Consider the following 72,089-nt stretch of genomic DNA (forward strand, 5'->3'; position numbering starts at 1 on the left):
TGTCTGTACATCTCTATAATAATTATTGCAATAATATTTAAGGAGAATGATTATTTAGTCCATCTCAGAATTCTTATCCCCACTGTACAGGTGGGATGAATCCTAATCAAGGATTGATGCCAAATCCACAGGTAAGATGCTATGGGGGGTTGCAATTTTTGAATTCTACAATGGTCCTTACAATTGTGCCGTGTCGTGGCACGACTCGTGACCATCAGGCTGGGCTGATGCAACCCGATTTACACCTCTAATAATAATCGTTGATATGATTATAATTATATTGACAATATTAATATAATATGATAATTTTTCAATAAACATTAATAAGGTTTGCACAATTTGTATGTTATTATATCATTAGTTGTATATTATATTTAGTAAACCCACGTTAAGATTATATAAAAATTGATATCTGTTATCTCATGATAATAGACATTGTAATATAGTTTGATATTCTATCATATTATTGGATACTATTAAGTTGTTATATGAGATAGTATATTAAACTCAACACATTGTGCTATGATATACAATTGACCATTAATAAGATATCAAACATTAGTCACATACTAATAATCACACGATTTATAGAAATAAACAGTAATATTTTTATCAGGTTAACCCAGCCATATATAATAAAACAATGATTTGCCTCCATAGAACTAGCCCATTGCTTCTATTGAATATTATTGCAAAAAGCCATATTTAGATATGTATTATTATTAAATAATAAAAATTATTAAAATAGTATTTTCATTATTATTGTTATTATAATTATATTTAACTGTTGCATAATATATCAATTAACAAAGTGCAATGCATTTTTATTATAATGTAATTAGTATATATGATATTATACTAATATTATTATTATGGATAAAAATATAATATAACCCATATTATAATTGTTAGTAATAACCATATATTTATATACTTGTCATTATAATTGAATAACAATTAATGGTATCATTAATTATTATCAATCAACTATTACTATATTATGTATGATAATGCAATATGAATATAATATATTAATATTAACCATATCCATTAATTATAATATCATATACGATATTGTTATTATGATATGATAATATAGTTATGATATATTGTTATATTAATATAATATTATAACTTTATTTAAAATTTCAATTGATTATAGGTAATAATATCATGATATTTTCATATCATATTATCAATTGATGTTGTATTACATATATGATATTGATGATAATATATACGTTATAATGGAAGAACCACATATTCCTTTTCCACTCCGAATCTCCGCTTTGACCTCGTTGCCATTCATATTTTGTTTGGTAAATTAATGAAAGAAAATCAACAAAAATGAAATTTAAAAATTTTTTAGACGACGAAAAATCCAGGTACAAGCTTTTCTGATCTCACATTTTCTTTATGATTTTTGTGAAAATTTTGTAAGATAAAATCATCCATGAATCCAACACTTTTCTTATAGTTGTCATTCACATTTTGTTTGGCAAATTAATGGAAGAAAATCAACAAAAATGAAATTTAAAATTTTTTTAGACGATGAAAAAGACAGGTACAGGCTCTTCTGATCTCACATTTTCTTTATGATTTTTGAGAAATTTTTCTAAGTTAAAATCTTCCTTGAATCCAACACTTTTCTTCTAGGTTCAATTCCATTTTTTAACATCCTTTTGTTCATCAGTTTCTTAGTTTTGTTTCTAATTTCTATGAACATTATTGGCAAACTGACGTGTTCTTCTACATGCAGGGGCTCGTTTTAATTGTTCTCATTTTCCTTAGTTTTGATTGTAATCTATTTTTGTGTTGCTTCTATGTTTTCCTTTTAAGTTTTAATCGTTATAATTTCTATGTTTTCCTTTTAAGTTTTAATCGTTATAGTTTCTATGTTTTCCTTTTAAGTTTTAATCGTTATAGTTTCTATGTTTTCCTTTTAAGTTTTAATCATTATGATTTCTATGTTTTCTTTATTTATGCATACAAATGGACCTTATAATTTTTCTCAATTATTTCATGATGATGTTAATGCAGTGAAGAAGTTGGGAAGACAATTTGTTTCAGTTTATTGTGGTGTTTCATAATTTGAGTCTAGAAGATTGGGTGTTCTAAATGGTCGAGTGTTCTAGATATGATTCATTACAGGTTGCACTGGTGTTTGATGATCTGGGTCTGAAAGATTGAGTGCTCCAAATGACGACCCCTGAAGAAAAAATCGACCCCAAAGATCTTTCGAAAGATCGAGTGCTCCAGATGACGACATCAGAAGAAAAGATCGATCCCAAGGATCATCTGAAAGATCAAGTGTTCCTCATGATGACCCTGGAAGAAGAAACCGATCCAAAAGATCGTCTGAAAGATCAAGTGTTCCACATGACGACCTTGGAAGAAGAAACTGATCCCAAAGATCGTTTGAAAGATCAAGTGTTCCACATGACGACCCCAGAAGAAACAACCGATCCTAAAGATCAAGTGTTCCAGATGACGATCCCGAAAGAACAAACCGATCCGAAAGATCGAGTGTTCCATGAGACAACCCCCGAAGAAAAAACTGATCCCAAAGATCGTTGGAAAGATCGACTGTTTCAGATGACGACCCCCGAAGAAAAAATTGATCACAAAGATCGTTGGAAAGATCGATTGTTGCACATGACGATCCCCGAAGAAAAAATTGATGCGAAAGATCGTTCCAAAGATCGAAAGTTCCACTTCCACATGGCAACCCCCGAAGAAAAAAATGATGCCAAAGATCGTCCCAAAGATCGAATGTTCCACAAGACGACCCCCGAAGAAAAAATTGATTCCAAAGATCGTTGGAAAGATCGATTGTTCCACATGATGACCCCCGAAGAAAAAATTGATGCCAAAGATCGTCGGAAAGATCGAGGGTTCCACATGACGACCCCCGAAGAAAAAATTGATGCCAAAGATCGTCCGAAGGATCGAGTGTTCCACATAATGCCCATTGAAGAAAAAATTGATGCTAAAGATCGTCGGAAAGATCGAGGGTTCCATGTGACGACCCTTGAAGAAAAAATTGATGCCAAAGATCATTCGAAAGATCAAGTGTCTCACGTGATGGCCTCCAAAGAAAAAATTGATGCCAAAGATCATCGGAAAGATCGAGGGTTCCATGTGACGATCCCCGAAGAAAAAATTGAAATTGATGCCAAAGATCGTCCGAAAGATCGAGTGTCCCATGTGATGGCCTCCGAAGAAAGAATTGATGCCAAAGATCGTCGGAAAGATCGATGGTTCCATGTGACGACCCCCGAAGAAAAAAATGATGCCAAACATTGTTCGAAAGATCGAGTGCCCCACATGACGACCCCTGAAGAAAAAAATGATGCCAAAGGTCGTCGGAAAGATCGAGTGTTCCACGTGACGACCTCGGAAGAGAAAATTGATGCCAAAGATCGTCGGAAAGATCGAGTGTTCCATGTGACGAATCACGAAGATAAAAATGATAACAAAGGTCGTTCGAAAGATCGAGTGTCCCACATGATGACCCCCGAAGAAAAAACCAATCTGAAAGATCAAGTGTTCCCGATGACAACCCCTGAAGAAAAAACCGATCACAAAGATCATCAAGGTATTTTTTTTTTCATTTTCTTCTTCATCTTCTCTGCATGAATTATAATTCTTTAAGAAAAAAAATCGAGTTTTGTTGTTTTTCCTCCATTTTGATGATTTGTGGATAAAGACTGCAATTGTGTCTATAGTTATAGGGAGATGATGAACATTCAATTCTTGAGATCATTATGAAAGAGAAGAGATAATTGAAGTTGGGTTAGTGGTTTGCAACTTGGTTGTGACATGCGAAACTGACAATTGCGAGATAAAACAAAAATTTATCATGGAGTTCTTAGTTATCGAGGGGAATGTAGTGAAGCACACTATTTCAGATTTCTTATTAAGACATGGGGGTGGGGGGGTTATTTCTGAATTTCTGATTTGGATTTGTAGAATAATTGATTTGTGATGGCATTTGTCCTCTTAAAAATATATCTTGCTACAAAAAAGTACAAGTAGATTCTCAAACTTGGCAAACGTTGAAGAGTTGCCTGACATTTATGTCCAATCCACCTTAAGATGCTCTTTGTGTGGTTGAGTTTGCTATTGGACAAGACTTATTTGGTTTTCTTACATTTCTAGACAGCAAGGGTATTTTTGTAATTTTGCATGTTAGGGGGTTATGTTTGGGAACAGGTCTTAGGCTGCATTTGACATTCCTTATTTCAAGGACTTATCTTCTAGTAATTCCCCTTCGTTTGGCTTTATGTTAGTAATTGTTTAGGGCAGGTTTACTCTAATATAGCTTCTTTTCGCAAGTGGTTTGTTGGGCAAGCTAACTTGGGGGGGGGGGGGGGTGAGTTTCTTCCTTTAAAAGCTTCTTTTTGTTAGGCTTGTGCCTTGTATGGCTCTCTTCTTTCTCTATTAGTTCTTTATTTGTGATAAACACTTTGACCTTATTTGGTTACAAGAATAGTGCTAAATCACAAAGAAGTCAAAGTGGAACTTCCACATGTTGTAGTTAATTCCATTGAACTTTACAAGAATAACATCCATCTTTTTAGCCATTTTTCAAACAATTCAAAGGTCAACACTGTAATAGTAATGGAGCTGAGTCCACAACTGGACAAAAATCACATTTTTCCAAGTAAAAAAGAATCTGGAATCTTCCTACACACTGAGAAACTGTACCAATGATTGAAGAAGAAAAATTCTCTAAGGAACAAGTCCAAATAGCAAGGTATTCAAAAGTTGCATTCCAAAAAGAGAACAAGAGTGAATCCGAAGTCCATAAATGAATCAAAGAAGTAGTTCTAAAGTAATTTTAATCAGAACAGTAGTAAGAATATCTCAACACTACAAAAGAAAAAGTGGAGGAAGGGGTTAGGGAGTGGTTGGAGAGAGATTTTGAGGAGGAAGAGATTTGGGAGCCATTAGAAAGATGGAAGGCGATAAATTCTGTGAAATATGCCCAAGATTATACAACCTGGGTTTCAGAATGCTATAAATTAATTAATGGTTCTATGGTTTGGAATCCAAATTTTAGAAGTTCTCTTTTCGACTGGGAGATGGTGGAGTGTTTGGAGCTGTTGGCAAAGCTTCAGGCCTTGGAGATCAATCCCTGAACTACAGATATCAGATTATAGAAAGAGTGTAAGGATGGGAAGTTCACAGTCAAATCAATATATTCGGCTTTGATTAGAAATCAGGTGGAGGCTGATCCAGTTAGGGTTGTTTGGGGGAAACCAGTGCCACCAGGGGCTGAAGCCTTTGCTTGGCTGATTGCTAGAGGTTGTATATTTACTTAGGACAACTTAAAGTTCAGAGGTTATCGGTTTCCAAGTAGATGTGTGCTGTCTTTTGCTGGAGAGGAAGATGTTATTCACCTATTGCTTCAATCTAGTTTTACAACTCCAGTTTGGTCCTACTTTTTCAAGCTATTCAAGGTGGATAGGTGCTCTATGTCAGATCCGACTGAAATTTTTAGTTGTGGTCCAAGAATCCAAGGGGGTATTAAGACTAAGATTTTATTGACCTGTATTCCCTTTATTGTTTGTTGGGAGATATAGAAGGAAAGAAACAGAAGAATTTTTAAGGAAGAAAAAGAAAAGGATGGAAGTGGTGGTGGCTGTCATCAGTTCGATAGTTATTGGTTGGTTTCTTCTGCTTCCAGAGTTTCATGGGCTGAAGAAAGAGGACTTTGGTGCTGATTTCTGGACTTCTCTGAATTCATAAAAGGAGTTCTGGTGTCTGTTGTTTGTTGTTTCTGAAAGTTTTGTTTTTTGTGGTTTATGTTTTGCTTCACTTGTATTCTTGTCACCTAGTTATTATGTATTTTCTTCTTTTTAGCAATAAAATTTTCTTTATTTATCTTCAAAAAATAGCAACTTTCAGGCCTTTCGAACTATGAAAAGGATCAAAACCCTTCAATTCTGAATGGATTACCAACTTGATTGATGAGTCAGATGGTGCTGAACTATGAAAAACCAACCTGATTTGCAAATTTCCAGAGAAATAGGTTTTTGTTTGTACTGATTGAAGCAGCCTCCAATTCAAACTGGAATAAAATATTCAATCACAATTTGGAGAATATGGCCTGATCTTATACACTAACTTAATTACCAGAGTAACTAAATTAACAATAATTGATTTAAAAGTAAATAATTAACAATGATTAAGAGTGCATTATTACTTAAACACTAACTTAATTATCTTAACTAATAGTAAATTAACAATAACTTACTTTACTTAATTAACTTAATTATCTTAGTAACTCGATAATAATTTACTTAATTAACATTAACTTAATTTACTTACTAGCTTTGATTATTTAATTACTCTATTTACTCGACTTAATTTACTTAGTTATCTTAATTAGTGTAGTTTATTTAATTTAATTGCTCTATTTGTTTAGGTTAGTTTAGTTAATAAACCAGTTAATTCACTTAATTGCCTTAATTTACTTATTTAGATTGATTAGATTTGTTTATTTAATTTACTTAATTAACTTTGTTTCCCTAATTAATTTAATTTGCTTATTCAATTGCATTTGAGTGACAGGGTTTAAATCTTGGAAATAGTCTCTCTATTTGTATAATAGTAAGGCTATGTACATTTTTCCCTCCTAGACCATGCATTGGTGGGAGCCTTATGCATTGGACTGTCCTATTCAGTTGCTTAATTTACATAGCTGGCTTAATTTACTTAATTATCTTAATTAGTGTAATTTATTTAATTTAATTACTCTATTTACTTAGCTTAATTTACCTAATTAACTTAATCAAATAGTTCATCCACTTAGTTGACTTAATTTACTTAGTTAATTAGCTTAATTTACTTAATCAATTAATTAATTCACTTAATTGCATGGTTTTAAAATCATCGTTAACTTGGGTAGTCGAACCATTTGGCCCATGAACTAGTCAGCCATTCAATTCCATATTATACTTGGCCCAAAATTTTCCAAAGACTTGGTCCACAAATTGTTGATCCGAACGATTGAATTACTAATCTGTTTGACCTGGTGAAATGGTTTTCAGGTCATTTTTTATTTTAATTATTTTAATTTTTTATTTTATATTTTACAAAATGTCACGAGCTTATTTGTTTGGACCAAACGATCAAACCGTTGACTCAGAGACTAGTGGTCAAAGTGGTTCCATTTTTGGGTCAATTTTTAAAACCTTGTCTAATTGGCTTAATTTACTTAACTATCTTAATTAGTGTAATTTACTTAATTTACCTCATACCATTATAGACCCTAAAATAATTTGCTTAACTAACTTTATTAAGGTGGCCCTTTCAAACTTGAGTAGTGATGGATAAGTAATGTCCCTTTTACTTAATTTGCTTAATTAACTTTTCTTTGTTTAAGGGATCCATTGTATTTCCTTAAAGTGGTATTTCCATCATAGTTTGTGGGAAAAAATGGCCCTTTTAATTCTTTAGGATCTAAAGTGTTTTTTTTTGGGCAAAGTTCAAGGGTTGTTAGAGAAAACAATTCATAAAAAAGAAATACAATACAAAATCATTGTTCCAAGCTTAAAACACAGAAATTTAATGAAAAAAATTGACACCCCATTTGAGACCCCTAAAGGGAATAAGGCTGCATAAGGGAAGAGCTTAACTAATGGATCCTCTATCTCTACTACTTGTATTATATGGCTTAATGATTTTGTCTTAATTTCAGTATTTTAAAATGTCAGGTCCACTAGAAAGATTGGAGGATTTGATGAACCAACCAGGCAATAAGATATGTGCAGATTGTGGCACTCCAGATCCTAAATGGGTGTAAGTACTTGATATGGATTGTTTGCAAGAAAAGACATATTCAATGCATTCAATTCCCTCTTATTAAATCCAACATTTAAGTTGTTAACTTGCATTCATGTTCATTTAATCATATATTTAAATCATTTTTTTTTATTTCTTCTCATTATTAAGTTCTATTAATTAAATTCACACTTAAAAAATTAATAATTCCAATAACATAAAAACTTATACTTTTAAAATTTACATAAAAAAATAGTGTTTTCATTTAGGTGGTGGTAAGAAATTAAACCATTTTTGGATCAAATGGGTCAAGCCATGTTGTCACGATTCAATAATAAAATAAAAAATAAATAAAATGAAAAAAATATAAATTAAAAAATAAATGGTTTAACATACATATTAAACAATAATAAGTATGATAAATAAGAATTTTTTATTAATAATAGAAATGGAATGTAAAATTTAAAACCAATTGGAAATAAAAATATTTTCCTATTCTCTCATTAAATCTTATATTTAAGATATATTTTTATCATCATTAAATTCTTGTAATCAAATCCACAATATTAATTTTAATAGTATAAAAATAAATATTTTAATAAGTAATTTGAAAATAAAACAATTTTCTTCCCTCCCGGTGGTGGGCAATCAATTCGACCATTTGGGGTCAAATGGATAAATAAATAATGCCATAATGAAATAATAAAAGATTAAAATAAATAAGTATGAAATGTAAGAAGTATTTTTATTACTGATGAAAATGGATTGCCAAATTTAAAGTTTACCTAGAAATGAAATTATGCCTTAGTCAAATAATAAATTTTTTAAAAATAGAAAATACAAAGAACACAAAATAAAAAAAATAGAGAAAATTTTGGGCACATATTTAATGTTATATATTTATAAAAAAATAAAATATTGGGTACATCTCTAATAGTATGCATTCATTATATTGAACAAAAATAAGTATTATACATAAGAAATAGTTTTATCAATGATAGAAATGTAATACAAAATTTAATGTCAACCTAGAAATCAAACTATTTTTCTTTTTTTAAGTAGTGGGTTAGTGGTTTGGATCAAATGACATTATAGACAAACAAAAATTAAGTGTGATAAGTAAACATTATTTATATAATGTAAATGGAATATATAATTTAAAGGGAAAATTATAGTCAAATCCGATTGTGCATTTAAAATTAGGTTGCAACTTGGCCCAGAAACTAACAAAACTCTGACAACTAGCTTTACATTTCAAATTATAAAAACCCCTGCCATGCCGCCATCAGAGGCTTATGTGGTTGTTGCCAACATGGGACTCTTAATTCATGTTGGACACAATAAAAAGCCTATACCGTAAATCGGTTTTCAATTTCTCTCCCGCTCCCGCTCCATCTGTCTCTCAATCTCCCTCCCTTATCTCTCTCACTATCACAGTCATCTCTCGACCTCCTACTCCCTTTGTCTCTCCCACTCTCTCAGCTTCGGTCTGTAGCCAAATCAAAACCTTTGTTTCTATCCCATTCTCTCTCTCACTCTCTCTATCTTTCTCTCTCAACCTCTCTCATTCTTCTCCCATACTCCTCGGTCAATATCTCCTTCTCCCTCAATCTCTATCATTCATCCTCAGTCTTTCTCTCATTCTTTTTTTTTTTAATTTTTTCTTACAAACTTTTACAATATTAATCAAATCATATAAAAGAACGAAAGGGACCAACCATTTGTACAATCAAATTATAAATTTCTATCAAGTTTGTGTAAATTGCATAGCCAAGAGTTTCTTGTGAATTTTTATCAAATTGGTGTAATGATTTTTGAACCATACCAAGTTGATCTCATGTTCCTTTATATGGTATGATTAGTACCATATAAGTGTGTAAGAAAATAAAAAAAAGAACAAGAGAGGGAGTGGGAGAGAAACTGAGGGAGAATGATAGAAATTGAGGGAGAAAGAGAGATTGATTGAGAAAGAGAATGAGAGAGATTGAGGGAGAATGATAGGTAGAGAGAGAATGAGAGAAATTGATAGAGAGAACGTAAATACAAAAACTAAAACCATTTTTATTTATTTTCAAATCACACAGTTGTTGAGAAGAGAGATGACTATGAGAGTGAAAGAGCGGAAGGGAGATTGAGAGATAGAGAGAGGGAGAGAGAGAGAAACTAAAAAACCCTATTTTATTTTCCAATCACCCAGCATTAAAGGGCAATTTTGGTATAAACTTTTTGTTGTGTCCAACATGGATTAAGAGTCCCATGTTGGCAATAGCCACATAAGCCTCCGGTGACATGGCTGGGGGTTTTATAATTTGAAATGTAGAGATGGTTGTTAGTGTTTTGTTGGTTTTTGGACCAACATATAGCCTAATTTTAAATGTACAACCGTCTCTGACTATAATTTTCTCTAATTTAAAACTAATCCAAAAGAAAAGATATTTTCTTATCTAGATGGTGGATCAATGATCCAACTTTTCAAAAAAACTCATATTGTCATAATTGAATAATAAATATTTAAAAAAATGATAGAACACAAAAATTGAAAATATACAGAATTTTGTCAAAAACATTTGAGAATATTTCTAATGTTATATATTCATCATATTAAATAAAAATAATTTTTAAAATAAAAGTCACTTTTGTTTATGATAGAAATGGAATACAAATTTTAATAATAATAATAATAATAATAATAATAATAATAATAATAATAATAATAATAATAATAATAATAATAATAATTGTTATTTGCTACAAGCATTTAAGTTTATTTTTAATTATGTTGTTACTTTTGTTAATTTTCAATTTCTATCTTAACTATGGTATATCTAAAATTCAAGTAATTAATATGAAGAAAAAATTTTCACATGCAACATATATAACAGAGAGAGAGAGACATGTATTTATTTATGCATATGCATATATAAGCAAAATATATTCATTTGTCTATCTTCTCAACCACTTTTGTAGCTTTATATTGTAATGTGTTGGATGTTTATTAGTCAACTAACCAACCGTTAGTTGTTCCGTGCACTTGTGCAATATCTCACGATTGAAGATCATAATAGTAATCCATCCAATGATCAACATCTAGATTATCTATCAAGGATTATGAACCTTTATCTTTTAGAGAGCAGGTTTATGTGAATTTATTCATTATTTGTGCCTTGTTTCAACTTGTGGATATCAGGTCTTCAAACCTTGGAGTATTTATATGTATCAAATGTTCCGGTGTCCACAGAAGCCTTGGAGTTCACATATCAAAGGTATTGAATTTGAAACATTTTTACCTTGATCCCATTTAATGGAATTAAAATCCTAGTTTTCTCCTTGTTGTACTCAATACATAAGTGATTTAAATGTACACATTTTGGTTTTTCTTCTGGGATATGTAGGACTAGTCTGAAAAGTAGAAAGGGCAAAAACACCATATGCCAATAAAAGATATAGCTATGATCTCCTTTTTTTGTCTAAGGTATTGACTCTATATAACTTGATCATACAAAAAGGGTTTATCTGTAGAAAGAAATGTCTCAGTTCTTTCTTTCTTTTTTGTTATTTTGATAAATAAATGTCTCAGTTGTTTCTTGCAAACAAGAAATAGAAGGATTCTCATATGTATATGTTGGGGTCCTGGAATGTTGAAAGTTGAACAGTTGGAAGAAAGAGCATAAAGTAGGGATGGAGTTTGAGCCAAACTTCTTAAGAATTAAAAAATTAATTGTTATTTTACATATTAAAATTAATAATTTTAAAATTATTTATTATTGTAAATATAAAATGTAAGAATATTACATAAATATATAATATAAACTCGATTAGGCTTGTGAGCCTCATGAGTTGAGCTTCATTAGGCTCAAGCTCGACTTAATTAGCAAACGAGCCTATATATTGGGCTCGATCTTGGCTTGAAGTTCGATTTAGACAGAACCGATCGAGCTTTTCACAAGCCAAGCTTGAATAGCTCGTGAAATGCTCGACTTGTATCCAACCCTAGTATAAAGTATAGAATATAAATCCAATTTTTAATTTTTAAATAATGAATAGTGATACCGTTTACTAAATTTGAAGGGAATCTGGAACATATTCATGTCTATCCTCTCAATATATTTATAGTTATAAGAATTCTTTTCATTTTTTTTGGTAATTAAGAATTCTTTTAAATACACTTTAACAAGGTTCTAGTAGTTTCTTCCAGTAAAACGCTAGTCAAACCACAAGCCTAGAGGTTTTCAATAGCCTTAGTTCATTAACAAAATTTGTTGTCTTAGAATATTTTGGCTTCTAGATTTTTGACACAAATATTTTTTTCTATATTTGCTGTCCAAATATTAAATAAAAAGATATTTGCTGTCCAAATAATTCTATCTTGTGGGTGTGCACTTATATTGCTGTTATTATTGTTAATTTTATTTTATTTTATTTTTTTGATAAGTAAAGTAATTCATTATATTAATTTAGTTTAATAAGTGAAAGCTGATACAAGCAAACTTTGAGAGGCGTGAGCTGCATACTCTCTAAGGCAAAAATCAAGCTACAATTGTGCCCGATACAACTGTTCCTTGGCTACCCCTTGCTTTGCTAGATAGTCAGCCTAGCATTGGCTGACCTCCCAACCCATTGTACACTTACAATCAGACCCCTTATTAACCATTTGAACCTCCTGGCTTCATTGTTATAACACCACATTGCAGACTTAGGATTCTGTAGCCAACCTACTACTGCATTGGAATCTTCTTCAATTAACAGTTGTACCACATCTAATTAAATAGCAAAGTGTACACCAATGTTTTAAAATACGGAGGTGTGACGCAAGGCATTCCACTACCTAGAGGCATGAGGCATATTTTAGAATGTAAGAGGCATAAGCCTCCTTAAGGCTCTGTTTGGTTTGTGGGATGACAAGGGAAAATATGAAATATTCTAGAATATTCCTCCCTTACCATGTTTGGTTTGTGCAATGATATGAGATGGGATGGGAAAAATGTGGGATTATAGATCCCAATTCTTGGGATGTGGAGTCCCACCATTTTGGTGGGAAACAAGTGGGAATGTAGGGGAAACTTATTTAACAAAAAAGAAAACACCTTCCTTGTAGTATTTTTAAGAGTTAATTCGTGATCCATGACCCATAAATAAATTATTAATTATTTAATAATATATTATAAAATAATCTAACTAAAAAATAATAAATATCTTACATTAAAAAATTAACAAAAATATTAATCAATAAATAATTTCATGATTAATTACTTTTTAGAATAAAATATTAAAATTATTACTCAACTCATAAGTATTCAAAAAATAAAATATAAATTAATAAAATGAAAATATTAATAATTAATTAACTAATTAATATCAAATTAATAATTAACAATAAAATAATAAATCATAAAAATATTATTATTAATTAAGAATTAACAACAAAATATTTAATATTTACTAATTAATTAATAATTAAATAATTATTTTATAATGAATAATTTAATTAAAATAAATTAATAGAAATAATTTATCAATTAAAATTAATTTAATAATTTATGTGTAATTAATATTAAAATTTTAAAATTATTAATTAAGTCATTAGTATTAATGAAATATAATATTAATAATAACATATATACTAATAAAATATAAAACATTAAGTAATTAATATAATTAATTAAATAATTATGGATTTTAAATAATTAATAATAAAATACTAAATAATAAAAAGGTATTGTTAACTAACTATTAATTAATAGAAAATAGTTAGTAATTAATTAGTTAAGTAATTAATGAATAAATAAATAATGATTTTATTATTAATCTAATTAATGATTTATTAAAAATAATGAAATAGTTAAAAATAATTAATAATAAAATAAAATTATTAATTATTTCATAATAAATATTAGTAAAATATTAATTCTTAATTATTAATTAATTAGATATTTATCAATATTAATTAATTAAAAAATTATTTCTTTAATATATTAATAATTAATAATTAAATAGTAATATATAAAATAATAAAAATACTACTAATTAATTAATTTATAATTGTTACTAAGGTTGGTTTTCCCACTATTTTCCCTTTGCAACCAAACAATGGAACATGAAAAATTTCCACCCATTTTCCCTTTCCCATCCCATCCCACTGCATCCCATACTTTCCCATCCCACCAATCCAATCACTAAGAGGAGGGGAGTTAGAAGGAAGAAGAGGATGGAGGGATCTCATTTTTTCTTTATTTTTAATAAAAATATTTTATATTAACAAGAATAAAGATGCATAGCACTAATTGAAAAGAGGGGTAGGGGTCTAGGGGGCGAAGCCCCTTAGCCAAAGGGGCCAGGGGTAGACCACTTTCTTTCCCCTTTCCTTTTCTCTTTTTTTTTTTTTTTTTCTCTTTCTCTCTTTTTCTTTCCATTCCCATTCTTTCCTTTACATTTCATTCCCTCATGAAAAAAGCGTATGAGGCATACACCTCTTGCACCTAAGGCATATGCCTTAGAGGTGTTAGCGCCTCTGGCATATGTCTTAGGGTGTTTTTGGAGCATTTAGCCTGGACACACACCTTTAGGCATACACCTCCCACACCTTTTAAAACATTGATGTACACCTTGAATTGTGACTAACAACTCTACCTTAGTGGAGTCCCCAATACATAGGGGGCCTAAGAAAAGAAGTACCACATTTCCGTCCTCACCCCTTATAACCCCTCCCAGTCGAAAAGGACTCGGGTTGCCTTGATTACTTCCATCAAAGTTTAGCTTCAAAGCCCCTACATGAGAAGGTTCCCATCTTACACTTGTTGTAGCCTTTAGGGAAGAGCTACTTGCCACTACATCCCAATTTCTCCACAAGTCATTAAAGGAGAAATGAAGGAATAGTTTTGAGGATTTCAACCACTGGATTGCCTTGTTCTTCTCTCATGTTCATGAAACACTCTAGCATTTCCCTCTTCCCAAATAGTCCAGCTCAATGCTGCTCTTGCACACCTCCACATTAATTTTCCTCTCTTTTGGCACGAGGAAAATGTAGAAGGATAAAAAAGCATGCTTACTTTAGTTGGCTTGTTCCACTTGCGTCCAAACAACAAAAATAGTGAATTCCACAACTCTATAGTGAAAGAATAGGAAATTAGTAAGTGGTAGCAATCTTCACCATTGGGCCTTCAAAGGATGCACCTGTTAGGGGAGACACAAAGGAAGGGTCTTCACTTTTGTAAATTACCAAGGTGCTTGTTTTCCATGAAACACTTCCCAACAAAATGCCAAAACCTTAGGGCAAATAGGCCTGCATCAAAGTTCCTTTGTAGGAAAAAAACTATTGAGAGGGAAACTAAAAAAGAGACCTAAAGAAAAGCACAAGAAAAAGACCCTTTAGTCTTAGGTGACCAAACCTATTTATCTGGTTCAAAGGGTTCTAAGAAAACTATTGGTGCCAAGGGGTTTTTCCAAGAGGAGTAGAAAAAAGAAATAACCTTTCTTTTGTATTGAGAGATAGGGAACAAAGAAGGGAAGAGGTCATTCAAAGGTAAGTCACCAATCCAAAGCCCAAAAAAGAATTGTATTTCCAACACAAATATCATACCTGACAAGTTGAGAAATTGAGGGAAAATACTATGAATAGCCTTCTAAGAAGTTACCAAGGTTGCCCGCCAAGATACACCTGCATCCCACCCAATCTCTGAGCGACCATGAATGCTTCCTACCACTTCATGCCACAACCTTTCTCTCCCTAGTTGCCACCTCCAATTCCACTTCCACAATAGAGTTGTATTCATTTGAATTAAGTTCCCCAAGCACAAATCCCCTTCTTCTTTTCTCCAACAAACCACCTCCCACCAGATTAGATGATCTTTCCTACTCTACTCCAATTCCCAAAGAAAATCTCTCATCAGCTTCTCCAACTTCTTTGCTTCCCTAGGTGGGATCCTAAAGAGTGACAAAAAATAGGTTGGTAGGCTAGCAAGTGTGGCTCTAATCAAGGTGATTCGACCCCCCAAGTAAATGTTATTCTTCTTCCAAGCTGCCAATCTCTTCTCAAACTTCTCTATAATTGGACACCAAAAGCTACTCTTTCTAAGATTTTCCCCCAATAGAATCCCTAAATAGGTCAAAGGCTAAGTAGAAATGGAACATTGTAAACACTTTGCAATGGTCTGAACTTCTCTTAATTCCAAATTAACACCTACTACTTGGTTCATATCGAGATTGATTTGTAAGTAGGAGATTCTTTCAAAGTTTGTTACCGACAACTTGAGGTTTCTCACCTTCTCAACATCAAAACCGTCACAAAACAAAAGTAGGCCATCTACAAATTGAAGATGGGTAACTAGGACTTCTTGTTTTCCTTTTCTCCACCCTCTAGTTACACCTTCCCTATTAGCCTTTGAAATCAATCTACTGAACACATCAGCTATTAAAATGAAAAGGAAGGGCAATAGAGGGTCTCCCTACCTGACACCCCTACTAGCTGGGAAAAATCCTTCACTACCCCATTAATCAAGATAGAGTAATAATAGGAATTGATAGCACCTTGGCTAATGCTTTGTAAGTGTTAGTTACCAAACTAATTAGCCTGAAATCCTTAGGGTGAACAACATTAGGCTTCTTAGGGATTAAAGCTAAAAAAGGGACATTCATTATCGAGCTCATAGGTATTTGTAAATTCTTGAAAAACCTCAAATAAATTATTTTTTTCAACTCCTCTAAACAATCTTGGCAAAGCCATTGTGAAACCATCTAGGCCCGATGCCTTAAATCTATCCATTGATAACACTACCTTTTTGATCTCCTCTTCCTCAAAAGTTCTTTCCAACTACCTTATTCTTTCCTCTCCTAACCTTGGCCATTCTAACTCTTCTAAAGGTAACCTCTCATTCAAAGGCCTTATGTAAATGGATTTGAAATGATTTACAAAGGTTCTAGCTATTTTGTCCTAATTTGTAATTACCTCACCTTCCCTCTCCAATTTGGCCACAAAATTTTACTTCTTCTTCAATTCGCTAAATCATGAAAGAAATGAATATTTCCATCTCCTTCCTTGATCCACTTATGCCTATATTTCTATCACATAACCCAAGTTTTTTGGTTCTCCAAACTTTCACCTCTTTCTTCTTTCTCCCTTCTCTTCTTTTTTTCTCCTTTCCATCTTTACTAGTTCTAAGTTAAAATATGGTATCAAAGCACTGATCTAGGTGGTAGAACACTTCTAATCGAGCTATTTTCTCCTTGGAGCTTTTTCTTTTCGGACTGTGAGAGAAAAAATAAACCCTCATTGGATTGACCTAACAACTTTTCCTTTATTTTTTGTTTTTTTTTTCTTGGTCGTAGTACCAAGATCAGTGGTTCTTTGTGACAACCTTGCTATAAGGGAGTTTTTCCTTGAGGTGTGTGCCTTGTTTATGGTGTTGTAGTGGATCATGGTAAGTTACCCCAAGTCTATTTCTTGTATTTTCCTTTCGTATATACCTCTGCTCAGAAAGATTATAGGTGCTTTGACCCAATCACTCATAAGTACTATGTTTTTATGGATGTTTCCTTTTTTCAAGTTTGAGCTCTTTTATCCTACTCCTTAGGAGGAGATTTATGAAGAGGAGAAGCAAGTTCATTAGGTTCATCTTCCTTACATCCCATATTCTACATCTTTTTGTGTTTTCTTTCATTAGCGCTATAGAAATCATCAGAGTTCTAAGAGTGTGGAGCTCCTAGATTTTGTACAGCTAAAACCATCAAACTCCCAAGAGGTAAGCCCTCAAACAAGTACTTTCATCCTCGTTGATTCTTCTATTCCAGTTTCTATTGATGACCGTGGATGATCTTTATATCCCTATTGCTCAAAGAAATGGTGTAAGGTCATGCACTATTAAACATCCCAATACCCATATGTGTCCTATGATCATGTTTCTCCCTCTTATTATGCCTTCTTGTCTACTATTGATAGTATCCCCATCCCCAAAAGTGTTGTAGAGGCCTTGACATGTGGAGCTCCTAGATACTATGCAATTGAAACCATCAAACTCCCAGGAGGTAAGCCCTCAATCAGGTACTCTCATCCCTATTGATTCTTCTATTCCTATTTTTGTTGATGACCTTTATATCCCCATTACTCAATGAAATGGTGTTAAGTCATGCACCACTAAATACCTAATTACCCATAATGTGTCATATAATCGTGTTTCTCCCTCTTATTTTGCCTTTTTGTGTACCATTAACAGTATCCCCATCCCCAAAAGTGTTATAGAGGCCTTGAGATGTCTTGAATGGACTAATGCTATGAATGATGAAATTAATGCCCTTCATAAGAATAATATCTTGGAGTTGGTGGACCTTCATAAAGGGAAAGAGCCAGTAGGGTGTAAATGGGTGTTTTCAATAAAACATAAGGTGGATGGGACAGTAGAAAGGTATAAGGCAAGGTTGGTGGCAAAAGTCAATACTCAAGTATATGTCATTGATTATGTGGAGACTTTTGCCTTGATAGCAAAGATGAACTCCATTCATGTCCTTCTGTCTCTAGTTGCTAACTTTGATTAGTAGTTACATCAGTGTGATATCAAAAATGCTTTCTTAAATGGTGACTTGGAAGAAGTGTAATTTCCATGCCAAAGGCAATGAAGACAATGCATGTAGGCTAAAGAAGCCACTGTATGGGTTGAAACAATCCCCTAGTCCTAGAGGTTGGTTTAGCATGTTTCTATGGTGGTTCAACAATTGGTTTCAGGCTTTTCTAGTTTCACCATACCCTCTTTGTTAAGAGGGGTTAGGGAAAGGTTGTAGTGTTGATAGTTTATGCAGATGACATTATCACCATTGGTGACTAGAGCTCTGAGATATAGAATTTGAAGGAGTTTTTATTTATCCAATTTGAAGTGAAAGATTTAGGACCACTACACTATTTCATTGGAGTCAAGGTTGCCTGTTCTTAAAAGGGTATCTTTGTTTCTCTAAGGAAGTACATCCTGGATCTCTTGCAAGACACACACAAATTAGGTGCAAAGCATTTGATACTCCTATTTATGTGAATCACAAATTGGGTGGTTGTGATAGAGAATCTTTGAAGGATGTGAAAAAGTTTTAGAGGTTGGTGGGAAGATTGTTGTACTTATCAATGACACATCCTAATATTCCCTATAGTTTGAGGGTCTTGAGTCAGTTTATGGGCCCATGGTGCACTTTTGGGGCTTTCTGCTTGATGTGTTTCTCTTGGGATAAGCTTTTCTAGCATGCAATTGGATTAGAATGCCCTGAATTATGGGCTGACTGTGCACATTATGGAACCTAATTGTCTAAGATATGAGTAATTCTAATTCAAAATTATTATTGTGGCATCATGTAGGAGACTCGTTAGTCTCTATCAGGTATATTTAGATCGTTTACTTAAGGTTCTCTCATGGTTCGAGTTCTTTCTATGTTAGAAAAGTATTGTGTACCTGAGTTGAAGCCTGAACCCTAACCCTACTCCAACCTAACTTTTCTGGGTTGAGTTTAGCTTACTTGATCTTGGGTTGGGTTTGGGTTGACTCAGTTTCTTTACTTTGTTTTGCTAAAATGTCTTATTTCTTAGACTTAAGATTACGGGATATAGGTTCATTGATTTTAGCATTATTTTATGTACAAGAACAAAGAAATAGGGCAATGACCCAAAACCTAATAAGGCAGCACACATAATCTATTTCTACTTTCAACACTCTCCCTTAAGTTAGCACTAGTTAACTTTCCTGAAGAAATTCGTAGCCTTTCAGAAATTTCATCAAACACATGGAAGGCAAACAGAACCTTGGTAGTTGGTACTGGAAACACTTGAACAAGATAGCCACATGAATCGTCAAGTGTTTTCAACTTTCAATACATTGAACAAAAAACTTTCTTTGTTTTTCTTGAATTTTTCTTTTTTTTTTTTTTGGGCAAACTTTCAAGACTCCTCTCTTGAGACCTGCCATCCTTCAATTTCTCCAAAAACTCATCTGAAAACAGGTAATTCAAGAATGAATAATATCTCCACCAATTATTAGCCAATAGACCAGGAAATCACTTCCGAAAACATTGTAGGAATATCCTAAAAATGAGTTGATTATAAAATAGATAGGGAGAAGAGGTGGATGCTTACCCCTTACTTCACAAGAAGCCTCTCTATTACTTCCTACCCCTATAGAATTATGTAAGTGACTAAACCTCTGACTTTCATTTGATTTTGGGGCAAAATCTCTAGAACATCATCCGAGGCACCAAAAACTCTAAAAGATTCTTAAAGATCTTCTAAAACTGAGGCAATTTAAGAATAATATATGATTACTGTTTTAGGAAAAATGAAATTACTGTTTTTAATAATTCCCAGAAGTACAATTTATAGTAAAATCACAACTTACTATTCATGGCAAAATAGTAAATTAAACAAGAGGAGAAAGATTTATAATAGGGAGATCAAGGACACCGAGGAAATTAAACAAAATATGAATGAAAACTGACGAAGAAGAACGATACAAAAAATAGAATAATCACTAAAAGAACCATATGGTTCTGATCTGATTATAATGAACTTCAGATTTGATCAGAAAAACAGTACTTTCAACAAATATCTTAAACTTGAGTTCGGCTTCAGTCAGTGCAATGCCTATTTTTTAAACAGCCTTTACAGCCTTGCTTTGGGAATATTTCCATATTTATGTGCTTTGTTTCATGAGAATATATTTTCAATGCAAGGTTACAAGAGGCTGTTCGAACGGTGTGAGCATGAGCTTGCAATGACCGTAGCCGAATTCCTTAAACTCAAACCTCTCAGTCCTAGACCTATGCTAACCCTGAATCTGATGTAAAAATACTTTGAGAAACCATTCCTGTCATTATGTAATGAAAGAGAACAAAGGTTCTTTGCTATATCCATATACAAGTCATATGAAAATCTTATCACTATATCGTTGTAGAATGTAGATATAAATGTATAAATGGCAAGAGCAACTGAGCAAATATTCTTGACACTAGATCATGAAAGTAAGCCCCTTTATCCAAGAAGTAAGTTGATAAATTCTCTTAAAAAGTGAACATCATTTTCCTTTTTGTCCATGCATACTTTGTACAAATACTTTGAAGGGAAAATTCCCAATTAGTACCTTGTACTTTGGGCCTAGTGTCACTTTGTTCTCCGAACTTTAAAATGTGACAATTCAGTACCTGAATTTTCAAAATAAGATAATTCAGTACCTGCTGTTAACTAGTTGTTAACCAGCCGTTAAGTGGTATTTGTAAAGGACACAAATGCCCTTTGAGTGTCATCTAATTTTCTTTATCAACCATCCAAACATTGACAAAAAATTAAGTCTCAAATCCTTGCCTCTTCTATTCAAGAAAGTTGGGGTCACCAGAATGCCCACTCAAATGTGACCCCAACTTTCTTGAATGGAAAAAGCAAAGATTTGAGACTATTAATTTTTTGTCAACATTTGGATGGTTGATAAAGAAAATTAAATAACACTTGAAGGGCATTTGTGTCTTTTTCAAATGCTACTTAATGACTGGTTAACAGCTAGTTAATGGCAGGTACTGGATTATCATGTTTTAAAATTTTGAGTACTGAATTGTTGCATTTTAAAGTTTGGGGACGAAAATGGCACTAGGCCCAAAGTACAGGGTACTAATCGGGAATTTTCCCTAATTTTAAATATAATTTCTATGTTTATTGGTTAAAGAAGATTTGGAATTTTGAGCTATAAAATCTGGAAGAGAAAAAGTACTTATATTCCCATTATCTAGCATTGTTTTAGAATATACTTGTTCTTATCATATTCTAGAAAAAACTTGCTATGATACAAAAATCTCTTGGATTTCAAAATAAATATTCCTTTCCTATTTGCTAAGAAACAAACTTTCTTGTAACAGAGACTTTTTTGTTACCCAAGGTGAGTTTGTGTATCTATAAGTGTGCATCTACTTCCTCTTTATTTTTTATTGCATGTCTCAGGTTCTGTTTGCTAAGAAACAAACTTTCTTGAAACAGAGATTTTGTTTTCTTACACAGGGTGAGTTTGTGTATCCATAAACGTTCACCGAGCTGCCAATTTTGTGTTGATTTTTTATTGCATGTCTCAGGTTGTGTCAGTGAAGCTAGATGAATGGACAGATGAGGAAGTTGATTCCTTGGTCAATTTAGGTGGAAATACTAGAGTAAACATGAAATATGAAAATTCTATTCCAGATTATGTCAAAAAACCAAAGCCAGATTCCTCCATAGAGGAGCGTTCTGATTTCATCAGGTAAAATGAAGACAACACTTGTTCTAACCGTTTTCAGAAGTCTGTAATCATTCTGAATCAAATCACAATGTCTTGAATATTCAGGAGAAAATATGAGTTGCAACAGTTTTTGGACCCTCCTAATAGTTCATCTCATAGCATTTCCTCATCAGTGAATGCTATTGTACCTTATGAGAAGAAAAATTTTGAGAAACAAGTCGCTAGCATCCGTTTTAATGCAATTGGACATGCATTTCGGAACAGCTGGAGAAGAAAGGAGTCTGAGCACAAGCCTACAAAGAAATCCAACTCAGAGGTATGACTATAAATGTCATAGATCAACCATAGTTTTGGTGTATACTTCATTTCAGCCATACCTGTTTCTAATGAATAAATATTTCAGCATTTAGATTTTCAGTTTTCCCTGGATAACAGAATCTCATTACTATGCATCAACTGTTTATAGCCGGGTATGGTCGAATTCGTTGGTTTGATAAAGGTCAATGTTGTCAAAGGCACCAATCTAGCCATTCGTGATGTGGTGTCTAGTGATCCTTATGTAATCCTTTCATTGGGACAGCAAGTAAGCGTCTTTCCCTGATGGAATCTGTCTTAAGTATTATGACAAACTAGAACATAAATAACTTCATTAATAAATAACAGTTCTTTGTTAATGTGACTGCAGTCAATGAAGACTCGTGTGATAAAGAACAATCTTAACCCAGTTTGGAATGAAAGAATATTGTTATCAATTCCAGAACCAGTCCCACCTCTTAAAGTGGTAAGCTGATATCTTTTTCAGTTTCAAGCAACTCTACTGCATTACAATGTTGTCAATCTCAGGCCGGAGCTGGGGAGCTGGAGCTGTAGAGAAAACTTGAATGACCATCTGGTCTAGTCCGAGTCTGACAACACTCTTGTAACATCGATCTTATGAAATAAGAAACCAACTCTTAGAAGCATTAATTGAACTGACACCACTGAAATATCACATTATTTCATTTCTGCAAATTTCTAAGTGTTCATTTATCATCTGGTGTCAGGTTTTCCTTCCTTTTCTCCATATATGTTAAATGTTTGACAGTAATTTATCTTATTTAAAATGTAGAGAAGCATTTATGATAGATAATCAACATGAAGTGTCACCTTGAGATGCCCTGAAATATATCCTGTAATGCCAATAGTTGAGAGAAAGTATTGGATTAATTACACAAGGAGAGGAGAGGAGAAGAATGGAGAAGAGGAGTTAATCAAACAAGGTTACTTTGGGCTGTTCACCCTTCTCATTCACTTATACAATAAGAAAGTTAAAATGACAACAATACCCCTGATAAGTAGTATGAATATTACCAAACTACCCTTAGCACACAAAAACAATTATATTTAATCTTCTCGATGCTACAAGTACTCAAGCTAGGCATAAATGTTAGTCATGCCTAGCTTGCTAGGGCAATCATGTGCACAGGGTTTTGTACACAACATTCCTTTTACATTTTCCGAGACAAATTTAGGATACAAACATTGCCTGAGAAAATGGCAATGGTACCAAACATGCCCTTATTCTATAGATAGTTGATACTCAGAAAGGGTTACACTGCCTTTACAGCTATTATCTTTTTTCGTAATGAAGTGTCAGCTATGTTTTTATTATGCTTTTACACTCAACTTTGCAATCATTGATTATTTGTTGCTTCTCCAACTAAGTTTTTAGAAATGAAAGTGTAGTACCTAGAAGTAAACCACTCATAATCAATGGAACCAACACTTTCACCATCTATGTAAACTTCTATCTTAAAGTTTCCATAATCCAAGCAAAGAATCCCTCTCAGGCAACCCTTTCAAATAGCATAAAGTCCACTTTGTTACTTTTATGTTAGACCCTATGCTGATGACATATTGATCACTCAGCACAATATTTATTTTTTGATCAGAAAATGAAGAATTTTATTTATTTAAGATAATATGTTACATAATTACAACAAATGCAAAGCAGATATTGCATAACAGAGAGTTACATTAAAGTCCCTAACAGCTACTACCTATAAACTCCCTGTTTGGCTAATCAATCAGCCATCCCATTTGTAGCTCTCCTGATCCATGTGAATGAGGCATTGAGTGCCCTTGCTAGGCTTTAAATCTCCCTAAGGGGATGTCTATAAATCGAAGGCATATTACCCCTTGAATTGGTCCACGATATCACAATTTTTGAGTCCCCTTTTACCTCCAAATTCTTAAGATATGCTTCCCTGGCAAGTTTTGACTCCAATAGTAGATATAAAAGTTCAATCTTTAGAGAATCACCTTCCCCCCAAAGGTCTTGAATAGTTGGCTAATACTTTCCTTGAGGAGTCACTGATCAAAGCTCCCATCAAAATTCAGCTTAACTTTTTCGAGACTTGAGGGCTTTCACTCCATCACCTTTCTTTCTCTCTTCATAGAAGAGTGTGCCACTTCATTCCATGCTCTTACTATATCAGTAATTGAGAAGTTTTGAAAGAGCTCAATTGTTTTCACCCGGTGTGCAATTTTTATCTTTATGGCCTCCGCTAGTTCTTCATTTGACTTGAATTTCTCGTTGAAAATTCTTGCATTCCTTTCCTGCCATATGTTTCACACCAATACTACCCTAACTGATTTCTACATGACCCTTCCTCTTTTTGTTGGCTTCCTTAAGAAATTTGGGTTCAAGAGGCTTACTACACCCTGGGGAGTACTCCACCTGCAACCAAAGAGGGAACAAAAATATTCCCAAACAATGGGCACAAACGGGCAACGGATCTGTAAATGGGGTAGGGATTCACCATCTGTAGAGCAAAGGATACACATGAGAGGAGAGACATTTATTTGACCTCTTTTCTTGAAGCATGTTACAGGTGTTCACCTTCCCAAGAAAAACCTTCCAGGATAGGATGCTTTAATTTTTGGTGGAATGAGCTTGCTCCAAATCTCTTTCACTGGGAAATTCTCACCCCCAACAGGATTTTGCACTTTGGTACAAGAGTATTAAAAAAGGAAGCACATGTAAAGGTGACATCTAATGAAGTAGACTAAACTCTAGTGTCCTCCAAAGGTTGATTTAAGTTTGTCAAGAAATCAAATAAGGGACTTATACTCATTATCCCTCAAATCCCTTCTAAAACCAAAACCCTAACTTGGACCTAAGTGAGAAATGGTGACAAAACTTGATATAGATTGTAACTTGTAGTTAGAAACTGAATAAAATTAAAGGAAATGAAAACAGAAAGGAACATCATCCAGCCATAGGTCTTCCCAAAAGAGCACATTAGGACTACAACCAACATCAAATCTAATGAGATTAAAAAAGATTGGATACTCCACTTGTATTGCTTTCCATGGAGAGCTCAAGAATGATGTGGGAGCTACCTTTGCATCCCAACCATTGTTCATCCGCCTGTGAATGCTTTTATAATCTTATGCCACAACATGTCTCTTTCCAATGGAAACCTCCAAAGCCACTTTTCTAACAGAGAAGTGTTTTTTTGTTCTAAGTTCCCCATTCCTAGGCCGCCTTTCTCCTTTGTTTGTCTAACTTGTTTCCACTTTACTAGGTGGTTCCTCTTTTCTTCCTCAGGTTCTCAGAGAAAGTCCCTCATAATTTTTCTTAATTGTCTTGCTACTTTAATTAGAATTCTAAAGGTGGGCAAGAAGTAGACTAGCAGGCTTGCTAGAGTTGCTCTAATTAGGGTTATTCTCTCACCTATTGATAAGTAATTTCTCTTCCACAATGCCAACTTCCTTATAAGCCTCTCTACCACTGGCTTCCAAAAGACTTTTGATCTTGGATTCCCTCCCAAAGGTAGCCCAAAGTACTCCAATGGCCATTGTTTAACCTCACACCCCCAGAGTCTCAACTAACACTCACAAACTTTCATCTTTCAAGTTAATCTCCGCTATACAACTCTTTCCCCAATTTATCTTCGACTTAGAAATCGATTCAAAGAAACTAATGAGCTCTTATAGTTTTCTTATACACTCTTGGTTACCTCCCTTACAGAATAATATGATGTTATCTGTAATCCTATCCTCCATCCTCTAAATAGGTAGCTCTAATCGGCCTCTATGATTATCCTATTTAGAACATCAACATTTAAAGTGAAAAGGAAGGGAGAAAGGAGATCCCCTTGTCTTAACCCTCTTTTTGGTAGAATATAATCTTTAGCCACACCATTGATCATGATCAAGTATTGCACTGAGCTTAGGCAGCCATTCATCCACATCCTCTACCACTCCCCATACCTAATTCTCCCCATAATTTCTAGAAGAAAGACCAGTCCACAAAGTCATAGACCTTCTCTAAATCCAACTTGCACACTATTGAAAGAGTGCTATATTGGGTGTACTTGGGCAGTAGGGTAATTAAGTAATTATGTGTTTAGAATAAGAACATTCTAGTCCACTATCTTTGTTATAATTAAGGACATATTTGTAATTTTCCATTTACTTAATGTTAATATAAAGTTGGATCGGCTGCTATGAGGCGATTAAGTCATTCTAATCTCTCTTGAATACAATTCGGTAGCTTTCTCCTTCTCTTTCCTATTCTCCTCCTCCTCTCTTTTCTCCTCATTTCCTTTTTGTTCTAGACTTGCCACAACCGGATTTCTTGAACAATCCTTCCTGAAGACCTTCCTGTACATCAAATCAAAGAGTGCCATGTCAACACTCTCTCATGTTAAATTTTCACATGTGCAAGTTAGAATAACAGACATTTCAAACGTCTTTCCTATTTTTAGTATATTAAAATTTTAAAATAAATAAAAAAATACGGATTAGGGTTTCTTTTTCCTATTTCATTCAAATAAAAAACAAAGAAAATTAAACAATTGAGAATAAGAGTTTCGCCTTGACTTCCGATGTCCAAGAATTAAACACATGAAAGCTGAGACTCTCTGACTGAAAACCAACTATAATAAAAATTCGAGGTAAAGTATTTAACTAACCTTCATTGTTGATTTTAATATGTAGATAGACAGTATTAATATGTAGATAGACAGAGAATCTATCACCAGTCATAGTTTTATGTTAAGAAGGCTAACCACCAATTTGGAACTTTATATAGTTCACCTTTCTCTATCGATTTTAATATGTAGATAGACAATAAAAGATTCAAAAGAACAGAGAATCTATCACCAGTCATAGTTTTATGTTAAGAAGGCTAACCACCAATTTGGAACTTTATATAGTTGATCGTTTATAGCTTTTATTGGGATTTGCATAGCATCCGCCCTCTTCCCCCTTCCTCTTGCCAATGCTTCGTATCACCATCGTAAAGTCGTCCTCCACTATAACCTGGATATTGGACTTAGAGACATCGAGGACGTCCAGATAGAACACTTACACCTTGGGGTTTTGAGGATGTCGACGGGGATGCTTGATGCACCTCCTTCGGTTGCTAATAGTTTGGACGAGTGGGAGAACAAAGGGAAAATGAGCTTCTCTATGCTGGTCTTGGGGGAGTTAAGCAACTAATTCACTGCCAATGCGAGGTTGTCGTTAAAGAGCGTCGACACTACTCTCATCCTGGCTGCATGCCTTTTTAGATCTAGGGTAAGATGGTTAGATTAGACAATGGAGAGATCAGACAATAATAATGTCCAAAGAAAGTTGAAGCTGATGACCAACTTGATCAGGAGAGCCAGCACTTTCTTCTTTGATCACCATCGTCGCCTAGTTTCTACTGGTTTTATTTTAGCTGTGGATTTAATCCGAGAGGGAATGCTGTGAATGCTTTTCCAGGTTAGTAACTGATGTTGTGATGATTTAGAGAAGTGTTTGATACTGTGAAGAGTTTAATAGTGGTGTGACAAGTGATTTTGTGAGTTGTCAAGGTATTCAGATTGGTAGAATATAATGGTAATCTCAATTTTCATAGAAAGGTGAGTTAGAATGGAGGCGAAATCAAGTGTTATGGTCCCCACAACCTTTATGCTAACTACTATCAAGTTGAGTGGAAGTGCAAACAATGTTGTTTGGACAAAATCTATAAAAGTGCCACTCACAACAATTAGGAAATTGAAGTATATTATAGACAATAAATCAAAGACTGATAATCCTAAATATTTAGAATGTTTACAAGAGGATGCTAAAATCAAAACTTGATTGTGGAACTCCATGGAAACAAAAAGCAAACATATTTGGGATGTTGGATCTCCTTGAAGCTTTGTGGAATTGTTTTGTTACCTTTTTCTCCTTCCTATTGTTTGTTTTAGGACTTACAGATGAAGAGGCAAATTAGTGGAGTTGAATTTGGTAGTCTTTATTACGTACAAGGTAGATTAAGACATACTACTTACTTTTTAGTCTTCCTTTGAAGTGTCTCCCTTTTCAGTCTTCATGTCATGGTTCCTTCACGTCTGTCCAACATCCGTTTTAAGTGTGATGCATGTCAGATTAGCAAGCATCATCAAACTGTTTTTCCTTTACAAGCTATGAATCATGTGTCTAAGCCTTTCTAGTTGGTTAACTCAGATATTTGGAGTATGTGTCCTGTAGTGCCTTTTTTGGGGTTCAAGTATTTTATTACTTTTGTTGTTATTTTTCAGGAATTACTTGGTTATATTTTTTAAAGGAGGTGTCTAAACTATTTTCTACATTCAAATATTTCTGTATGAAAATAAAAACCTAATTTGGATCTACTATCTATGTATTTCAATTTGCTAATGCTAAAGAATACATGTCTACACCATCTACTGAATTCTACAATGATCATGGTATCCTACATCAAACATCTTGTGTTGGTACACCACAAGAGAATGGTCGCTGAATGCAAAAACCACCATTTGTTAGAAGTTATATGGGCCCTCCTTATTTAAATGCATGTACTAAAAATTTATTAGAGTGATGTAGTTCTTTGTCTGTTATCTCATTAATTGAATGCCTTCATCCGTCCTTCACAACAAGGTACCTCATTCTATATTGTTTCCCGATGCCCCCTTGTTTATTTTACCACCTTGCATTTTTTGAGTCATGCAATAAGAGAACTATGTGGTTTAAAAGTCTTCTTCAGGAAATTGTGATTCCATTGAAGACTCATATGCATGTACACTGTGGCAATCATGCTGACATCCACATTGCATCAAACCCAATCTTCAATGAGAGGATGAAACACATTGAGGTAGACTACCATTTTGTTAGAGAAAAGATTCAAAGTAGTGATATTGACAAACTATTTGTGAAGACAGGAAATCAGTTGGTTGATTTATGGACCAAGGCTCTACCTCGCCCTTGTATTAACTTCATCACTAACAATCTAGGCTTATATGACATATATGCTCCAACTTGAGGGGGAGTGCTGAAAGAGTGTTATATTGGGTGTATTTGGGCAGTTAGGTAATTAAGTAATTATGTGTTTAGAATAAGGGCATTCTAATTCACTATCTCATTTTATAATTAAGGGCATACTTATAATTTTTTCATTTACTTAATGTTAATATAAAGTTGGGCCAACTATTATACGGAGATTGTCATTCTAATCTCTCTAAAACATAGTTCAATAGTTTTCTCCTCTCTTCAATTTTCTCTTTTCTTTTTCTTTTTTGTTCTAGACTTTCTACAACATATATACTATTGTATTTTATCTTTGTAATACCATAATTTCTCCTAGGCTTATTGGTCTAAAATCCTTTGTAAGTTTTCTCTCCTTCTTGGAAATTAGGGCAATGAAAGTTGACTTTATTCTTGGAGAAATTTCCCCTTCCTCATAGAGCACATTGAAAACTTCTAATAAATCTCTTTTGATACGATCCCAACATTCCTAATAAAAGGCCAAGGAGAAACCATCCGACCTAGGGGTAGACCTTTCCATTGAGGACACCGCCTTTATGATTTCTTTTGGAGATAATTCAGCCTCTAAGGCTGCAGCCATAGCTTCAGGCACTCTATTCCATTGAATATCTAGGAAAATTGGGCTCCTCTCCCCTTGATTCTAATAGATGCTCTTAAAGTGATCTACAAAAAACTTGATAATCTCCTCCACCTTGATTACCTCATGGCCATCCACTTCTAACTTAGCAATTTGATTCTTCTTTCTCTCATTGGCTAAGGAGTTAAAGAATTTTGTATTTCCGTCCCCTCCAAGAGCCATTTGCATCTAGATTTTTGCCTCTAATAAATCTCTTCCTTCTTGATAACCTCTTCTAGCTCATACTTTAACTTCCATCTTCCTCTCTTTCTTCATTGCTCATAGCTCTAAGAGCTTCTTTCTTATATAACTCCTCGATCCTTGAAATAAGTTTTTCTTTAATCCCCTCCACTTTGCTCATATCTCATAGATTCTCTTTTAAACCTTGAAGTCTCCCCAAGAAGTGAACCCCTACTTTCGAGCTTATACTCCCTACTTCTTTCCACCAACATTTAACCTTTTCTATAAAGGTGGGGCCTTCTAACCACATATTTTCAAACATAAATGGTGAGGGGCCACCAATCGAAATTGCTTGTGCTAGGTAAATAGGGCTTTGATTTGAGGTTACTCTCACCAAGGCTCATAATATTAAACCCTCCCATAAAACTTCCCAATCCATTGAAAAGAGGAACCTACCTAGCTTAAAGTAAACTAGGGAGTTTTGAAAAATCAATGAAGTAAATTCAGCTTGTCACAATGGTATTTCTTTCAACTGAAATGAGTCCACAAACTCATTAATTTGCTCATGCTTGTGGTGATTCTTTGGCTTGAATTGTTTGTCTTTATTGAAAACCGAATTATATTGAAATCACCACCCAAACACCATGGTCCCTCCCATAATCCTCTCTCTGTACTCAATTCTTCCTAGAAATGGACCACATCCTTATAGGAGTTTGGACCATAAAAATTTGTTAATGCCTAATCATTACCACTAGTTAGCCTTCTAAATTTAATTGAAACTGAGAACTGCCCTACTAGCTCTTCCTTTTTGTCCCTTTTCCTTCCTTAGAACTAAAGTAAGAACTCTCTCTTTCTTTCCATCCTATCTATCTTCCTTCCTTTTCTTTTTCTATTGGCTCCAATAGAGTTAAATTCTCTATACCCAACTCCAAGAATTTCTCTTTTACCCCTATCTCCTCCATTTCCTTTGATTCCAAATCCACTCCAAGTTTTATGGTAGGGGTATGTTTAGCATCCAATGGCTCCTGAATTGAACTTGGTTTTGCAATCACTACCTTCTCTTTTTATTTTGACTCTAATAAGGTCAGATTCTCTGTACCCAACTCTAGAACTTTCTCTTTCGTCCTTATATTCCTCATTTTCTTTAATTCCATATCACCTTTGGGCTTTGTAGGAAAGATTCTTTTAGCATCCACTAGCTTCTAAGTTGTGGTTTGCTTTGAAAACACAGGGGAGGACACACAAACTTCAATATTAACAATGATTATCGAGTGACCAAAAGGACAAACACTAACTAAAGAAACACAAAGGGGTAGAAAACTCCTTGTTCATAACATTTGCAAGCCCTACCCAATGCAGACTTAGGATGGTTGGAATCCTATAAAAATGACAGTTGTGCAGTTTCTTGGGAGGAGCTGTTGTTCACTATTTCAGTCTTCATTCTTCACCATGAACACAAACTCAAAGCATAAAGAGAGTAGATATTGAAAGAAGATGGACGAGATTGGGGGGGTAATAACGTCTTACGCTGAGAGTGAGAGAGATGAATGACACGACGACGCTCGATGGAAGAGATTAGGGGAAGAAGTCTGTTCGAGATCGAGCTAGGGTTTGGCCTTGCCTTTGGGTTCTTTTAAAAACATCAAGAAAAAAGTCAAAAAGAAAAGGGAAAATGAAATTGCACGTCTTTGATTTGGGCGTGGGGTGTTGGGTGTGTAGGACAAATGAAGAAAGGGGTGGGGAAATGAAATTGGAAAGTTTTAATCATTGATTTTTTATAGGTATCATTTGGCCACAAGGTGAGCTTTATACCTTTCAATTGAACCATCAGCTTTGTGCTTAATAATGTACACCCACTTACATCTAATAGGGACTTTATCCATGGGATGAGGCATAATCTCCTAAGTATGGTTCTTTGCCAAGGCTAAGAATTGCAATGGGGCGGGTTCAGAGCGGGGGCACCCCCCTCCCTATCCTTACCCTATATCCAAAATACCTTACCTCGCCCCTGCCCCATCCTCGGTGGTTGGGGCAGGTTTGGGGTGGGGCACCCACTCCCCATCGGGTATAGGGAATCCCTAAATTTTCCTCGCCCCAATGCAATCACCTAATAGTACATCTTATTGATATGGGAATTTGGGGAATTTTAGGATTTAGGTTATGATAATGTCGGAATATTATAAAATATAATTATGAGATCCTAGGGCTTTAAAAATTTGGGGGTAACTTAGAAGTATTTTAGAAATTAATACTAAACCCATGAATATTCTACTAGTTTGCCATCGAGTTTGGGGTAGGGTGATCCTTTCAGCCTAGCTAGGCCCAACCCACACAAGCCCGGCCCGGAAATTTCGGCCTTGGGCCTGGGTTTTGTGTTCAGACCCGGCCCGGGCTCGGGCCCACATCAGGCCCATAAATTTTAGGGCCAGACTTGGGATTAATACTTCAATCCCGGATCGGCCCACATATATTTAAACTTACACATTGTGCATAAGGTATACATATGTATACATATTATTTTATATTATATTATATATTTTATATATAAATATTATAACTTGACATATATGATTTATATTATATGTAATATTTTATATTATATAATGTATAAAATAAGTTTATATGCATGTTATGTCATTTAATATAAAATATTATAGATTTGTAATGTTTTATATATGAAAGACATTGGTCCAGAATCAGACCCAGCCCAGCCTGGCCCGGGTCATGATCACCCCTAGTTTGGGGTGGGTTCACAGAATTATATGAAAGCCACATTCCTACCCCGTCCTCATTTAAGATCAAGGAAAATCCACTCCATTTTGGGCGGGGTATGGCTCTAGTTTTGTAGGGAAAAATTGCCATCTCAAATTAAGGCCACCATCTCTTAATTCATAATTTTCTTCTAGTGAGGAGACAACATTGCTTTTGTAACACTACTAAGAATATAAACAAAGGAGATGATAGAAATATAGGTATAATAGGAAGGTGAGAGAGCATCACATGACACATAATTAGTAATGGGATACTTGATCCATGTCCTCTTTCCCTTCCGAAGGGCAATAGGAAGATGAAGATTAGGGTAAACAATAAAAGTACTAGGAGGTTCAGGATTACCTAAGTAATAGGAATAGGAAGGAAGAATGGAATCCGATCTTTAGTGGAAATCTTCCCCTAAAGAGGTGGATGGGATAGTTGAAAAAAGGACAAGGACTCAAGGATAGTAACATCATTTGAAACATACCTCCAACCAGACTAAGGATCAAAACATCTATAACCTTTCTGAATAAGAAAGAAACTAAGGAAAACACATTAAATAGACTTAGGATCAAACTTATGTCTCGAAATCATGAACAAAACAGACACAATTGAAGACCCTAAGAGGTAAATGGAATGACAGTTCATTTGGAAGAAGAAGCTAGTGAGAGGACCGAAAGTTTAACACCCATGATGGTAGTTGGTTAATAAGATACATAGCAGTCTTGACAACATCTCCCAAAAAATGAGTACGAACATGAGTATGGAATAGTAACCCACGAGAAATTTCAACCACATGCTTATTCTTCCTCTAACCAACACCATTTTGTTGTGGAGTATGACTACCTGAGCTCTAGTAAGTAGTGCCCCATTCTTTAAGAAATACATGAAGGTGGTTTTCAAAGTACTCCTTTGTATTGTTAGACCTTATTATCTTAATTCTTTTCTCAAACTAAGTTTCCACCATATTCATGAAATTTTTGAACAATCATAGGAACGTCATCACTTTGTTTCATTAAGTAGAGCTAAGTATAATGAGTGTTCTCATCAATGAAGATAATGAAGTATGTATACCTACCTATGCACAGAATGGTATATGGGCTCCAAACATCAATATGAATCAAATAGAAAGCAACATTACTTCTTCTATTACTTGTAAAATATGTGGTTCTACATTGTTTGGATAAATGACAAACTTCACATTGAGGATTCAAGTTGGACATTTAACTGAACAAATTGGAGATAAAAGCTTTATAGACTTAAAAGACATATGACCAAGATGGCAGTGCCACAATTGCAAAAGACTTAATTTCTCATTAGAACTAGACTCATCTTGGCTCAACAAACCATATTTTGAAGGTTCATCAAAAAGTGAGACTCCATCGATTTCATGCCCACTTCCAATCATCTTCCCTATGATCAAATCCTAAAAACACAATGGGTAGGAAAAAATGTTACAAAAGGACTTAGTAAGAGAACTAACAAATAATAAGTTTTTATGCAATTGAAGACACATGAAGAACTAATCCAAGGAAAAAGGTTATGAGTAAGTTTAATAAGTTTTTATGCAATTGAGGAACATGAAGAACTAATCCAAGGAAAAGGTTATGAATAAGTTTGAATTTTCCCTAACATGAGATAGGAGTCTAAAATCCATATGCAATAGTAGTTTTACCCTTCCCAAGGGTTAAGTTATATTAAGTAGTGTGAATGCATGCTAGTCATATGGGCACTAGCCCTAGAGTTAACAGCCCATGGGTTGGAGGTAGAACAAGCAAGTGCACTACCTGTGTTATATGCATCGGCACTATTAATAGTAAGTTTTCAACTTCAGAGTCAACAATCTTGTTCTGATTTTGCGAACTTAGGGTCTTCAATTTTCGGCTTCACCTCCTTGCCTGTACTGAATTAACTTATCTCTCCCTGTGATAGTAAGTTTAGCCAATTGGGACTACTCCAAAAAGTTGGTCCCATCAAATTTTACAATGGTTATCATACAACTGGAAATATCAACCTTTCCAAGAAACACATTGGAACCCATTTGTACATCCATTGGTGATTCCATACCTCACAAACAACTACCTCGATAACCAAGGAGCACCCCAACACCTAACCGAAATATAAACAAGCTTAAAAGAAAAGGGTCAAACTCAATTAAAGGAGAAGAAAAACTTCCAAAATATTTTTAAGGTTTAGAAAAATATAGGATCACTTCCTATCATTCCCAAAATATAAAATGGCATAGGATAACTAGGTTTTATAGAATAAAAACCCATCAAACAAGAGAAGCAAGCCTCTAAACCAGATCTGGAATTCCTGTAGTTTTCCACTTGAAAATCCATAATAAATCACAGAGGCATCAAACCACTTGTACAGATTGCTTATGTCATCTGATGGTAATCTAACATTAGTTACTCACCCTCCAAGAAAAATATAGTGGAGAAAGATTCTCCCAAAACCTCCTAGTTGCTCTAATATCAAGTTGCAATATCTATGGTTTTATTGAGAAAGGAAACAAGAAGAGAAGAAGAAAGGGAGTTATGAATGAAGAAGAGAGAGTTATTATTTACTCTCTCAAACTTTAGATTAAATATTATTGAGAGAAATTACAAGTAAGCCCTTATATAGGTGTTTAAATACAAAAGAACAAAAATGACAAAAATACCCTTACATACAAACAACCTCAACACTAGAATATTGTACATTTACCTTCTAGGAAGGAGCCTATTGGTTGTAAATATGTTTACACTATAAAAATATCATGTTGATGAAGTATAAATCCTCTCTTGTTGCTAAGGGCAATACTTAGGTGTATGGGATTGATTATATTGAGCATAAAAGTTATGTTGTCATTAGTAGTGAGCTATAACTAGCCCCTTTATCAATTTGGTGTCAAGGATGCCTTTTTGAATGGTGATTTGACTAAAGAGGTTTATATGTCCCTTCCCCTGGAATGTATGGTAAGGACATGTAAGGTAAGGCTTGTAAATTGAAGTCTTTTTATTTACTTTCACAATCCCCTCATTCTTGGTTGTTACCAAACCAATTTGAAGAGAAGAGGAAGAGTTTCAGGGTGTCTAAACAATTTGCTTGACCCCCACCCCAAAGAGGCATATATATTAGACAACATTAAGAATTATATAAGAGTCCTTGGAGGACTAAAAGATAAAAAAAGAAAAATACAAATGAATCCTTAGAGAGGCTGAAATAGGAATACGAAGAATATGAAAATAACAGGAGTATAGTAATACAATACTTCAGGTTTCTTCACATTATTTGATAGATTTCAGTTATCTTATTCGATTTCATTATATTTAGACTCAACCATACCATACTTTATTTGTAAAGAGGAAAGTTTACTAGGTCACTTCCCTCATTGTATATGTGCCTTAACTCTAGATTAAAGATTTGGGGGAGTTGTGGTATTTCTTGGGTACTGATGTTACTAAATCCAAGGAATGGGTTTACATCTCCCAGTGAAAGTTTGTGTTGGACCTTCTCACTGAGTTTGGGAAGCTTGGTGCTAAACTTGCTTCCACTCCTATTGATGGGAACCATAATCTCTCAACTACTAATGGTGGGCGTTTGGATGATAGGGAAGTATTTTAAAGACTTTTTGGAAAACTCCTATACCTTTGTATGACACGACTTGATATCTCATATGTAGTGAGTGCAATTAGTCAGTTTAAGCATGTCCCCAAGGACATTCTGTAGAGAGGATGGACCAAATGGCCCATAGCCCATAGACCACAGTTGTTTTTATTTCCTTATATTTCTGTTCTATTTTTTGATAATGGGCATTTACTAATGGGCATGTTAAACCTTTTTTATTCTTGTTTAATTAGTTGCCTGCCTAATTAAGAGCCTACATGTATTTCAGAAAATTAGTAATTATTTCTTAATGAAAAGATTAGGGAAGGAGGAGTTGTATGAACAACTCTTCTCCTCAACCCTTTTACAGCCGAACTCTTCTTCTTCTTCTTTTTACCGTTGATATCTACTTTGTATTTCACACCTTTTTAATCAATCCTCTTATTCTTTTGGGACTGTTTTTTCTTCTTAGTATCAGAGCAGGCCCCTTTTTTCTTCCTTCTTTTTCTTTTCTTTTTTCCATACACAGTGTGTATGGAGAGCTGAATCGAATGAGTGATTGAAGAAGGTATTCAGCCCAGTTGGTAGTGGTTTTTTGGAGAAACGAAAGATGTCTTGTTCATCGTTTTGACAGTCTTTGGAGATTTTGCCCAAAAACCCTAATCAACTAGAGTTCTAATTGTAGGCCCCATAGGGAGCTTCACCTTGGCGCTCAGTGACTGAAGGGATTCCCTTTCTTTACCTTGAAGATCGATCCAAGCTTTGTGCAGTTCTATGAAGCCTATAGGGAGCGGCTACAATTTTCTTATTTCTCCCGGGTTCTGGGTGAGACGTAGCTGGCGAATAAGGTTTCATAAAGGTTGTTGCTTGGTGTCTGTCTTTTTTTGTCTTCCTTATTTATCATTTGAAGTTGTTTGAAGTTGTTTGAGGGAGATGGATGTCTCTGGAGTTGAGAATAAATTCGGCTCAGAGTCCAGACAAGTTCTGGGAGCACCCATAGACTCTTTATTGGTTGTGACCACAAATTAGTCAGCACTTGATGGGACTAACTATCTTGCATGGTCACAATCAATAAAGATACATGTTTATAGCATGGTCACCATAAATTAGTCAGCACTTTTTGTGGATGAATTCATCTAAGAAAATATGGGATAGTGTTGTTGAAACCTATTCATAAAACCGAATGTGGCCAGGGCATATAAGTTAAGAAGTTATATGAATAATCTAAGACAGGAGGAGAGACATTTAGCAATATACTTCTTAATGCTGAAATCTTTGTGGTAAGAGATAGATCCCATGGAAACAATTGTTTGGGAAAGTACAAATGATGCTGAGACATACATAAAATTAGTTGAGAGGAATAGGGTTTTTGAATTCCTGATAGGGTTGATTCCAGAGTTTGATACAGAATATCCTAGATAAGGATAATGTATCTTTGTCTCAGGCTTATGCCATGGTGAGTAGTGAAGAGAGCAGGAGGTTGGTCCAGGTTCAAGGGACTATTCCAGGTGACCATTTTGCTAATATGGGGTTGAAACCTAAGATGACTACGAGTGGTTCAGGGAAGAAGGAGGTTATATGTGAGTAACGTAAGAAACCCAGACATACAAAAGATAAATGTTGGAAGCTGCATCCAGACCTTATTCCACCTCATTTTCAAAAGAAGGTTGACAATGGGAAGACAAGAAGTGCCAATATAGCTACAATTTCAAATAATGACAGGTGTTCAACAAATGAAAGGGCTGCTAGTGAGCAGTTAACTCTTCAGGAAATCCAACTACATCTGCATTTGCTCATTTAGGTATACGTGCTACTACCAATCATGCAATCATCACAAGTAATCATAGGATCCCTGGATTTTTTATTATGGTGCTTCTGATCATATGACTAGCATTTCCACTCTGTTTAGCTCTAATGATTTGTTCTCTGGCCATAATAAGATTACCCTAGCCGATGGCTCTCTTTCTCCTATCTCTGGCAAGGGAGTCATCAAGGCCACATACTCCCTCTCTTTTTTCTATCCTTCATGTCCCTAGACTGCATACTAATTTGATGTCTGTGAATAGCCTAACTAAATGCTTAAACTGCAGTGTAACCTTTTCCCTTCTTATTGTGTTTTTCAGAACCTAAAGTCTTAGAAAGTGATTGGGAGTGGCCATGAGGCGAATGGAATATATCTGTTAGATGCTCCTAAACAAAACCAAAGAAAACCTAGAAGAGTTGTTTTTTAGTTTATTTCTTAAGAGTCTTTTAGCCGTGTCATGTCATGTCATTTTTGTTTGGGTCATTTATCCTTTTCTGCTTTGAGTTATTTATTCCCAAAATTATTTAAGGGAATTAACTTGTCTAGTCTTCACTGTGAGTCTTGTGAGTTATTAAAACATTGTAAAAGCAGTTATCCTTTAAATAATAAGAGGTCCTCATTTCCTTTTCATATTATGCATTCTGATGTGGGGGGGCCATACCACTTACCTCTATGGGTGGTTACCGATACTTTATCTTGTTCATTGACAAATTTTCTCGATACTTAGTTAATTTTTATGATATCTCGTGATAAAGTTCCCAAGCTTGTGAGGCAATTCTATGAATATATTTTTACCTAGTTTAATACAAGAATAAAGATTTTTAGATATGATAATGCAAAAGAATACTTTGAAAAAAAAACTAACCTCTTATCCCACTGAGTTTGGGATCATCCACCAAAGCTCTTGTATTGATACTCCAGAACAAAATGAAGTATCTGAGAAGAAGAAACATTACATAGTTGAAGTTGCAAGAAACATTTTGGTTGCCTCACATGTTCTTACAAGATTCTAGGGAGATTTTGTTTTCACTACAACCTACCTAATTAATCGTATTCCATCTAGACTTTTGGGCTTTAAGTCTCATTTTAACATTCTTTATCTAGATTCGTGTCTTCAGCTACACTTGTTATGTATGCTTTTCTAGTACCTAGAGTCATAAATTTGAACCAAAGGCCCATAAGTGCATATTTCTTGGTTATGCCTCCACACAAAAATGTTATTGTTGTTTTTATCCTAGCACTAGGACTCATTACATTTCAACGGATATTACTTTTGCTGAGTCCACTTCTTTTTATGGTTCATCTTAGGGGGAGCATTGTTCACAAGGGGAGTATATGTCACAGTTGTTTGCACTCCCCTTTCCTGTTCCTGTTGAGTCTTTACTTGAATTTTCTTCTATTCCTATTGAGTCCAGGGGAAACAATCATCTCCAGATCCCTCTACTACTCTTATTCCTCCTCCATTGCCTCGTCGTCCTCTTTCTACTCACAGGTGGTACTAGCGGCAAAAGACCAAGAGTGAACATATTGTTTTCTTTACATCACATGAGTTTCCTTCACTTCCAGTTGCTGAAGAGACAACAGGTACTGATACTACACACTTGTAGTCTCCCTTCCTAGACCTTGATGTCCCTATTGCCATTAGGAAAGGTAAACGGAAGTGTACTACACATTGCATTTCCAAACATCTTTCTTATGGCCTTCTTTCTCCTTCATATTATTCATTTCTTTCCTTTATTGCTTCTAACCCTATACCCAAGTCTATATTAGAAGCTCTTTCTATTCTAGAATGAAGGGATGCTATGAGAATTAAAATAGAGACTCTACACAAGAATGGCACATGGGAAGTTGTTGATTTGCTTGAAGGGAAGGAGCCAATGGATTATAAGTGGGTGTGTACTATCAAATATCACATTGATGGCTCTATTGAGAGGTACAAAGCTCGATTGGTTGCAAAAGACTATACACAAACTTATGAGATTGACTATCTAGAAACTTTTGCTCATATTGCAAAGATGACATCTGTGTGGGTCCTATTATCTTTGGTAGCTCATTTAGACTGGCCCCTTTATCAGCTGGATGTGAAAAATGCCTTATTGAACAGATAATTATATGAGGAAGTTTATATGTCCCTCCCACCAAAGATGTATGGCATAGACATGGGGGGAAAACTGTGTAAGCTGAAGAAGTCTCTCTATGGGCTCAAAAAGTCACCTAGAGCCTGGTTTGAAAGTTTTAGGGCTGCTCTTGTTAACTTTGGGTACACACAGACTCAATCTGTCCATACCCTCTTTGTGAAGAGGAGAGGTTCATTAGTCATATATGGAATTATGGATGATATTGTAATGATTGACATTGATGTGATAGGGATTGATGATCTTAAATCCTTCCTTCATACAGAGTTTGAGACCAAAGACCTAGGGAAGTTGAGGTATTTCCTTGGTATTGAAGTGGCTTAGTCCAAGGGTGGAATCTTTATTTCTTAGTACAAGTATGTGCTAGACTTGCTCACTGAAATAGGCAAAATGGGTGTAAGACCAGTGGCTAGTCCTATTAATATGAGTTACAAACTTTCTACCTCTGATGGAGAGTTGTTGAAGGACAAGGGAGTGTTTCAAAGGTTACTAGAGAAACTTCTATGTCTTTGTATGACTCACCCTAACGTTGCATATGTTGTTAGTTGCATTAGCAAATTCATGCATGCTCCCAGAGATACACATATGACAGCAATATAGCAGATTTTATGTTACTTGAAGAGTACTCTGGGGAAATGGATTCTTTTTGCTAAACATGGTCATATGAAACTGGAGTCCTGTACAGATATTGACTAGGCAGACAACATTGATGATAGGAGGTCAACTCGAGATATTGTAGTATGGTGGCAGGTATATGTTTCTTTGAGAAACAATAAACAATCTGTTGTTGCTAGATCTTCAGCTGAAACCAAATACATGGTTATGGCTCATGGAGTTTCTGAATTACTTTGACTCCAATCCCTGATGGAAGAACTAAGTATTGAGATCCGCATCAAATAGAAGTCTTGCTAATGCCCCACTCATAACTGATTGGCACGTTACTCAAAATAAAACTAATCTGCCATGTAGGTTGGTACCCCGGAGGTTGGCTGACTGCTCGGGTCTCTAGCTACCTAGGTCGAAGGAGAGTGAAGGTCAGCCATCGTCCTTTTCCGAGGTGATGTTCACGGCCTTGTAGACACATCGACCTCCACAGGTTGATTTACACGTGGCACCTAGTGCTGATATGCTCCTAAACGGTTTGGATGCGCCACGTGTTGCTCCGTATCAGATTGGCGAAATTACGCATCATCATAACGCACATCGACCAAGATACAAGCCGCATAAAGGTTTCTCCAAGAAGTCATTCTAACATCAACAAATCTGAAGGTTTTTGAACGTTTGAAGACAACAGGGCGTGCAAATTCGACGAGTCCAAAATCTTTGACTTCTCCAACTAAAGGACTCCGTTGACCATTTCCCAAGCCTCAGTTCAGGAGAGCGACACAGATTTGTTTTCGATCCAAAGTCTACAGTTTGTCATTCGAATCCACTAACCTCAAACCACGCCACGATCACGATATCCTAAATCTCCATCAGTAGGTTAACTAGAACACCCGAGTTGGCATTTTTGGGCTATCACTAATGAAAGAGGGGAGGAAACATGATTTTCAACTGATGCCTGATATCACGAGGACTGAAATAACAATTGTCAATATCAATATTTGTTTATATCTCCCCACGTAATGGTTGGATTTAAACCTTCAAAAGTTAAGTTAGGCTACATTTGGCATCCGTTATTTTAATGATTTATCTTTTTCTTTTTTTGCAGTTAAAATACTCTTATGAACACTGAGCTTTTAACTGCAAAAAGGAAATAAGCCCTTAAAATTTTAAGAAATGTCAAATGCAGCCTTAATGTTGTATTTTCAACCTTGTTCATTTCATTATATATTTTTGATTAGTTTCAGATTCTGGTGTCTAACATATGCAAAACATTTGATCAAGCAGGTGCATGAACTGAACGTTTTTCTTTATGCCATTGTTTGTTTCCTTTGTTGCAGCAAGTCTTTGATAAGGATACGTTCTCACAGGACGATCACATGGGGGAGGCCGAGATAGACATCCAACCTCTCCTCTCTGCTGCCAAATCCTGCGAAAGCTCCACCAACAAATCATCTATAGAGCTAGGAAAGTTGGCAGCAACCCAGGATAGCACCTTACTAAAAGACAGTATTATCACCGTGGAAGATGGAAAGGTAAAGCAAGTTGTCGCAGTAAGGCTGCAGAATGTCGAACGGGGAGTGATAGAAATTGAGCTAGAATGCGTTCCTCTAAGCCAATAGTTTTCAGTTTGTGGGGAAAAAGAGAGAACTTCAGACAGCAGGGGATGAAACCCCGAATCAACCATCCTTGTTGCCCTTATCCCTGTAATGCAATTTCTACTCTTAACTCTCTAAGTTCGCCTCAACTGATGTGCTCCAGGGAGTATAATTGAAACCTGACAAATGTGTTCTCTCATTTATTTGTTTGTATTATAAGTTCTTTTAATTGAAGGAAAATCTTACACTTCATCTGAACAACAGATAGAATTCCATCTCTTACTAAAACCTTGCCCTGTTGGGCTGATTTTGGTATTTTGATCAGCAGTAGAATCACAGAATAAATGTAGGTTGCCATTGAAATGGAAAATAAAATCAGATTGAACAAAGTAAAGCTTCACAAATTTCTGCCCGATGATTAATACAGCCTCAAAAAAAGTACTTTTATTTCTTTGTGTTGTTCAGAAAGATGATAAACAAGGATACCCAACTACCCAAGTGCTAATCAATTTACATACAGGGAGTGAGAGATGATGAACAAGGATACCCAAAACACAGTAATTTTTTTTTCAATGGGATCTTCACAAGTCTCCAGAAACAGTGAACTATATGTCCTGCAAACTGGATCATTACTCTATATCATTCAAGAACTGCAATTTGGGCATCGAATCAATCCGTTCTCGTTGCATTCTGGGCACTTCCGCAACTGCTCTGCCTCCTCGTCGAAAACTTTACGACTACCATTACAATTCAAGCAAGGAATGAACCTCACATCGCCACAGCTCTCACAGACAAACCCAGGATCTCGACTAGGGAATCCTTCAAGCAGTTTTACCAATTCTCCAACCTCGTGAAGTTGCTTAATCTCATCAGCCCCTCCAATGTACTTCCCTCTGATAAAAACCTGGGGCAAGCTCACGATCTTCTCTCCCAACACTCTCTGCAGCTCCATCCTGTACGCCGAGTCCATAGAAATATCCCGTTCGTCCACCGGAACTCTGAGCCCCTTGAAGACCGCTCGAACAGCACAACAATCCTCATAAGTCCTTCGGATTCCCCGCAAACTGGTGAAATACAGCACAATTCTATCCTCAGTCCCTGGCAACCGAGTCCGGTTTTCAAACAAAGGCGAGACCTTCGCCCACGAACCGACCGGCCTCACTGTTCTAGACTGATTAAACCCCAATTGCCTAGCGGACAAAGCTCGCCTGAAACTAGAAGCCACGTTGGGATCCAAATCCGCAAGCAGCGATTCCTCCGCCAAGTGCTTCCAAAGAGGCTTTGATGGAGAATTCGAAGCCTCCGCCTGCGCCACCGCCGACGGCGGGGACTCGCATGTATTACAGTTCACTTTCTTCACCTTCGTATCGACCAAAACAGAGTTCTTGTTCGCCGGCGAAGATTTCGACGACTCAAACGAACCACACATTCTCTTCACAAACCCATCTTGGACCGGACACGGGTAGGGCTTCTTTGGGGAATCTCGAACGGAAGAAGCAGAAACAGGTTTGGCATTGGCAGAGTAGTCCAAGTCCAAGTCCTCGAGGCCAGCCATGAGTTCCCAGGCGTTGATGACAGAATCCGGAGATAGGGTCTCCGGGTCTTCTGGGGCTAGGGTTTTGGAGCGAGGAGAGAAATGATCTCGATCTTGATCTTGACCGTTGAATTTAGGGTTGGGGATGTTAGAATCAAAGTCAAGGAGGAGAGAGCCGTAGGTGGTGGACGTGAGGGAGACGAGGTGGTGGGTGTCGCCTTTTCTGAGTGGCGGGTGGTGGACGAGCGGAGTAGGGAGCGAAAGCGTTCGCGGGATCGGTGGTGTTGTGGCGGTGGTGGCTTTGTTCGTTAAAACGCCTTCAGGTCTCGAAACAGAGCAGCCCATGAATGGACCAAGGAGTGATGAATTGATGATTTCTCGTTTTTGCTTTTTCCTTTCTCTTTTTCTGCGTGCCGTGCTTTTCTTTTAGAGGGTCTGTTCTTTCTCTCTCCAGACGGTTTCCGGATTCTTTCTCTCTCTAAACGTGGGAGTGTGCGTGCTTTCCCGCTTGGAAGTTTGGGCGGAGACGAGAAGAAAAGCGCGTCGGAGATTGGACTGTTAGAGAGAGGAGAGAGAGAAGTTGTGCAATGTGCATCACCAGCACCCGCCACCGACGCGTTTGCGGAGCGGCGGTTGTTTTTTGAATTGACTGACCGTCATCAAGCAATGAAGTCTGGTGGGTCCCGCTGGATGAATCTTCCAGCTGCCACTAATCAGTGGGGTCTAGTCTATAGACTGTGGGCTCCAGGTGATAGATACGTGGCGCCAGGGGAGGCGTCGGATGGATGGCGGAGGGAATGTACCCAAACGCTGGGCTGAGTTGTTCTCTACTTTTCTTTAATTGTGTTGGGATACGGAGGCACGTGGTTAGTTAATTCCGTTTGCAAGTGTGTGCGGATAATCTGGGAGGGAAGATTTGGTTCTCGCAAAAAATTAAGCAGGGGACTTGTCGCCTTGGGGCCAGTTTGGAATGAACTGTATTTTGTTCGGACGGATGGCAAGTTGGCAACACAACAACAATCCTCAATTTTATCCTTTCATTTATTTTCGGATATGCCTCTTCTGGCCATTGTTTTGCGGGTTGTCTGGAATCCCGGGTCTGGATCCATTTTTCAAATGAGGTAATTAGGGGTGTATAATTAGGTTAGAACCGATGACTTAATCGACTATTTGATTTGACCATTTTCTCTAATCGAATTAAAGTTTAGAATGGAACCGACCCTAACCGAAATCGGTTCAATTTGATTCGATTTTTGATTTGGTTGGGCTTCGTGTTATTAATTAAAAGTTAAAATAGCCTCAAAACCCAATGATTTTAATTAATGAACTATTATTATTAATTAAAGTTAGAATGCCTCAAACCTGATTTTAATTAATTAGCTATTAGTAATTAAAAGTTATGCCCAAAACCCCATGTCAATGGGAGAATTGGAAAATTGAGCATTTTTCAAAAACAATTAATAATTAATGAACAACTAATGATTAGCTAAGATTTTAATTAACAATTATTAATTAAAAGTTATTCACAAACAATTAAAGCCCAATGGGAAATTGACAAATTAGTCATTTAGAAATATAAAAATTAATTAGTATAAAGTATTAAATAGATCACATTAAATATTTAATATACTTCAATAAATAATCACTAATTCAGTTTTCGGTTCGGTTCGATTGAAAAATCTCAACCAAACCAAACCGATTTTTTAAAAAAAAAATAAAAACTGAACCAAACCGATATCTGAACTAACCAAACCGAACTTGCTTATTCGATTTGGTTTGGTTCGGTTCGGTTTTTGGTTTATCAACCAAATTTTGCTTCAATTTTCATTTTACTTTACACGCACCACAAAGAACAAAATTAAGCCTCCATTTTCGGAATGTTTATTTTATTAGGAATTGAAATCTGCTCCTCACACCAACCTCATATCCACATCACGAGTTTACATTAATGCCCCACGGTACATCCTGACTTTGTATTGACCCATAAATAATAACATAAAAGCACAGGAGATATTTCCGACGTGCAGCAAGTACATGCGATGAGATCAGTGTGAGAAGTGCTCTCTGAGGATAAATGTGATTGTTTGGTGAAAATTTCTTATTTTAAACAAGGTAGTATAGCTATTTTGAAAATTACATGGTGGGCCAAGATGGATTAAAAATAATGCAACAAGTACTTTTCCAAAAGAGCTTGAAAAAAACAAAATTTACAAAATCGCCTGAAAAAGCACTTATTCGAACTTTATTTCCCGAATGCATATAAGCCTTAGTGAGAGACCATGCACTGCATCACAACCATCTTTGAGGGCAATTTAAGCTCGGGTCATCGTCTCTGGAATGGGGTCTAGGCATTTAGTGTGTGGACCCATTATAAGGATAAAGACATCCATGTAAAGGATGATCATGGTCCACCACTTGTATTTTCTTCATCACTCTCTGGAATGGGGTCTATTCATCACTCTCTCTTTCTCTCTCTCTACCTCTGTGAAGTCTGAAGATTCTAAACTGCACTGCTCTCGGTCTTTTCCGTTTGTTCGTCGACTCCATCTTTCCTTGGCCTTTGATGAGATTACTGAATGGTCAAATAGATGGATAGATTCAACATAGACACAAACTTCCATTCTCTCTCCTAAGAGAAGAGAAAGACCACAAAAGACAAACATAAAAAGAGAAAAAAGAAACCCAATTGAATCCTCGGCATATAAACACTTGTTTCTAAAACAATGACCAAACAAGCAACTACTCCATCCCTGCAAAGAGGAGTTCTACACTTCTTAATGGATTCACATTTAGAGGGAAACTTTTCAACAGAAGAAGCAACAAAAGTCATGAAGGAAAAGAACCAGTGAGAGTTGTTTTCAAAATAAAAACTGGTTTGTTCTGTGCTGTGCTAGGGTGGTCGGCGGCAGGTGGCCAGCGGTTCTACAGTGGCAGCGACGCCCGGTGGTCGGTAGACGAATGAGACTTAGTTTCTTAGTCTGCAATTGAAGACTGAAGTCACTGAATTGAAAACGATGGTCGCTTGTAGACTGAGCCTCAACTCTGCTACGGCGATCGGCGGCTAGCGGTCGGCAGTTCTACGATGGCGGCGACGCCCAGCGGTCGACGGTTGTGCAAAGGTTGTGCGACTGCAAACTGCAGTTTTGCGGGCAGACCCCATCCCCGCCCCGTCCCCGGTCCGGGGAAAAAAATTCCCTAAACCCGACCCGCATGCATTTGTGATTGGGGAAATCCAACCCGTTCGGGGCGGGTTGGATCGTGGACCCGGTTTTGTGGGTAAAATTGCCACCCCTAATTCAGACTTTGTGTTTATGTTTAGTGGAGAAGTGAACCCCGGTCCCTATCTTCATTGCATTAAAAAAGTGAAGAAACCATGGTTTTAAAGAACGATCTGGAACCATTCTGGTCATTGGTTTTTGGGTCAATGGTTCAACCATCTGGTTCAAATGGACAGTCCATTTTGACAAAAAATAAAAAAATGATTAAAAATAAAAAATAGTCATAAATCGTTAAATGGGCCAATGGTTTGATGGTTCAACCGTCCAGGTCAATGGATCGTTGATTGATTCAACGGTTTTTGGCCAGGGACCGGTTTGGGGTAAAACAAAATCAATTGCTTGGACGGTTCCCGGGCCGAATAGTACAGTCCGACCGTCTGGATCAACAATGGTTCAAAAACCATGGGAGAAACATTCAGGAAGCTTGATGTGGCTGTACAATTGTAGTTGACAATCAATTTCTGACATGTTCACTTCAACGAGTCCGGATCTCCTGACCACACAAACTCTACCCATGCCAACCCACACACTATCGCAGCTACACATGGAGCCTCCTACATAGTGTTTATGTAGGGAGAGATGTTCCCAATTCATTGGAATAGTGTGTTGTTGCCTTATGGGTAAATGTAGGCAGAATTCTCGTAGGCAGGAGATCCGGAGTCTACTTCAACATGAGAAGAAAGGAGCCTTGCTGAAAGGATGCCTGCAAGTCCGTCCTTACATCTTTCCAACGAAACGGGATCTATTCCTCACAAATGGACGCCTCACATGTACATCTACCGTGCATTAGAAGCATCTCCCATGAATAATAATTAATTAGTCCGGGAGATATTCCTAATGCATGATAGGATGTACATGTGAGGCGCCAGATGTGTGGAACATATCAGATCTCCTTTCCAATAGCTTCTTACAACTTTGCATGAAATAACCGTAAAATAAAGCATATATGAGTATAGTGACTTTTTCATGGGCCGGCAGGCTCGGGTTTAGCTTTTATCGCTCGGCCCATAGTTCAAACCTAAAGCATTGTAAAACATGGTTCTAAAAGCATTATTTGACCTGCAAACCAGTTGTCTGTCGGTCCCATTTTCTTTAACCTGTTGTTTTGCAAAAAAAAGAAAAATGGTTGAATTGGTTAGTGAACCGTTGACCTAGATCGTCTGAATGGTTTGATCCGGACAACAGTTTGTGGTTTAATGAATTTTTCAAAATATTAAAATAACTAAAAATAAATTATCTGAGAGAGAGAGACGAGTGGTCACAACAACCCCCCATTGCCATCTCCATCACTGTCACCATTGTTGTTACCTGCTATCTTTTTCTTTCTTTCTTTCTTTATTAATTAACAGTCTGTTCTTATTAATATATAAAGGTAAGATATTTAACTAATCAACAATTATTAATTAACAGTCTCTTCTTATTAAATATAAAGGTAAGATATTTAACTAATCAACAATTTGAAGCGTTCAACTCAGATGGTAGAACTGCTGACTGAGAAATTGGTGGTCAAAGCGTTTTCCATTTCTGGATTGATTTTTAAAACCTCGGTGTAAAATGTTCATGGACTGACACATGAACAGTTCTTATGTCAGGACCTTATTAAATCCAAAACTCTTATTTTAAGTAGAAATAATAATAATAAGAATAAAGAAGAAGAAGAAGAAGAAGAAGCAGCTGAAATGTCTTCCCTAAATGGTAATACTCAAGCTATGTTTGGTTTGAAGGAAAAGGTAGGGAAAGGAAGAGAAAGACAAGAAAACCTATACAAGGTTTGTAAAGGTTTCCTTACCTTTCCCATCCTTTCCCTGCATTTTCCTTCAAACCAAACATTGCCTTATGGTGGTGGTTTGATAATAGCTAAAGTGGTTCAACTACATGCCTTCTTGTTTTGTTTAAGTAAAATATTTGAAAGAATTATAATCAATTCAACTCTTTTCCCTTGCATAACTTTTTCACTATGTAAATGGGATAGTAAGGCAATGGGGGATGGTCTCCTTGAAGGATGAAGATGGAGCCGGTTTCAAATTGGAATTGGGGTTGGACTCAATTCTCTGGAGGAAAAGGTTGAGGATTTCAGCTTGGAGATTCTAGGGGTTCAAAAGATCCATCCCCTTCAGCTTGCATCTCCTCCTCTTTATAGAGGAGATCCCGAGGCCATAAGGAAAAATGTCCAAAAGGGGACTTTTCCCATTAGGGAAGGGAATCTTGACTGTTTTGTTTGCCACCAAGTAATTCCACTAGGGTTTTTCCACATGTCTATTGAGATTTTTTAAGAATAAGGTTTCCTTTTCTCCAAAGATTCTCACATAGCATGTGCTGGCTACATCCCTTCATAGGTTTTCCTGTGGCAACATGTTAGAAGTGAGATATTTGATCAGCTTACATGTTTGGGCATCTTGGTAGTCATCTTCGAGACACCTCGTCGTGGTTCGTTGTGATCGCAAGAAGTGTAAGCCAACTGCAAGAAGATGTTCATGTGTTCATTGCGAGTTCTAGACAACATTTTATGTTCATCGCAGGTGTGTGGCGATGCCTTATGCTCATGGCAAGCCCTAGATGATGCCCTATGCTCATCGCAAGCCCTGAATGATGCCTTGTTCTCATCATAAGTATGTGAACCCTGAATTACCTTTGTAGAATGTTGTCATGCTGTTATAGAGGCTCATTAGTCATTTTGATACACTAAACATTGTTTGTCGTTCTGCTCATTTTGATTGTGGCATTTTTCACACCTAAGATTTTATTTTGTGGTTCTTATTTACAATTTCTGTCATAAATTCCATGGCAGTGAACTACATGTACTTACAATTAGCCCCCTACTTATTGATAAGAACATACCTTATGACTTCTATTTATGTTGCAGTATATCTTTGTGCACTACAAGAAATCATGTTATTAGTGACCAATAATTGACAGTTGCTTAAAAAAGTCATCGTTGTAAGACATTCATGGTATCAAGAATAATATTTTGTCGCTATTATTCCAATAAAAGACTATTATTTAACGACTAATTTTAACAACTGTAATTATTTATCAACTAGTTTCATCATTAATTGTAAAATACTAAATTAAATACCTAAAAAAATTTCCTCTCCCAAGCAGTTTGCCATTAATAAAAGTTAAATAAAGTATTAGGTAATGGTTGACAAGGCATGTAGGTTTCTATTTTTTCTTCCCATGAAAACTCCTTCACCCTCTCTCTCTCTCTCCTTCGTCATTTGAGCCATTCTTGCTCATTTGCCACTACTACAACCAAAACGGATGGACGATCACAGCATTCTTGCTCATTTTCCACCATTGCAACCAAAAAGGGATGGACGATCAAAGTGTTCTTGCTCATTTGCCATCGCTGCAACCAAAAGGGATGAGCGATCAAAGGATACATTCGGTATAGGTATCCACGGACAATCAGAGGTATAAATTCCTCTCGCTTTCTTTCTTACCAAAAGTACTTCTATAAAAGCAATGGTTTGAAAACTGACCCGGAGGTCAAAAAAATGTGTTTTTCGCAAAAATAGTGGAGAAAGGCATGTTGGGATGCATAGATTTTGAAATGTTACCCAAAAGAAAAAAAAATCACCCCAATCAGACATCAGAGTGCAAAGTTATGGCCTCCGAAAGTTTTGCATTCATTGAGTGTGCAACCCATGGTTTTCAAAACCGGACTAGATCGAACGGTCAGACCAGAAAAACCAGGAACCAGTTAGGTGATCGGTTCCGTTTTTCCCCAAAATCATTATTTTTCCAAAAAACGTTGATTTGGTAAAAAAAACGCTGACCTAGGCGATTGAACCGTTTGAACTGTTCAACAGTTTTGATCATTTTTACTTTTTTAAATGTTTTATTTTTTTTAGAACGGGTCATCTGTTTGGTTCAAACAGCCAGACTGTTCGACTCAAGAACTGGACCCTTGACCGGTTTGTTGTCCGGTTCAGTTTTAAAACCTTGGTGCAACCTGTGACCTAGTCACCAGGTCGAACGGGTCAACGGTCAAATCGGACAGGTCGAACGGTTCTTGACCAAGTCAACGGTTTTTGACCGTCTAGCAGGTCTTGATTGAATCGGACCCAGAATCTTGGTCAGGTGACGGATCAAATGGTTCGACCGATCGGGTCAACGGTGAGTTGAAAACATTGCATAAAAGTGCTTTCGTAAAAATGCTTTTATAAAAGTACTCCCATAAAAGTACTTTTATAAAAGCACTTTTATAAAAGTACTTCCGTATAAGTGCTTTTATAAAAGTATTTCCATGAAATTTCTTTTGTAAAAGTGATTTCATAAATTTATTTTCGTGTATAAGTACTTCTATAAAAGTGCTTTCATAAAAGTATTTTTGTAAAAGTGTTTTTATAAACTGCTTTTGTAGAAGTGCTTTCATAAAAGTACTTTATGCTTTTGTAAAAGTATTTTTACAAAAATGCTTTTGTAAAAGTACTTTTCATAAAATTACTTTTGTAAAAGTACTTTCGTAAAAGTACTTTCATAAAAGTTATTTTATTTCCGCTTTAGTTTTGATTGGTTTCAAATTGAACAAGGGTTTGGTCTCATGATCGGATTATTAGAAATTTGGTTTATATCCAATTTAGACCAATAAGAATATGGACCAATTTATTTTGGATTGCCCCAATCCAATAATTATAATGGATTGTCCAAATCCAATTTGATAAGGTTTGGATCAGATCCAAAATTGATCAATTAATACCCCTAAGCACTACCCCTAGTTGGGGTTGTTTCGGTTATTCCATGTGAGTTCTCCGAGTTGATAGTAGAAATAAAACTTTTCAAGGCTAGGATGGATGCAACAACTACATGCAATAAAATGCTAATGGACATGTGGATTAAACACTAGTTCGAGCACATGGGTCAATCGAGTGTCATGGCTCAGAGGGCGAATAGTCAACGTCATCTGGACACCTTCATTTTGTATATGGCTTCGCGGTTTCTGTTCCCAGGCAGCCCCAATTACGGCATCCAGACGTTGCTGGTGCCTCTTGCCATTCTTGCAGCTGGTAGATGCTAGTTATAAGCTTCATGAAGCTGGTGACTAGCTCAAAGAAATGGAGTAGCTGCCTATTTTTCAGAGAAAATGGGCCTTCATTTTCAGCATATAAAATTTGATTTTATTGCTTCAGTGATAACCCTATCCTCCACTAAGGAAGGCATTAAACCAAAAGATTTTGGATCCCAAAGACTAGGAGAGGGAAGTTGTTAGACATCCCTCTCTCTAAGCTGCTATAGCAGCCCCACACGGAAACAGTTCAGGCTTAAACTCCAACAAAACACCAATGAAAAGGGTTGCTCAGAGCTCTTGAAGTAAGGAAAAAACGCTTTCAACTTCACCCATAATTGTTTTGAGGTGATGTTATTGGATCTTAATTAAGTACTGATTTCTCTAAGACGCTCGCCTCTCTACCTATTTTTCTCAATCTAAATGAAACTAGGAATGCAAATTTCCCATGATTTCAAGACTTAAAGCAACTCAAAACTAAACGAAAAACAGAGGTAATGACTTCTAGTTCAAATAATAGAATGAGAGGCTTATCCTCTCATGTATGACCTTGTAAGGAGCTTTCCAGCAACTGGAACAAGTTTAAATTTAGCTTGGATGAGTGATTGAGCTGGGGAGAGTGTTTCTGATTAGAGATATTTAGTCTAAAAACAAGAGAGGTAGATTTGAGGCTTGAGCTTTAAAGGCTTTGGGATTTTAAGTAAAATGGAAGCATTATAGAGGCTAGGGAAAATGCTCTTTCTCTTTCCCTCCCCAAGTTTGAGTTGGACCTATATTTATAAAGGAAAATGAAGGGAAATGGGTTTGAAACTCATCCAACTACAATGCCTGGGATTCAGTAGAGTTGTTTCACCAAGTTTTTGAGAGGAAAGGGCATTCAATTGACCATTTCTTCTTTGTGCAACATTTTTCCTTGAGTTTGGATGATTTTCTATGTATTTCATGTGTCCAATGAGAGCTTGGGTATGCCAAATGTTGCAATCCCATATTTGGGGCTAACAATGACAAAAAACGTAAATTTGATTCACTTATAATGGGGTTTTGTCTTTTCTTAGTTTTAAGTGGGGGTATCTTTGGTATTTTAAGCTTTTTAATCCTATTAGGCTCAATTTCATTAGTCTAGGTATTTAATGGGTCAAGGAGCTAACATCAATTTCCACCCTCTGGAAGTCCTAGGTTGGGACAGCTGATGCGGTGATTCAATCCGGCATATCAAAATGACACTTCCTAGTTTAACAGTCAAACATGTGAATTAGGATGTGAAATTTGATGTACTGGGGTTTTTTGGGTCTCAAAACACATTAGTAGTGTCTGATTGGTCAAATAAGGCTATGATGATAAAGATATATCATTGGCACATTCTTAACCAACGAGATTTGCCAAAACAGAATCATGTCTTGATGATGGGCCCAATGAAGGAATTTTAGGATAAAATTTGGTGGGTATAGTTAGATGTGTTGAAATTGAATCTCTAATGGATGAAAAGTTGAACCAAGGAATTTAGGGATGAAATTTGGTGTGGTTGGTTGTTTAAAGGTTTTGTTTCTCGTGATGGAGTCTGATTGGGAATTAGGTATTGGTGATATGGCACAATCGTGATCATCAAGAGGGAATTATGTAGATTTAATGGTGGATTATTTGGGATGAAATTTGATTTTTCTTAGGGTTTTGGCATATTCTAAAGAGATTGGTGTGGTTTGATCAATCATTCAAAACGTAGGAGATGGTTAAAGAAGGGATCGAGCAAAAACCAGGTGCTGTCAACTACCCTTTTTGCTAGAGGTAGCAAGTTTCCGAACGACAAAGAAAAAGAATTATATAGGAATTTTTGTAAGGGACAAAAGGTTAAAGGAAGAAAATGTTTTGCTAGAGTTCTAGTCAAGGTTGAAGTTGATGTTGTACAATGGCTTTGCTTGGAGAAGATGCAGTACAACCCCAAGCCTTAGTAGGCAAATGCAACTATCAGGTGGCACCAGCCTAGAAGATGTCATTATAATTAATTTGATTTTTTTTCACAATTTATTGACTCATGGTATTTTCTAACAACTCTGATAACTTAATTTGATGTCACGATAAGCTTGATTTCAGTATCAACTTTATTTTGGGATTTTTAATGATATTCTGAATTTTTGGTACTTAATGCATTGTTTTGATTCTTTGATACTTGATGATTTGATTAAAAAGGAAACCCCAATTTGGTTTTGACAATCTTGACTTTTGATATTTAATGAATTAATTTGATTGTTTAATGATTTAATTTATTTTGATAATTTAAGTTTGATGTACTTAGTGATTGGATTGATTTGGTTTTGATTTTTGATATCCTAATTCTGATTTTTTGTTTATATTTTATGATTCTTTTGATGTTTGCTGATTGGAATTGATGAACTGATGAATTTGATAACTTTAAATTTGATGAGTTAATTTAATTTTGATTTTTTGATTTGGATGATTTCAAAATATTTAATGAATTCAATAATCTTGATGCATTGGATAATTTTGATATTTGATGATTCAATTTCAATTTTTGATGTTTGATGATTTTGAAATTTTATGATTTGCTTTAATTTTGGCTTTTGATGATAATCTTGATATTTGACGATTTGATTTGGATATTTGATGAGTTTGACAATTTTAACATTTGATAAACTTAATCTCGACATTTGTTGAACTTTATAATTTTGATATTTGATGATTCAATTTAATTTTGATTTTGATATTTGATTTGATAAACTTAATTTCAATTTGATGAATTTGATAACTGTGATATTTGATGATGTGATTCAATTTGATTTTTTTTGATATTTAATGAATTTGATAATTTTGGTATTCGATGATTTGATTTAGTTTCAATTTTAATATTTGATGATTTCAGTATCCAATTTGATAAACTTAATTTTGATTTGATGAATTTGATAACTTTCATATTTTATGGTTTGATTCAATTTGTTTTTTTTTTTTTATATTAAATGAATTTGACAATTTTGGTGTTTGATTAGTTGATGTAATTTTTATTTTTTTGGTATTTGATTAATTTAATAATTTTGATATTTGATGATTTGATTTAGTTTCTATTTTGATATTCAACTTGATAAACTTAATTTTGATTTGATGAATTTGATAACCTTGTTATTTGGTGGTTTGATTCAATGTAATATTTGATTAATTTGATAATTTTGATAATTGATGATTTGATTTAGTTTCTATTTTGATATTCAATTTGATAAACTTAATTTCGATTTGATGAATTTGATAACCTTGATATTTGATGGTTTGATTTAATGTAATATTTGATTAATTTGATAATTTTGATATTTGATGATTTGATTTAGTTTCTATTTTGATATTCAATTTTATAAACTTGATTTCAATTTGATGAATTTAATAACTTTGATTTTTGATGGGTTTATTCAATTTGATTTTTTGATATTTGATGTATTTAATAATTTTAATATATGATGATTTGATTTAATTTCATTTTTAATATTCAATTTGATAAACTTAATTTCGATTTGATGAATTTGATAACTTTGATACTTGATGGTTTGATTCAATTTGATTTGTTTTATATTTATTGAATTTGATAATTTTGATATTTGATGATTTGATTTGATTTTGATTTGATTTTGATTTTGTTATTCGATGAATTGGATAGTTTTGATTTTTTATGAATTTGATAGTCTTGATACTTGATGATTTGATTTAATTTCAATAGTACTATATTTTATTCGATGATGGTATTTGATTATTTTTTTTGGAATAATGTTATGGGTGCATAACCATAAAAGAGGGGCAAGGGGAGGAATAACGAACTCAAGGTTAAACCTGTCCAATTGTGAGCCTTTAGATAACCTTTGTCCAACTTTTGTCCAAGGCCTTTCAATGAATTAAAGGAAAGGAAGGCTTCGTTCCCATACGAATAGAGGAGAGAACATGCTAAGGATAGGATCTCCCAACCTATTGATAAGGTGGACCCTCCTTTTTTACCCTTTTTTGCCTTTAGTGCCCCAATTGGGGTTTTCACCGAGTCTTGGTGTTGCCTAATTGTTGCACACCAGAGCCATTGCTAGTTTTAATCTGTGCTGATAAAATTTGATCTTATTGTGACATAATTCTTTTAGTCTGAATGCCATTTTAGTTTTTCGCTTTGCCTTTTCAAGGCATGCGATTACTTGTTATTTCTCTCTACTCATTCCTCCCATCTTTAACACATGGTGATGGGGGGATTCTTTCCTTATCATCCTATTCCATGTTCTTTCTTTTATCTTTGATCAGGAAGGTCTTAGTGCTAGGACGAAATGTTGTTAAGGTTCAAGGGTAGGTTGGCTACTGACACAAATTGATTCATGAGTCATTTGGATACTGAAATCCTTAAAACCTTCTTATCTTTTTTTCTCCTCTTCTTCATTTTCTTCTTATTTCTTTCCTTTTTCCATCTTCTTTTCTTCACTTTTATTTTTCTTTCTTTCCTCTCTTTTATTTTTCTTTGTTGCTTCTTCCTTTAATTCCTCATTCTCTTTTTCATTTATTTTGCATTCTCTTCAAGAACTTCTAGTGATGAGGGGTGATTTGGCATGACCTGGTAAGTAAAGGTCACGTGGACACGATCTACCCAAAGGATGACAACTCAGCAAAAGGAGCCTAGTCAGTAGTTTTCAGAGCTCGGGTGTTCGGTCACCTCAGCATAAAGTCACCTCAGCATAGAGTCACTTCGGCGTAAAGGCACCTCGGCACCTAATCCAGTTTGGGGCCTAAGAACTGAAGTGACACGTAATCAACTCCAGAAGCTTCCAGTAGACTCCGAACCTCACGGGATCACGCCGAATAATGGCAGGCCTTATCCTCTCCCCTCCCGGATCGGGTGGAGATGATAGACTTCATTAATTGATACGTTACTCCCCGACTAAAGTGGAAACAAATCTCATTTACTCAGGCTGAAGATCCTGAGACTGTTTTGTGAGACCTACGGAAGCTCAACTATATAAGAGCAACAACCCCTCCAAGGCCCAGGTATGCGTGATTACTTACATTCAAGCTCTCTACCACTCAAACTTTAGCTTGCAACCACAACAAGAATACTGACTTAAGCATCGGAGCGACCTCATCGGGTCGTCCACTTTGATCTCTCTGATCCTTGTTTTGTATTTTGATCTAGCTCGCCATACGAGCCCGCCCAGGCAACCTTCCAGCTAGGAGCTTCCAGATCGCGCATCATCAATTGGTGCCATCTGTGGGAAACGATTGAAAGGTCATCCCAACTCTACTTATAGTCTCAGTCTCAATCTTAGCCTCAATGGCATCATCCAGCCACAATAGAAAGAATGACATGAACATCTCTAGTGGGCAAGAGCAACAAACGGTCACTCCCTAGGGTTCCTTAGTGACAATTGGCCAGTTCACCATTCCCCTGACTGCCTCCAGGGTCCCATCACTGTCTGTGTTGCACACTACCCAACAGGTGAGTGCCCCACTCCCCCAAGTAAGCGCCACATTCTCAGAGCCCTCCATGATTCCCTTGGGGTCAGGCATTCCCAATTCAACGACCTCGTCCAGGGTGTTCGAACGATACACATCCAAATGCAACAGATTCATCAGTTCCAGCAATTTCAGTAGTACTACTTCTATCAACAATATTAGCAGAAGTTTCTGTTAGACAGTTTTGTATGCCCTTAGCTTCAATCACGAATGATGTACTTGATGAATTTATTGTAAATGAATAAAAGTACATATTTGATTCATGTTCCCTTGGTATATTTCTGTGTAATACCCTTAAACTGGACACTTAATGAGACTCGTGTTAGTTTAGAATGTTCACGGCTAGTGGATCGGTCTGGGGAGACCTATCTTGACAAGGCTGACACTGTAGTGCCACCAAGTCGGTTGGGGTGGCCTGTCTCAGCTGCCAGGGTGAGACCCTAGGCACATACAGTGTAGGATTAATGGAACCTTTGAACCGGACCAGATTTCCAGTATTGCCTTGGACCTTGGAGATAGATGGGCAAAACTAGAAAGTTACACCTAACCCCTAGACTCGATTATGATACTACACTAGATGTCGGATTGGGCTGTCTTTTATGTACCAATCAATGAGATCCTTAGCAAGGGTCAAAACCAGGGTATGTTGGGACAATCCGAGAATTCATTTAAGTGGGTGATCATAGTGAAAGGATCAGCCCCTTTGTCGGACAAAGGTAATGATCGGGGATGCACTCTCTCTAATGGAAACCAAGACTGTCGGCATTCGATTTCAACCGTTGAGATTTGTTTTTGCAAAGTATATTTTATATGAGATATAAAAGTATATAATGGTTTCTAAAATGTTTGCAAAAGGATTTAATTCCCGGGATCCATATAAGTAGAGAGTGCAACACTGTTCCTTGCAACCGAGGGAGATGTCCTCTCTTGTCGGGCAGTGTATGATCATTATGGGCTGAGAGGTTAAGTGTAAGACCATTGAGGATAATACTTGATGGGCTAATCTTGCATCTGCCCACAGTCCCTGGGTGTTACAAGGTGGCTTGGCCCAGGGACCACTTAGGGTAAGTGTTGGGCCCATAGAGCCCATAAGATGGGATTCAGAGGGTGCACTGTCCATAACAGTGTATTCGGCCAGGCCTTGTAACAAAGGGTGGGCTGAACCCATGTGGCTGATGTGTAGATCAATGTTTGGGTCCCACGCCATACAAGGAAGCCCAACTGGGCAGCAGTTTCGAAGGCTAATTGAGTACATAACCTTAAATGGGCCTTAAGCCCATTTCGAACTGGGCTGATTTGATCAGTCAATTAAAGGAGGCGAATTTTGAAGTGGATCAGCTGATGGAATTGGGCTTAGACCCTATCCACTTAGAGAGTCCAAGATCTAAATGTGATTTAGATCTAGAAACCTCCTAATTAGATTAGGAGATGGCTGATCTGATCTACAGATAAGATAAGGATTATCCCTTATCACTTAAAGGGACTTCTAACCCAAATATGATTTGGATTAGCAACTCCTAATCTGATTAGGAGCTGATCCCTTTAAGATTATGAAAGAAGAAAGGGGCGAATATAGTTTTTGTGTGTGATTGAGGTTCAATTCTCTTCAGAGCAAAGAAATCACAGAAAGAGAGGTTTCTTGCATACTGCGAATTCTCTCCTACCGCCTCCTTCCTGTCATTGTCATTCCCTTTAGTTCGATCTCCAGTTCTTGGGAGAAATCAAGATTTGATCTTGATTCCAATCTTTTGGGAAAAGATTGGTTGGAGCTATACCCACAAGCCATCCAGTTGATTCTTGCGAAGGGTCAAGTTCTTTTGGAAGAACGTTGCTGATTCTGCTCCATCCTTCACTGCGCCATTTTCAGTGGGAGCAGATTTTGGATCCTTCCTTGGGCGTGAACACCTCCATTGGGAGATATTGATTCTCTGTATCAGGTATATCCTCCCTCCTACTTCTTTTGGTTCAGATCTGATTTGGTTCTTGATTCAAGATTGATCATTGAAAATATGTTTTCTGAAATAGGGAATTCGATTCCCTGCAAAGATGGGAGAAATTTTTGAAATTCGCCCTATCCATTCCGCAAGATTTGGGTGTCCATGAGATGGATATCCCACCCCTTCAGTGGTATCAGAGCCAGGTTCAAATCTTTAATCAATTTAATTCAGATCTGAACCTGCGCAAATGGGCAGAAGGTGCTACCCGATTTGCGCAGATATGGGTTTTGGAAAATTTATTCCCAAAATTATTGGGCAAATAATCTGAAATTAATTTTATATAAATCTGATTATTGTTTAGAATAGTTCTTTATGATTTTCTTGATTTTTGGGCTGTTCGTACAAGAGGAGATCGAATTCTTGGTTTGCGTAGGGAACCTGCAAGATTTGCAGTTTCTTGATTTATTCATTACATTTGGTCTGTAAATAATTTTTTTTTTATTTTTAGACTCAATGTATTAGGTATTCAATTTGATGTAATTATAATAGAAATTAGGTTTTCTATTTAATTTAATTTTGGATCGAAGATGGCGGCGCAAGGAAGGAGATTTCGCAGATGGGACATTCGCTACCAGTGATTTGCAGTTTATGAAACTACATTCTGTGATCTAACCTCTGTTTTGCAGGATGGATTGTACGGACAGCTCTGGATTAACTGATTCTTGTTTTCTTTTATCAGTTCTTTAATTTCAAATTATTTTCTTGAATTAAAGATTTAATTAAAGATCAAACCCTAGACCCATTCGAACCAAGATTGGAACAAATTGTTTGGACCGAATCTAGGGTTTATTCAGGGCTGAAAGTCAGCCCTAATTTTCCCACAAATGGGCCTAAGGATTGATGTTTAATTAAATAGTTAATTCGGCCCAACCTGTAAGACCCAGTTTTAAACTGTTAAAACTGCCAAAAGCCCACTTTAAAGGAACAAGCTATATGGGCCAAATTGGGTAACCCTGATTCAGCCCATATACCTAGATGATGTTAACTGTTAATATTATGAATTGAAATGGGCTTCAAATGGGCTATTACAGATAATTAATTGATTGGATCAATTCCTCCCTGCATGTGATGTATGGATGTGTGTGATGTGCTACGTTAATGGACCATAAGTGCTTGGCCCATGCAGATTCAATAGTGGCTCTTGCGCACACCATGGCTGAATGCACATCATTGCCATGGAGTCCCTACTGGTCATTTGATGACCTCCCTCAATGGTGGGCCCCACACCTCCTGAAGAGGTTACGTGCGGAACCCTAGCCGATTTAGGCCCACCAAAATCTGGCTTTATGAAAGTCAGTGGGAGCCACTCTGGTTTGACCTAAAATAAACTAGGGCGTAATTCTTGTTCCCTCCAGTAAATATGAGTGCATGTGATAGGGAGATTCATATGATGAACTCTCTAAAGGCCTTCCATCATTAGCATGAGGATGGGTCCTTCAGTGATGAGGAAATGCACCAGAAAATGGGCTATCCATTTGCTGTTGGGCTTGTCTAAGTGTTTCATAAGATGATGAGGGCGTCATAGACCGATGTGGGAGGGGTTTCACCAGAAAATGGGAACTCTCTCATTGTACCTTGGCGTTCACGAATATGATGGGTAAGCACTCACTGGACAGAAAGGTTTACCTGAAAACGGCTCTGAACCTTGTCTGGCAGAGGCCAAAGGGAAAACTCATATGATGAGTGGATGTGATCTTTCACAGAAAGGTGGTGGGGTTTTGCAGCTGAAACAGTTGGCTCCATGCACCCTATGTGGTTTCCCACATTTCCAGAGACAAGTCGCTGTCTCCGTCCCTGAGCAAGAGGGAAAACTCAGAGATGAAAAAATGGGAATGAAACATAGATTAAAATCCATATCTATGACTTGAACATGAATGAAATAAGGTTGTGGACTGATATTTGCTCTTTTATCAGAAAATGGCAAACGGACAATTTGCAAAGCTTCTTGACGACAACAAGCTTAAGGGCCCAAACTATGCTGACTGGTACCATAACCTAATGCTGGTTTTAACATCTGAAAAACTGGACAAGGTAGTCAAGTCACCTGCCCCGGAACGTCCGGGTGATAGGGCTTCTGAAGCCCATAGGAGAGAATTCCAAGAATGAGAGGATAAAAACTCCTTAGCCCGCTGCTATGTCGTTGCTTCTTTGAACAACTCAATACAGAGGCAGTTCGATCAGATCGAACTCGCTAAGGACATATTGGACAGTCTAAAAACAATGTATGAAGAGCAGAACCGTTCTACTCGGCAGAAGGTCCTGAAAATGTTCATGACCGCTCAGATGTCCAAGGGGCAGAAAGTTCACGACCATTGTCTTCGGATGATGGGTTACATTAACGAGCTTGAAGCCCTTGGATCCGGGCTAGATCTTGGAACTCAAGTAGATGCCATTCTGAACTCCTTGCCCTCTTCCTTCAATGGGTTCATATTAAACTACAATATGAACAAGCTAAATGTCAGCGTCCAAGAGCTAAGCAATATGTTGCAAAGGGCCGAGGACTTACTTAAGAAGGATGAGCCTGTGGTGATGCTTGTTGAAGCTAACAAAACGGGCAAGAAAAAGAGGAAGGCAAAGAAGCCTCAGAAGAAGACGACCAAGCCCAAGAAGCAGAAGAAGGACAGGACAGTAGATGCATGTCACTTCTGCAAACAAACTGGCCACTGGAAGAGGAACTGTCCTCAGTATCTGGAATCCAAGAAAGTTAATTTCGGATCTTATGTCATAGCAACCAACTTATTGGTGACTTCTGCGTCCTGGTGTATTGACTCTGGGGCTTCAACTCATGCGTGTAACTCACTGCAGGGGTTCAAGGTAAGCAGAAGGCTGAATGATGGAGAAGTGATGCTCTACTTGGGGACTTCTACAAGCGTTGCAGCTACGGCAATAGGCACCGTAGAATTAAAATTTAGAGAAGGAAATATTGTACTTAAAGATTGTCTTTTTGTGCAAAATCTAAGAGGAAATTTGGTTTCTGTCTCGAAACTATGTGCAGATGGATATTCTGTCTTTTTCAGTAATACGATTACTATTAAAGAAACAATAAGTTCATCGCATATGGGAAACTAGAGAACGGTCTCTATGTTCTACATCCTTCTCTAGAAACAAACATAGCCGAAACTACATCGGCTGAAATCCCCAAGAAAAGAGCACGTGATATAGTTAATCCCACGTGCCTGTGGCATTACCGACTTGGCCATATTGGTAATGACCGAATCACAAGACTGGTAAAGGATGTTCCTTTGGATTTTCTAACTGTAGAAGATCTTCCCACTTGTGAGCCTTGCCTTCAGGGTAAGATGACAAAGAGGCCATTTAACGGTAAGCCTGAAAGATGTACAGGCATGCTTGACCTTATACATACTGATGTATGTGGTCCCCTGAGTGTTAGGACCTGTAACCAACACGTGTATTTCATTACATTCACCGATGATTTTTCACGATATGGTTACGTATACCTAATGAGACACAAGTCTGAATCTTTTGAAAAGTTCAAAGAGTTCAGGCAAGAGGTCAAGAAACAGTTAGGGAGAGAAATTAAGGCCCTTCGATCAGATCGAGGTGGCAAGTATCTCTCTGACGAATTCAGGGACTACTTAAAGGACAATGGGATAGTATCACAGTTTGCTCCTCCTGCTACACCACAACTTAACGGTGTTTCAGAGAGGAGGAATAGGACCTTATTGGATATGGTCCGGTCACTTCTCACCCATTCAGAGTTGCCCACATCCTTTTGGGGATACACATTAGAGACTGCGTTATACGTGCTGAACCGGGTTCCAACCAAATCGGTTCCTAAGACTCCTTATGAGCTTTGGACCGGAAAGAAACCAAGTGTATGACACTTGAAGATTTGGGGTTGTCCGGCTTACGTTAAAAGAACGAATCCGGACAAATTGGAATCCAAGACCAGCCGTTGCCTATTCGTAGGCTGCCCAAAGGGCTCAGTGGGCTACCTATTCTATGATCCAAGTAAGCAGAAGGTGTTCGGAATGCACTATTCTTGGAAAATGACTACATCCTGGACAATCTGCGTCAGGAAATTGTTCTTGATGAGGAGAGCTCAGATGTAGTGGGAGGTGTCCCACAAGTTCCAGGTAGTGACCAACCTAGAAGATCTACCCGGGTGTCCAGGCCACCGGTCCGTTTTGGTTACGATCAGGATAGTTACCTGGTCGAAACCTTGACTAGTGAAGAGGATTCCGTAACATATACGGAAGCTATGTTGGACATAGACTCCCTTAAATGGGTAGATGCCATGAGAGCTGAGATGGACTCAATGGAGTCTGGACTCTAGTGGATCCGCCCTCCGGGGTAAAAGCAATTGGTTGCAAATGGATCTACAAGAGGAAGAAGGGCCCCATGGCAGGGTTGAGACCTACAAAGCTCGTCTGGTGGCAAAAGGATACACTCAAAAAGAAGGCATCGATTATGAGGAAACCTTTTCTCCCGTGGCTATGCTTAAATCCATTAGGATCCTGCTAGCTGTAGCAGCTTACTATGACTATGAGATTTGACAGATGGATGTCAAAACTGCGTTCCTAAATGGAGATCTTACTAAAGATATCTATATGCAGCAACTGCACGGTTTTGTAGCTGCGGGTCAGGAACACATGGTCTGTAAGTTGAATAGATCTATATATGGATTGAAGCAAGCTTCTAGAAGTTGGAACATCCGATTTGACTCTACGGTCAAAAAGTTTGATTTTGAGCAAAACCCGGATGAACCCTGTGTTTACAGAAAGACCAGTGGTGACAAGGTTACGTTTCTGGTTCTGTATGTAGATGACATTCTACTCATTGGGAATGAGGTAGGAATGTTAACTATGATAAAAGTATGGCTATCACAGCAATTCTCCATGAAAGACCTTGGAGAAGCCTCCTATATACTGGGTCTTCGACTCTATAGAGATAGATCGAAGCGGATAATAGGATTATCCCAATCTGCTTATATTGACAAAATAGTCAAGAGATATAGCATGGAAAACTCCAAGAAATGAAATGTTCCTTTCAGGCATGGAGTCAATCTCTCCAAGAAGATGTCTCCAAAGACCTCTGAGGAGATCGAGAGCATGAAAGACGTTCCCTATGCCTCAGCCGTAGGGAGCATCATGTATGCCATGCTATGCACTCGTCTTGACATCGCCCAGGCAGTGAGTATAGTAAGCAGATTCCAGGCCAACCCAGGGCAGGAGCATTGGACTACTGTGAAATGCATACTTAAGTACATTCGAAGGACAAAAGAGTTTTGTCTGATATTCGATGGTAGTTCACTACAGATCCAAGGGTTTACAGATGCGGATTTCCAGTCGGATCCGAATGATAGAAAGTCTACATCTGGATATGTTTTCACGATAGGATCATGTGCTATTTATTAGAAAAGTAGTAAATAGGGGTCCACAATAGACTCCACAACCGAGGCCGAATTCATTGCCGCAAGTGAGGCTGCCAAAGAAGCCGTGTGGATGAAGAAGTTTGTTCATGAGTTGGGAGTAGTTCCGTCCAGCACATCACCCATTTCATTGTTGTGTGACAACAATGGAGCCATTGCTTAGACTAAGGAGCCACGAGCCCACTCGAAGTCAAAGCACATCGAGAGGAAGAACCACATACTGCGGGAGATTGTTGGTAGAGGGGACATCCTGATTCAGAAGGTAGCATTAGCGGAAAATGTAGCAGACCCATTGACGAAGCCACTATCACAGAAAGTGTTTAAGAAACACGTGGAAAGCATGGGACTCCGGCTAGTACCTGATTGTACCTAAGTGCAAGTGGGAGCTGTTAGATAGTTTTGTATGCCCTTAGCTTCAATCACGAATGATGTACTTGATGAATTTATTGTAAATGAATAAAAGTACATATTTGATTCATGTTCCCTTGGTATGTTTCTGTGTAATACCCTTAAATTGGACACTTAATGAGACTCGTGTTAGTTTAGAATGTTCACAGCCAGTGGATCGGTCTGGGGAGACCTATCATGACAAGGCTGACATTGTAGTGCCACCAAGTTGGTTGGGGTGGCCTGTCTCAGCTGCCAGGGTGAGACCCTAGGCACATACAGTGTAGGATTAATAGAACCTTTGAACCAAACCTGATTTCCAGTATTGCCCTGGACCTTGGAGATAGATGGGCAAAACTGGAAAGTTACACCTAACCCCTAGACTCGATTATGATACTACACTAGATGTCGGATTGGGCTGTCTTTTATGTACCAATCAGTGAGATCCTTAGCAAGGGTCAAAACCTGGGTATGTTGGGACAATCCAAGAATTCATCTGAGTGGGTGATCATAGTGAAAGGATCAGTCCCTTTGTCGGACAAAGGTAATGATCGGGGATGCACTCTCTCTAATGGAAACCAAGACTGCGGACAGCCGATTTCAACCGTTGAGATTTGTTTTTGCAAAGTATATTTTATATGAGATATAAAAGTATATATTATGGTTTCTAAAATGTTTGCAAAAGGTTTTAATTCCCGGGATCCATATAAGTAGAGAGTGCAACATTGTTCCTTGCAGCCGAGGGAGAGGTCCTCTCTTGTCGGGCAGTGTATGATCATTATGGGCTGAGAGGTTAAGTGTAAGACCATTGAAGGTAATACCTGATGGGTTAATCTTGCATCTGCCCACAGTCCCTGGGTGTTACAAGGTGGCTTGGCCCAGGGACCATTTAGGGTAAGTGTTGGGCCCATAGAGCCCATAAGATGGGATTCAGGGGGTGCACTGTCCATAACAGTGTATTCGGCCAGGCCTTGTAACAAAGGGTGGGCTGAACCCATGTGGCTGATGTGTAGATCAATGTTTGGGTCCCACGCCATACAAGGAAGCCCAACTGGGCAGCTGTTTGAAAGGCTAATTGAATACATAACCTTAAATGGGCCTGAAGCCCATTTTGAACTGGGCTGATTTGATCAGTCAATTAAAGGGGGGCAAATTCTGAAGTGGATCAGTTGATGGGATTGGGCTTAGACCCTATCCACTTAGAGAGTCCAAGATCTAAATGTGATTTAGATCTGGAAACCTCCTAATTTGATTAGGAGATGGCTGATCTGATCTGCAGATAAGATAAGGATTATCCCGTATTACTTAAAGGGACTTCTAACCCAAATATGATTTGGATTAGCAACTCCTAATCTGATTAGGAGCTAATCCCTTTAAGATTATGAAAGAAGAAAGGGGCGAATATAGTTTTTGTGTGTGATTGAGGTTCAATTCTCTTCAGAGTAAAGAAATCACAAAAAGAGAGATTTCCTGCATACTGCGAATTCTCTCCTACCGCCTCCTTCCTGTCATTGCCATTCCCTTTAGTTCGATCTCCAGTTCTTGGGAGAAATCAAGATTTGATCTTGATTCCAATCTTTTGGGAAAGGATTTGTTGGAGCTGTACCTACAAGCCATCCAGTTGATTCTTGCGAAGGGTCAAGTTCTTTTGGAAGAACGTTGCTGATTCTGCTCCATCCTTCACTGCGCCATTTTCAGTGGGAGCAGATTTTGGATCCTTCCTTGTGCGTGAACACCTCCATTGGGAGATATTGATTCTCTGTATCAGGTATATCCTCCCTCCTACTTCTTTTGGTTCAGATCTGATTTGGTTCTTGATTCAAGATTGATCCTTGAAAATATGTTTTCTGAAATAGGGAATTTGATTCCCTGCAAAGATGGGAGAAATTTTTGAAATTTGCCCTATCCATTCCGCAAGATTTAGGCGTCCATGAGATGGATATCCCATCCCTTCAGTTTCCACCACTGCAACCGAATCAGTTGGTAAATCATCATCAAGGGCAGACCCAAAACTAGAATCAGCACCGGGCCTACTAGAACGTCCACCAGTCTCCTTCTCGCGGTGAGAGAACTTCACAGGTACCAGTTCCTCCCTTGGAACGGACCCCGTAGCGGGGCACAGTAGGCGACTGACATACTCCCCCTGCTTCTCGAAGAGAAATCTCGAGGGATAGGCCTGAACCCAGCTAGCTCGAGAGGTGCTATCAACAAGTTCCACATCAAGGTAATGCAGATCGCCAGCTCGGTGCCCGAGGTGCAGGCTTGAGAGGAGACCCCTCGGTTCCCCGTAGCAGCCAGCATCGAACACGCAATGAAGAAGCAGCAAGGAGAACTCCTAAACCACCTCGCCCTACCATTTGAAGTAAGACTGAGGTACCCGACAACATAGAGGCCAGTAGTACTAATGCTGCACCACCAAAGAAGCAGTAGCGGCGATGCCACAAGTCTTGTCGTTCATTGGCAAGGAACAGTCCCCCTGTGAAGCCCAACCATCCAGAAGATCAAGGTCGGGAAAGAGAGGAGGTGAGCTCGGTGGCCACAAGAACAGCACCTGCTCTCTTGAGCCAGCCATCCCCTTGTCACCCGAGCTCCTAGCAGCCCCAATGCTAAAAGATTTCAAGGTACTGCTGCTAGATAAGTATGATGGGTCCTTTGATCCTAACGATCACGTAGACGCATTCGAGTCCCAGATGCATCTCGTTGGGGGCCGATGAGACTTGTATATGCATGGCTTTCTCCCCCACATTTAGAGGAGTAGTTTGGTCCTGGTATAAAAAACTCGTGCCGGGTTCCATCAGAAGTTGGGCACAGTTTGCAGACATGTTTACGACCCACTTCATTATCATTAAGAAGTGCCCAAAGTCATAGGAGAGCCTTTTGAACGTTGTGTAGAGGGAAGGGGAGTCAATTCGAAGCTACATCAAGTGCTTCAATGAGACATGCCTATAGATACCGGACCTTGACCTAGCGGTACGTCTCATCGCAGCATGAAAAGGAATCACTCACAAAGAGTTTAAATGGTACGTTGTGGCCAACAAACCAAAGAACATAATCGAGTTCCTCAAGCTGGCCGATCAATTTATCAGTATAGAAGAAGAGATAAACCAGAAAACTGACAACCAAGGAAAGAAGAGGAAGAGAGATGAAGAAGGAATGAACAACAAGATAAGAAAAAAGAGCAAATCTCCTAAGCAAAGAAGCAAGTCCCCCTCATGAAGTTACAGGTTGGGTCGGCATTCCAGGACCTCACCAATGGAGAGAACCAACTATGCTCCCCTTAATGCGAAGCAAGGAGAGATCCAAATGGCCATCAAAGACTCCTCCATCGTCAGATGGTCACCCAGGCTACGAGGAGACCCAACGACCAGGAACCCGAACGCCTATTGTCACTTTCATCGAGACCATGGTCACAACTTAGAAAACTATAGAAACCTCTGCAATGAGATTGAAGAGCTAATCCGCTATGCGTATGTGAAAAAGTACATCTTGCATAAGGAAAAAGAACAGGGGGACCAACAGGGAGATCGGAAGAAAGATGCCCCAGAAAGCAACAGACAGAACGAGCAGCCATCTCGCCCACTACCAGAAGAAAGACCGATCGTGGGGTGATTAATTTGATCACTAGAGGATCTATCGTAGCGGGGTGCATAGTAGCAGCCGGGAAAATGTTAGTCCGAGAACTGGAGCATAAAGCAGAGAACCCAGCCAAGCAACCTCAGATCAAAGAACCAATCTGCTTTACCAAGGGCAATGCCCATGGGATTCAGTATCCTCACGACGACGCTCTGGTCGTGAAAATGATCATCAATGACTTCAAAGTAAAGCGGATCTTGGTGGACTCAAGCGGTTTGGCTGATATCCTCTTCAAAGAAACTTTCGATATGTTGCAGCTGCAGTAGAGCGATCTAAAGTCAGTAGATGCCCCACTATTAGGGTTCAATGGAGAAGAAGTCAGGGCTATAGGTCGCATCACAGTACTAGTGGAGGCAGGCACTTGGCCGAATATTATCTGGTTTAAGCACACATTCTTGGTGGTCATGACTCAATCCCCCTACAATGCGTTCATAGGTCAGCCTATTACGCATTACGCATGTTTTACGTGCAACAGTGTAAACTTACTATCTCGCGATGAAGTTCCCGATGGATTATGGAGTAGGGGTGATATCAGGTGATCAGCTTGAGTCTCGGAAGTGCTATGTGACTGCCCTCAAGGGAAAGGAAAAACAGGCAGAAGGTATCGAACTGGAGCAACCTACGGACTACACCGAGGAGCGAGCTGCCATGATGGAAGAGATGGTCCACACACCGGTGCCCGTGACCAAACTGACCAAGAATCTCCAGATTGGTGTACTAATAAGCGAGCTGCTTTGAACACATCTAGTAAGTTTCTTAACAATTTAGATGTTTTTGCTTGGTCCGCAACAGAAATGCCCAGAATTGACCCTAGTATAATAATTCATAAACTTAATGTGGACCCTCTAGTCAAGCCAGTTAGACAAAGAAAATGCAACCTCACCCTGGAGCGGTGGAGGGTAGTCAATGAGGAGGTCAGGAAGCTCTTCACCGCAGATTTTGTCAGGGAGGTCCATTACCTAAGCTGGGTCGCTAACCTCGTGCTTGTGAAGAAAGCCAATGGCAAGTGGCGCATGTGCGTCGACTACACTGACCTGAACAGAGCCTGCCCAAAGGATTGCTTCCCCTGCCCAGAATTGGCTGTCTGGTTTGCGCAACCTCAGGGCATGAGTTGCCGAGTTTCATTGGACGCCTACTCCGGCTATAATCAAATTAGGATGGACATAGCTGACCAAGACAAAACCACTTTTGTAACTGAACTCGGGTTATACTATTATAAGGTTATGCCCTTTTGTTTGAAAAATGCTAGAGCAACTTTCCAGCGACTTGGAAATAAAATTTTTGAACTTTTGATTGGCAATAAAGTGGAATGTTATGTTGATGACATGGTCGTGAAAACCCAATTTTCTAGATCTTTAATTGACGATTTAGATATTGTTTTTCAAATTTTAAGGAAATATAATATGAAGTTAAACCCGAATAAGTGTGTTTTCGGAGTCACATCGGGCAAGTTCATCGGTTACATAGTGAACCAATGTGGCATCGAAGCAAACCTGGACAATGTCAAGGCCATCTTGGAAATGCGACCACCTTAGAAAATCAAGGAGCTACAACGACTAATTGGCTGGGTAGCGGCCTTAAACCAATTTATGTCTAAATCAGCAGGTCGCTACCTCCCTTTTCTTAAAGCAATTAAAAAGAATGATGCTTTCGAATGGATTGAAGAGTGCTAGCTCACATTTGATGAACTGAAAAGGTTCCTAAGTACCGCCCCAGTTTTAACTTGACCTGAGGAAGGAGATGTGTTGAAGTTGTACCTCTCCCCGAGTGATGAGGTGGTCTGCTCGGTACTAATCAAAGAGGTAGGTCGGGTTCAACGACCTGTCTACTATGTAAGTAAAGTGTTGTAGGATGCAAAAACCAGATACCTTGATATTGAAAAGCTAGCATACGTGCTAGTGGTGGTAGCTTGGAAACTACGCCCATATTTTCAAGCCCATACCATTATCGTCCTTACTAATAGACCTCTGAGGCACATTCTACTTAAGCCCAAGGTGTCAGGAAATTTGACATAAAGTCACATTGGCATAGAGTCACTTTGGCGTAAAGGCACCTCAGCACCTAATCCAGTTTGGGGCCCAAGAAACGAAGTGACATGTAATCAACTCCAGAAGCTTCCCAATAGACTCCAAACCTCAAGGGATCATGCCGCGTAGCGGCTGGCCTTATCCTCTCCCTACTCGGATCGGGCAGAGATGATAGACTTCATTAATTGATATGTTACTCCCCGACTAAAGCAGAAACAGATCTCATCTACTCAGGTCGAAGATCCCGGGACCGTTTCATAAGACCTAAGGCAGTTCAACTATATAAGGGCAACAACCCCTCTAGGGCCCAGGTACGCACGATTACTTACATTCAAGTTCACTAGCACTCAAACTTTAGCTCACAACCACAACAAGAATACTGACTTAAGCATCGGAGCGACCTCACTGGGTCGTTCACCCCGGCCTCTCTGATCCTTGTTTTTTAGTTTGATCTAGCTTGCCATATGAGCCCATCCAGGCAACCTTCCAGCTAGGAGCTTCCAGATCACACATCATCATCTAGTATCCAAATGTTGGGACATTCAAAGAAAAAGTCACAAAGCTTAACTATCTAACTAGTGAATTATTATAATAGCACTGGACAAAAGGATAGGTAACAAAAAAAGGCTAAAGATGGTCTCCTTTCATTTTATTGATAATTATTGGTACATGGAATGGATGGTCTTCATCATCCATTCAACTAAGTACTAGTGCTCCTTCGGATAACCTCTTTCTAACATTGTAAGGACATCCATAGGTGGGGGT

General features: G+C 37.2%; 2 protein-coding genes across 6 annotated transcripts; one reads left to right on the forward strand and one right to left on the reverse strand.

Annotated features, from left to right (window-relative positions):
- Positions 1 to 1,388: 1,388 nt before the first annotated feature.
- LOC104590053 (uncharacterized) lies at positions 1,389 to 42,845 on the forward strand. 5 transcript variants are annotated; one of them, XR_016082713.1, is made up of 9 exons: positions 1,389 to 1,564; positions 2,041 to 3,598; positions 7,725 to 7,809; positions 10,979 to 11,054; positions 21,865 to 22,028; positions 22,113 to 22,323; positions 22,474 to 22,590; positions 22,671 to 22,788; positions 42,336 to 42,474. XR_016082713.1 is itself a non-coding variant. In XM_010248569.2 (9 exons), the coding sequence occupies exons 2-9, from the start codon at positions 2,200 to 2,202 to the stop codon at positions 42,615 to 42,617; spliced, it is 2,430 nt and encodes an 809-aa protein (XP_010246871.2). In that variant the 5' UTR covers positions 1,389 to 1,564; positions 2,041 to 2,199; the 3' UTR covers positions 42,618 to 42,845. The 5 variants fall into 5 exon arrangements, 4 of the variants coding, with proteins under 4 accessions (XP_010246871.2, XP_088754754.1, XP_088754756.1 ...); XM_010248569.2 differs by having other exon boundaries at positions 22,693 to 22,788; positions 42,336 to 42,845; XM_088898628.1 differs by having other exon boundaries at positions 2,136 to 3,598; positions 22,693 to 22,788; positions 42,336 to 42,845.
- A 166-nt stretch (positions 42,846 to 43,011) lies between these two features.
- LOC104590054 (uncharacterized protein At5g39865) lies at positions 43,012 to 44,472 on the reverse strand. The gene has a single exon (XM_010248570.3). The coding sequence runs from the start codon at positions 44,470 to 44,472 to the stop codon at positions 43,237 to 43,239; it is 1,236 nt and encodes a 411-aa protein (XP_010246872.1). The 3' UTR covers positions 43,012 to 43,236.
- Positions 44,473 to 72,089: the final 27,617 nt, after the last annotated feature.

Source organism: Nelumbo nucifera, chromosome 2 (assembly GCF_055504915.1).
Source record: "Nelumbo nucifera cultivar China Antique chromosome 2, China Antique-T2T, whole genome shotgun sequence".
Classification (NCBI taxonomy): Eukaryota; Viridiplantae; Streptophyta; class Magnoliopsida; order Proteales; family Nelumbonaceae; genus Nelumbo; species Nelumbo nucifera.

What these genes read in the sequence shown, in the direction of transcription:
- LOC104590054 (XM_010248570.3), bottom strand. Translation starts at nt 44,472, where the DNA reads ATGGGCTGCTCTGTTTCGAGACCTGAAGGCGTTTTAACGAACAAAGCC.
- LOC104590053 (XM_010248569.2), top strand. Translation starts at nt 2,200, where the DNA reads ATGACGACCCCTGAAGAAAAAATCGACCCCAAAGATCTTTCGAAAGAT. An exon ending in ACTCCAGATCCTAAATGGGT is followed by an intron (nt 7,810 to 10,978) that starts GTAAGTACTTGA and finishes TGTGGATATCAG; the next exon opens with GTCTTCAAACCTTGGAGTAT. An exon ending in TTGGAGTTCACATATCAAAG is followed by an intron (nt 11,055 to 21,864) that starts GTATTGAATTTG and finishes TGCATGTCTCAG; the next exon opens with GTTGTGTCAGTGAAGCTAGA.